This window comes from Corvus kubaryi, unplaced genomic scaffold, assembly GCF_017639235.1.
Source record: "Corvus kubaryi isolate FWS band 111438036 unplaced genomic scaffold, C.kubaryi_AGA036_p1.0 66, whole genome shotgun sequence".
In the NCBI taxonomy this organism is placed as follows: Eukaryota; Metazoa; Chordata; class Aves; order Passeriformes; family Corvidae; genus Corvus; species Corvus kubaryi.
Genome location: NW_024582054.1, coordinates 13,000,313 through 13,072,256, shown reverse-complemented (window position 1 = coordinate 13,072,256; position 71,944 = coordinate 13,000,313). Strand labels below are relative to the sequence as shown.

The following is a 71,944-nucleotide window of genomic DNA, read 5'->3' as shown; positions in this document are numbered from 1 at the left end:
CTTAGCAAGGACGTCCCTTCCGGGACTATGCTTGCTAACCTATGACAGTGCACTATTTATATTTCTGAACTTGCCAATGCCAACCAAAAACAGAAATCAGGGAATGCCATGGGAGTAGTTGTTGCTCTGCTCTTTGCAGTCCAAATTCTGAAACAAAGGCTAGGCTCATGAAAATATTTTCAAGAATGCTTTTACATCTTTGCTCTAAAAAGGCTGAAAAGCCAAAAGAGCCATCCACATTACTAATTATCAACTAAACTGCAAGCACTTCTGTACAAACTGCTAGTTGTTGCTTTTGTGGGAAACACAGTTTAAATAAAGTTCTAGGGCACAATGGGACTTTCATTCTTGTGTTGAGAAACACAAAATGGGATGGAAGCAATAACTCCCATGCTAGGCACAACCACATACACAGGCTTCCTGTGGTTCTGACATACAGAAGTCACAGAGGGATGTCAGACCACTCATAAATGTGTAATAAATACACCTTACCCAGAAGTTACATCTAGCAGTAATCCTAGCTAAAGTTCCCAAAATAAATATTGAAAGATGCAGTTTGAGTTATTAATGGATATATGGTTTCTTCCAGATAGAGTATATTAAACATCATTCACATTTCAGAAGTTTCCCTTTTGTCCCAGTTTGAGACAATTTTGGAGGAATGTCCGAAATGAACAGCCTCTGATAGAAGGCAGGTTTCAGCAGCATCCCCCCCCCCCCCAACAGGTTCAGAAAGAATTTTTCTCGGAGGAAAGTGAAAAAAACCTGTTTATTTAACAAGCAGGGTGCACGCAGGCACGAGAGAGGGAAGAAAAAAACCAAATGAATAATATTAAATAATAAAACCTCTCGCTGTGGAGAAAAGCTGGTAAATTCAGAGTCCTGTCTGTAGATGTGATTCTGCTCTCTCTGGAGCTGGGGTGTGGTGTGGGCCCCTCCGGGCCATGGTATAAGATCTCCCGGTGATGTTCTGGTGCTGCTGAACAGCTCCAGAAGGAAAAAGAAGAAGCCACCGTCCCAGGAAAACTCCTTGCTTCAGCTCACAACAAGAAGCTAGCTAAAAAGCAAGAGAATACAACTCTTCCCTGCTGCAGAGAGCAGAGAGCTGGGGAGAAAAGCAAGCAAGCTATCTGTGTTTTTGAACACAGCTGCCAAGGAATTCCAGAGGCTTCTCACCCTGCCTCTCTTAAAGGTACAGAACTCATGTCTGGCATAGAGCAGGCAATAGGGGATACAGCATCATAAAGTCACCCCAAGACACCTTTCCCCTTTCAGGGAACTCAGCTTCAACTGCTCAGCGAGTTGGTTGGGATGTTGGCTCTCCCGCTGCTGTACAGCAAGCAGGGTTAGGCAGCAGTAGAAATATTTTTGTACTCTAGCAAGTCTCAGCTAATTCACAGTTCCTTGAGTCCTGCAATTCTTTCTTCTTAAAGAGCACAATGGCTTTTGGATCAAAAGTTAAATCATCTTTGGCTTTATTATTTCTTAACATTACATGTGTTAGCTATTCATACTTTACTGCAGTGTCTTTTGAGGCATTCCTTGTGACTCTGAGCACCATTTGTGTCTTCACATATTTTCATATGCAGTGAAAACTCATTAACGAACAAATTTAGACACAATCTCTCATTTTCATATGCTTTTTGGGTTAATTGGAATTGCATTCTCTATTATCATAGAATCATAGAATGGTTTGGACCTTAAAGATCATCTACTTCCAACTCCACCTGCCATGGACAGGGACACAGAATTCACAGAATTCACAGAATGTTTGGGTTAGAAGAGACTTTCAAGATCATCGAGTCCAACCCATGCCCTAGCACCTCAACTAGATCATGGCATCGAGTGCCATATCCAGTCTTTTTTTAAACACATCCAGGAATGGTGATTCCACCACCTCCCCAGGCAGTCCATTTCAGCACTTTATCACCCTTTCTGTAAAAAACTTTTTCCTAGTATCCAACCTATATTTCCTGCGACTGTGCCCTCTCGTTCTGTCAGTTGCTGCCTGCTGAAAGAGGTCAACCCCCACCTGACTACAACCACCCTTCAGGAAGTTGTAGAGAGCGATAAGGTCACCTCTGAGTCTCCTTTTCTCCAGGCTGAACAACCCCAGCTCCCTCAGTCATTCCTCATAGGGCTTGTGTTCCAAGCCTTTCACCAGCCTCTTTGCTCTTCTCTGAACGCACTCAAGCGCCTCAATGTCCTTCCTGAACTGAGGGGCCCAGAACTGGACACAGTACTCAAGGTGCAGCCTCACCAGTGCTGAGTCCAGGGGAAGAATGACCTCCCTGCTTCTGCTGGCCACCCTATTCCTGATACAGGCCAGGAACACCTTCTGCTTGACCAGGTTGCTCAGGCCCTTTCCAGCCTGGCCTTGAACATTTCCAGGGAAGGGACATCCACAACTCCTCTGGGCAACCTGTTCCAGTGCCTTACCACCCTCACAGCAACTACTTTCTTCCTAGTGGCTAATCTAATCCTAACTTTCAGTTTGAAGACATTAATTCCTGTTATACCTTCACAAGCCTTTGTAAACTCTTCCCCTTTTCTTGCAGTCCTCCTTTAGGTACTGAAGGGCTGCGATATGGTCAGCTGGAAGCCTTCTCTTCTCCAGGCTGAACAATTCCCTCAGCTCTTCCTCATAGGAGAGTTGCTCCATTCCTCCAGCCATCTTGGTGGCCCTCCTCTGGACTTAATTCACTTAATAAATGTCCTTCCTGTGCTGAGGATGTTGTTATTATTTTGCCTACTCCTTATAAAAATACATTAGTATTATTAAAATTTAGTGTACCAGAACTACTATGGAGTAATTATCATGCTATTATCATGCTTCCTCATTCAAAAGCTTCTGTATGCTTTCTCACAAACTCCTGCCTTTGATAATCCTTTTCCAACTTCCAGTCAGAGGCCTGTCTAGCCAGTGGTGCTTTTTTAATTTCCATTTTCAATGCCAATATTTTAAAGGCTCATATGAAACTCTGACATCACAGCTTCCCTCCAAAACAATGGATATGTGGATGTAAGAGCTGGAATAGAGGCTACTACCTTTCATCAGTTGTTTGCATTATTACTCTTATTTAGTTAGAAGATGACTATTTCTACTGCTGCTGCTACTAGTACTACTACTACTACTACTACTACTACTTATTATTATTATTATTATTGTTATTGTTATGATCATCATTATCATTATTATTATTGCATCAATATTTCTGGATACAAAGAATTTTCAACTAAAAACAGTTGATCCAACACAGTTAAAAATTTTTAATTCATGCTTATCCGGAAGAGCAGTGTGGAAAACTGTAAGTGGGAGTTAAGTGACAAGTGTATAACTAGGTGCAAATTGCTTGCATATTTATACAAAGTAAAAACAATCAAATATCAATGTAATAAAAGAACTTTAAAGGAAGACTATCAATATTTAAATGCCATAACTGCCAAACAATCATTAGTCATTTTCTGTCAGGTAAAGAATAGGAGTGAATTTTTTACAGTGCCTCTTAATTAATCTAGATTTAGCCAGGATGTGAAAGTAATATTTCATGAAGACTAGAAGCTTTTTCACAGAGTTGTATCCATGAGTACAATAGAATGGGGTCTAGGGAGAACAAAAACTGTCTTCCAGAAGTTCTGGTTTTTGGGATGAAGCCAGGAGGAGCTAAGAGCCTTATGAAATACTATGCTTAGATACAAAATTCAGCAGTGTAAATGCCACTATGAGGGCTAGACACATATGTTAGGTTCAGCAGTGCTGAACTTTTCTGTGCCTAAATCCCCAGTCTTGATCTATCAGCTTAATAAAGCTGACTTTGAATGCCTCAATATAGCTTTGAAAATGGAGGGAATTGTTGGAACATCACCTCCATAAAAAGGAATATATCTCTGGGATAGTTTATTGAACAGATGCCAATTTCTGCTCGTGAACTAGAAATATATTCTAATCCACCATGAAATTGAAAATACAAACGTAAAACACTACGGTGTAATAACACAGAAAAAGCAATCAGTCATTGCAGCTGTCTATAGATATGTCCTTTCATAACAAAATAAACAAATTAGAAGACATTAAAATACAGTGAAGTCTGTTTCTAAAATGTGTAGGGCATATAATAGAAAAGGGAAAGATAATGACCCTGCAGCAAATCCTTTGTGGAAAGATGACAGAAACTTTTGCCACTTAGTCATCTCTGAAATTCAGGGGTCTGTTTCATTCCAAGTCTTTCTACGGCACACATCTGTCAGATGCAAATATATTTGTATTATGCCTGTCCTGCTGAGACTCAGCAAGATGAATACTAAGAGGTCCAAAAGTGACTAATGAACGCTGAGAACACCAAGCTTAAGGGTTTAAATCAGGGCTTCCTGAAAGAGATTTGTTTTTAAACTTCGAATTCTCAGCTCTTGTAGCTACTCCATTCATTACAAATGCTAATAACCATGGCATCGAAATAAAAAAAAAAAAAAAAAGAAAGGATGGGAAGGAAAATGTAGCTTTTAAAAATTATTTGGTGCCTTCTGCATATCCTTAGCTCCTTTTCTTGGAAAACCAGTTTAAGATTTTTCAAGTTAAGACATATCAATGGAAGCCATGTTTTTAACTCTTGGCCTAAGCCACTTGCCCAACACAACAGATTAAACTCCTGACAGGAGCAAGAGAAGAATCTGATTTCCTAAGCCTGCTCCAGTATCAGAGCCAAGGGATGACTGTGTAACCATTTGCAGGATTTTAGGTCTTTATGGTAAATATAGTGCCTGGTGAAAGATCTACTTTTCTCAGTGACTGATATCACTCTGCTCAGTGAGACTTTAGAAAAACAACTTAATGGCTTCACATAGCAAAGAGAAGGGTTTTTTTGATGTACTAAAGGAACAGTGACCATAGAAAGGACATGGAAACCATCTGGCAGATCATCATAGTAGAAACAGCACAGGATTTTGCTTCCAAAATTGAAGTTATTAGTCTCTCACAGTACCCTATTTTAATGGGTTTGTCAGACCAACAGTAAGTTAATCCACCAGCTCATCCACACAATCATAGTGTCAATGAATAAATATGGAAATTGTATGCTGTATTAGTTCAATATATCAAGTAAGAGAAATTAGGGACGTGCTTTTTTCTAATCACAATTTGTACCCATAAATATTTGTTACTACTTTTCAGCAGATCTAAATATATCTTCCTGAATGAATATGATCTATTAGCAGGAATTTTATTCTCCACTTCTATTCCCAGAGTATATTACCTTTATTTCCCTTTTCTGACTTGGAAAATAAGTTTCTCCTGTTCCATAAGTTTCTGTGCTCTCCCTGGCTTTTTCTGCCAAAACAGCAGACCCTGCTCTATCTCATCACTCTCCACTGCTGACGCTATCCCTTGAGCTCTCAGGGGCACAAACTTATGGGTTTTGGAGGTTTTATGTTTAGTTAAGTAAACTTTCTTGTTTTTAATTTTATTCAACCAAGAGTCAAAAAACTCACAGAGAAGAAAACAAAAATGGATAGACTAGTTTGTTCCCACCAAGGCCCATTCTCACTGCCAGGGTCTGGCACAAAGGATGCTCAGGTCATGTCATCTCGGATGCATGAAGCAATGCTGTGCTGCCTTATGAGCTCAAGGATGCAGCCAGTGTATCGGGTAAGGAGAAAAATCCAAGCTCAGGGGTGCAGCAGGTGAGTGTGCTCATGAGCAGGGCCTTGCTGAGCATGAGGTATAACCAGATGGCAAACCCATGATGGACAAGGTCTGTAAAATTCCGTCACTGGAGAGTAGAGGCTGAGACAGGGATGCAAATGCGAGAGAGGAAGCTCCAGCTGTGCGGCAGCAGAAGTCAGGACTTAGTTATGTGCGACTGCTTGCTAGACTTGGTACAACAGGGAGCATAAAGACATACTCACATAGAGTGACATATCAGACTGAAAAGAACATTACGTTTTATCCTCCCTTCCCCAGCCATTACCTTCTCTTCATCCTCTTCTTCCATGATGCCAACTCAGCACCTTTATAATTAATGTTTATTAATCAATCTGCCAGAATTGAAGTAGATTAAAGAAGATTTAAACTACACACTGTAATAACTGAGGGAAACAAGAGGGTGAGTAAATGTCATCAAAATCTAAATATGGCTTTTTAGATATCTGTGTGATCAAGAAGCCATGAAAAAATTAACCTTGTGAAAGTGGAGAACGTGAAATTATTTTCTAAAAGTTCACATCTAAATTACCAAAAATTGGTTCATTTTAAAGGTACAGTGAATTCTTTGTTGTCTTGAGTGCCTAGAATGTTGTTTATCTCTTCCTGTACAGAACATCTTTGTGTTTGCATGAGTGCTTCTGTCTGTCTTAATTTGTGTGGCTATCCATACTTATGTGTGTGTATCAGGTGTGCTCACAAGGAATACATGCTACTGGCTTGACCAACGAAGCTTGGCCATGGAGCTGCTCCAGCTCAGTTTCTCTCAGGCTACTGGACTCAGTGTCTCTGAACAAAGGTGACCAAAACCACATGTGCATGTGAACCAGGTAGTTTATCCATATATTAATGCATGTCTACATCTATAAATTTAAAATATATCTGCATGATTAGAAATGGCACTCAGACTCAGCAAAACTTTTCCAAGATCAAGTCAATTTGAAGAAAGTCTGTAACAGAGAAGCTTGTGTCACCAACATAAATTCCCATTTTAAGACTAAATGCTGCTAAAACACACCCTTGTGACCACTAAAAATTATTTTGCTTCACCTGACCTGGACAGTCACTTCCAAATAAGAGAAATTACACAAATGCCCCTCTCTTGCTGATGAGAAGAGAATCCACCAATGTGGGAAAGTTTGGGAGCCATCTTATTCTGCACAAAACAAACAAGAGTTCTTGGAAAATGTTAGGTTTCATGCCCAGTAAGATGCTTTTACGTATCAGTAATACATGCCAATAGCCATGGCATCAGCAGATTGAAACATGGACTTCTGGGGTTTTGTTTCATTTTGGTTGTATACTGGAACCCCGGTGGATCTATCTGGGCATTTATTTTTAATGTCACAAGACAGTTGTCTCCAGAAATTTTCAACAACTAGGCAGGACATGATAAGAGGTCAGTGGGAAAAAGTCAGACACACCCCAAGACAATGATCTTCAAAAACACAGGTCTAAACAAATGGCTTTTAAAACCCTTCCCACAGGAACTTAGCCTAAGAAACAACATGATACAAGTTCTATTCCTGTCCTTAGGGCAGTGTAGACATCAGTACATATGTTTTATTTTTCAGCACTCATCTGAAAAATTTACTTTCCTTATCAAGAGTGCATATGGCCCAGAATTATACATATTCATTGAAAGCTGTCTGGTTTCTGGTCATCTGCCATTTTGACAGTGCAGGGTTGTTTTCAGTACTGTATTGAAGGCATTAAGAAAATAACATTAAACAATTTAATAGAAATAGGGAGAACCTGAAAGGAAAACAAGTCTGATAAGCTACTAGGACTTTGAAACAATTAAGTGTTTTACAGGTGAAGCTTGTTCTTATATTTTAATTCTTTTACAGAAAGTAAAACCTCATGTTTAGACAAAACTTGTTATTTCTTATTTAAATTAAAATCCCTTTGATTTGGGCTACAAAAATCATACTTCAGAAGAACAATGTCATGGCTATGAAATAAATTCTACAGATTTCTGCAGTAATGCAGCACTTGTGACAACAGTGTAGAAAATGCCTTTTTCTTAGGTTGATATTAGTAAAGAGTAAAAATATTGTAGTCCTTTTTCTAGTGATCAGCCTCTGTTACAACATTAATGAGGCCTGCTGTAACTCAGATCTTGTCAAACTCAGAAGCAAACAGTTTGCCTGCTATCCTCCCTATAATAATAAGTATAAGGTCCTCAATAGCACTAGACATTTGAAGTCAAATTTCAAAGTACAACTTGAAAGTGATCTTCTCTAAAGATGTTTAACAGATGCAGAAACTGAGAGACCCAACGTTTTTGCTATAGTCACTATGCAGACCTGCAACAGAACTGGAAACAGACTCCAGTTCTAAGCCCAGTCCAAAGCCCTGCCTTGTAGGTCACACTGCAAAATTTATAGCAAATTATTTTATATAAAACTCATACTTAGCAATGTAATTGAAATCTCCAAGAGTGCCATTTTCCATGCAGTCCCATCAGCGGCCTAAGCGAACATCTCTGCCAGCAACTTCTGAACACACCACCTAATTCCCCTCACATTTGGCAGAAGTCTTGAGATATTTAAGCTTCTATTATCATTATGCTAATGATGAGAGGTACTTGTAATTGCTCTGAATGAAGGAAAAGTTCAAACCTGGTTTTACACCTTGAGACTCCTTCAACATATTCCTACTGGCAGAGACAAGTTTTTTAGGTTCTGTCCTTCCATAAAAGCTCAACACAAGGAAATGAGGCAGGGTATATTGTCTCTCCTTTGCACTGCTCAGCAGACTTCTGCATCACAGAAATAAGACACTGGAGAAGAGCCAGTGTACAGCCAGAAGATTGCAAGGACCTACTGGAGCAACCAGCTGTGAGTTTAATTGTAAAGTGACTCCTCCAGACAGAAAAAAATTGTCATCTAGACCCCAATTATTCAGATTAATATTCTATTGACAGATCCTTGGTGAGGATCTAAACATGTGAGAAACACTATAGAATACTCCACTTTTGAATTATTTCACCAGTTTCTTTTGGACAACAGTTTTCTTGTGACATCTTCACAAGTCATAGTGAAGGTGGAAAATGAAGAGATAAAGGCAGATATGTAATTGAGAAAATGTATAAGTTGTTGCTTAACATTTTAGAGGTAAAAGGGAAGATTAACAGAGTAACAAATTATTTCATTAACTGAATACTTGCTCAAGTTTTCATTACACAAAGTTCCAAACCAGTTATAATTTAAGGGAAGTGTTTTCAGTTTGACATATATTTCTGAAAAGGTTCTTTCCAGGGTGACCTGAAAGGTTGGAAAGGAGTTCAGTTATTCAGGGACCTGAAATGAATTGTGGTCTTTTAGTGTTGTATGTTGGGTGGTTTGGGTGCATTTGGGTTTTTCACTGGCACTTCAAGCAAAGCACATACTGTCACAATAATCCTGAGTAGCTGGGCTCAACCACGCCCTTATCTCTGAGTTTTACACAGCATTGGGACTCCTTAAGGGGGATGCTGATGAAGTGGGTTCCACGGCAAGGTTATACTGGGAGGGGAGTGCGGGTTAGGAGGGACTGCAGGGGTGGTCTCTGTGAGAAGGGACCAGGAGCTGGCTGCCCCATCCCAGGCAGAACCAGCTCCTGCTCACTTCAAAACAGACTTTTGGCTCCACAAAGCTCAGTCAGGCTGGTGGCACCTCTGTAAAAGCATTTTTTTAAGGGTAAAAACCACTTCACAGCAGCTGTGAGAACAGAATGATAAAAATGTGAGAGAAACAGCCTTCTAGGCACTAAGGTTATTCCTGCTTCCACAAAGGAGCAGTTTATGAAGGACTGTATCCCCCATGCTGGAGCTGGGGGAAATTAAGAGGAGGAAGGGCAGCAGAGACAAAGTGTTGTAAGCTGCCTGCAGCCCCCATTCCTCAAAAGCTGTTCCACTTGCAGGAGGGAGAATGAAGAAGAGTCACAAACAAAGGAGTTAAGTTGAGCCTGAGAAAAAGGGGAGGTGGGGAAAGGCAGGTTTAGTTTTGTCTTTTAGTTTTGTCTTTGTGTCTCACTATCTTACTCTATTTCTAATTGTCAGTAAATTAAATTAATCTTCCCCAAGTTGAGCCTGTTTTGCCCATGATGGTAATTGCTGAGTGATCTCCCTGTTTTTATCCCCAGCCACTTTAACTCACAAGTTTTTCATCACATTTTTTTCCTTCCTCCTGCTGGGGAGGAAAAGTGAGATAGTGGCGGTAAGGGGGTCTGGCAGCCAGTCATTCTCAACCCACCACAGCTGGAATCGTGGGACATCAAAGCATCCAGCACAGGGAAATCAAACTACAGTAACAAAACCTTCCCTTGCCATTGGTTGTATGTTCTCTCATACACATATTTAAGTTTCTTGGGGCAATAAAAGTAACATTTAGGAATAAATACTGGAAAAAATAGGAAGGTCCAGGAGTTGATAGTTGCTGCATACCTGTGTCATTTTTTTATCCCAAATGATGTGCTTTTGGCTGAGGCCAGCTCTACCACAGCCCATTGCTTTCTGGCTGCAGTCTTATAGTGAAATGTAAACATTTCAGACAGATGTCTGGCAGTAAGTTGTCTCTTCAAATATTTCCTGGGTCCTGTGTAATATCTGCATGTAGATGTCTCAGACACCCCTGGGATGTCTTGAATGGCACTTACATTTAGGCAACAGCACTAAACCCCACACAGCCCAAGCAAGTAAGACTCTTGGGAGCAGGCTCATTCCCTCTTTTCTATGTGATTAAGGTCTAGGCCATTCATAATTCACCTATGAATTCAAAGGGAGAATCCATCAAGAAAAAATTTACATTTTTATATGTTTCATTAAGACTCACATCTTCTTACTGTTAAGCCATCAGCTGTGTCAGAGGCTTCCCATCCACCAGGATACTATGACTGAATTAATTTCATAATTGTTCACCAGTTTAGCAGAATTATTGCCACTTACTTTTCCCTTAACCATAAATAAACACCATTCCCATATTTGCCTTCTGTTCATCACTGAGTTCTTGCCAAGCTTCCCCCCAGCTTCCCCCCTTTCTTCTCTTTACTGGCAAGTTTTCAAGGGCATTTGAAGACAATGTTGAGAAAAATCACGACTGATCTACTCATGACTTCTACAGCAAGAACTGCTGCTTTACAATTGCATGGGGAGACAAAGGCTGACAGCTTTTTTACGTTTCAGCAGCAATTTACAGCTCTTAACCTTGAAAGCAACGGCAGCTGCTGACCCTCGAAGGCTGAATCCAGTTAGTGCTGAGCCAGGGAGTGAAGGGTTGAGCAGCTCTAGAGCCAGCCAGGTCAGCAACAGCAGGAGGGCTCAGTGCCCCAAGAGCTTGTCCCCTGACTGATGATTTCTTAAAGCTGCCTGGGCTGAAATACCGATTCAAGCCAAGTAACTTGTTCTTGCAGCTTGTTTCAGGTAGAAAAGTAAGGTAGCCCATGACTGTATAGCTAATAATTCAATTTAGGAGCTAGTCTTGAAGGGCACAAAGTGACTCAATTCACCAGGACTTCCCTGGGAGCTGATGTTATTGGCAGTCTGCAGGGTGAAGCTCTAAAACCAAATATAAATAAAAGACTCCTCAGTTGACTTTTCACAAAGTGATGCAGTGAGGATTGGTCTGACAGATTAAAGTGATAAAGCTAGCTAAAAGATATGTCGTAATACTGAGTATTTATTGCCCTGCAGTGTCTTGTAGCTGACAGACAACTGGCAAAATTCTGTAGTCGGTGGGGACTCATCTATAAGGGTGGTTAATTTCACTGGTAATTTGGCTGAAGCAAGACCAGTAAAGCCAAATTAATTCCATGGTAAAGCTCTGAAGATATTCAGTTTATGGGACTAAAAGACTTAAGCTACAGTCTTCTGTCTTTAACAACTGATTAGTCCCTTGAACTAAACCTACTGGAAAAATCTTCAGTGCTACACTTACTGAAGCCTTTATTATTTGTTCTGGGTCTTTGTTATAGGTTGCCCTTGGAGCTTTCTCTACCTGATTTTAATTAAGAACGTATCTGAGCTTGGGAAAGTAATACCTGAGACAAAAAAGAGATTTGTAATGACAACAGTAGAGGAAATACTCATTCGTATTCAGAGCATGGAAGTGAGGAGTGTTATTGCTAGCTGGTACCCTTGATACCACAGCCATATCGTTCATCTTTATAAAATCCTGGTAGCTGAGTTCAAGTCCCATTGTCGTTGTTTTTGTTATTTCTAGGAAAATGCACTTCTGGGTTTTAAATCAGATTTGTTTGAAGACTTTACTATTTTCTTCTTTGCCTTTCCCCTCTTCCCCTTGCAAGTGTTGTGATTTCAGTCACTTCAAGGGGGAAAGAGTTTACTGAAGGGTTATACACTGGCTCCAGGACTCTCTGAGCTGGAATTGTCATCCTGCCAGTCCTGTGCAAAGAGGATTTTCATCAGCTGCTAACCAGCACATGACAATTAAGAAACCTCTTTTCAGTTCTTAATCCTATAGAAGTACCCTTTACATAACACCACACCCCAAAACTGTTTTGCACATCTCTGGGCTGGGATCTGGGTGGTCTGCCCAAGAGTTCAAAGATGTGTGATGTCTTGTGTGAAGGAGGAAAAAAAGGAGGATGATTTAATTCCTCTTTTTTTTTTTTCAACATAGCTTCTCCCTAAAACCAGCAGAGAAAAGGATGTGATGAGGCTTGAATTGTGTCAAGTTCTGAACATTTCAATTCTCCCTTCTTAATTCTGATAAGACTTATATGTAGTCTAATCACAGAGTAAAAGAGCAGCTGTTTAAAACCTCTAGTTTTCCTTAAATTAAATGTGTTATAATGATGATTGCTTTTCTAAATATTCCTGCAGTTATTAGTACAGCAAAGGAATTTGAAATACTTACGGCAAAACAATATTAGTAGATTGTGTTTACTGAGTAAAAAGGACATGATGTTATAAATTGTTTGTGCTATAGCATGAATGTTAAACATAATGTAAATTCTGACATTTTTAGCACAAGTGGCAGTGTTCTCATACCCTCTTGCTCAGAAAATCTGTCAAATGAGCAAGTGTAAACGGCAGTTTGAAAACAGTTCATGCCTATGCTCACATTTTATTAATCACCACAAACAGATTTGAAATCAGATAATCTGCATGAAGTATTTCAGTGCTATTTGAAGATACAAACTTGAAAACTTACATGTCCATTTCTGATTTCACTCCATTTTTAATACAAATTATGATCATAAAGAGATTTGTTGCAGTGTGTTAAAATACCATAGAGCCTATCACTTGTATATCACTTTGCTTAAATCGCTTAAGTATTTGATCAGGAGAAAAGAATCAAAAACATGTGCTTCTGCTTGTACCACAAATGGTGCCACAAATGGTGCCTCAGGAGGCCCTGTGGGAACAACTCACTGTGTCATCCAGAGAAAAGGAATCAGCTCAGCTCCCCCTCAGGAGGGCACTCATTATTGTGTCTCTCCCAGCAGAGAATTCATAACCATCTGGCTTCCAATTAAGCAAAACATACAAAAGTGCTTTTGCTGCTTTCAGTTGAAGCTGATATACCCTCCCTGCAGAACTCAAAGAACTAAAGAGGAAGACAACATTTAAGAGCTGAACACAAGACATCATGCTGGAAGTTCAGATGTTTATTAGAGAAGGAATAGCATTGGGAACTTATTTCTAAACGTGTTTGAGTTTTACATTAAACAGCCATTTGGCAAAACAAAATATTCATTTTAGGCAAGGACTGGAAAAGTAATCACCTCTTTCCCAGGAGCCTGATTTCAGGATAAGGTCAAGGCCAGTGACCTCCACCATGGAAATGAAAGCCTCCTGCCAGGGCTATGGAAGCTGCTGATGCAGCTCCAGAAAGCATTTGGATTTAGAACAGCAGCCTGTCTAATACTGCCTAGTGACTAAGATGGAGCTACGTGCTTATCTCTGGTCCTACAGCGTATCGGCAATCTCAGCATTTGTTGGAGTGATGATTTATTAAGAATTGAGGGCATTTCTCACCTGGAATCAGGATCAGGGCTTTAGACAGCAACACATTTTCTTGTTCACCAAGCTCATCCATAGATAAGAAACTAGAGAAACAGGGAGAATTATTCAGCTGCACCAGAAACAACAGAAGACCTGTGTGTAAACCTTGGCAAGGCATCTCTAAGCAGCACACTGAGCTTGTAACAGAGCCCAGCCATATTTCAGAAGCAAAGACAAGATAGTTGTTCTCAGATGAAACATTGCAATAATCTGAGACTGGGACTCAGAAACTGCTGAAAATGCTCACTTCTGCCTAAACCCATTGGGATCCTGCTGTACCTGGATGGAAATGGAGACTGAAATGTAAGCAAGAATTGATATCCAGCCTTCCAGAGGGAAAGGATTAATGAAACCTACAATGTGTCCTTCCTCCTGGTTTTTTAACCTTATCACATGGCATTAGGAAGGGAAAAGCAATAACAAAAGCAGCAAGAAAATTACAGGCTGTGAGGTGTAGCCAGACCCCTTTCCTTCACATGCTCACTCAGGATTCCAGAGGGAGATTGCTAAAGATGTACTATGAACTCATAGCAACTTACTTGGTAGGCTGTGCTGGGGCAGTGGGAGGTGTGGGAGGAAGGGAAAGCTGCCTGTGAAGCCAAGCACAGGTGGCAGAGTCCACTGGGGCAAAAGCCGTGTCAGGGAGCAGAGCCTGGTGCCTACCTGGCTCCACCACCCAACCTCCAGAGCAGCTCTTGTTCTAGTGTGTTTGGACTGTTATAAAGCAATTTTGATAATGTACCTGTGGTAACATAATAATTAGCTCTTAATAACATATACTTCCTAAAGCACTGCATGCTTATCTGCTCCTAAGCACCCCTGTTGTGTAGAGGGAACTGTCAATGACTCAGAAGTGAAAATGCATGTATGCAAACTGTAACAGTTTTCCTGAGACTATAAGCTGAAAGTACAGGGTGACTGTGGGTTAGACATTCAAACTGACAATTTCTTATACAAAATAATATAACACTGAAGAGAAGCTGCTGTGTTTCCCTGATCTGACCAGACCATCGCAAACCTTTCTGTGAGTTTAAGCTCTCCTCAGAGCAGCTACTCTGAAACTTCAGCTGATCTTTCTTTAAGCTTCTCCAATTGTACTTTTCATGTTTGTTACCTCAAAGTAACTGAACTGACACTTCTGAAATTTTGCATTAGTGCTTGTTTCTAAGCTTGTCAAGCATGAGAAGAAAGACAGACTTATCACCAGTGTGAAGAAGAGCCTTATCCGCCAGCTGTACCACTAGAGCATGATGAATTGGTATTTAACAAAATTCCTTAATGCCTCAGGCAATGGCACAATTAAATCTTAGTTTTGCTTTTCATTTTCCTTTGTACTGTACAAATACGAAACTTAGAAAGAGCTGTAACTGTTAATGATATCCCAAATCCCTAGTGGATAGAGCCTTAGTGAGGTATGAATAAATGTAAAATATTATGTATTGGATTGTTCTGGAACAGTCCAAAAATCTAAGAAGAAGTAAACTCTCCAGATTTGAAGGAAATAGTGTCGGAAGATATTATCTTTCCTTATATTCATAGAATCATAGAAACGTTTGGACTGGAAGACACCTCTGAGGGATAATTGAGTCGAACCTCACATCATGTAGTCCAACAAGGTAGGCTTTGCAGAAATCTCTGCAGTAGATTCACTAGCCTTTAATTGAAGGGTCTTTTTTGCCCCTTGGAAGCATTTGGTGTTGGCTGCTGTTGGAAATAGGATATTGAACAAGATAATATGTGTTTCTGTGTTCCCTTTTTTGAAAGCAAAACCAAAAGGAGTTTAAGGGAGTGGGTGTGACTTATATTCAAATAAGTGTGATGTACCTGTCCCAGTAATAAATTGCTTTTACTATGTACCACGTAATTAAAGTAACATAGAAAAATTGCTTGGGTTCTCCTGAATGTGTAGGTCTGTGTAGTTAAATGCAATGATTGTATCTAATGAAAGAAAACAATTCCAAGTAATTTGATTTTGAAGGATATGAGAACACTAATGAATTAATAACCATAAAGTTAATTTTCACTATCTGCCTGCTTAAGTAATACATCTGACAAGATTGTCCTGTTGCTTATCTTTTCTAAAATTAAAACCACAGCATTAAACCACTTCATTAACTGACACAGAGCAAAATAAAATGGCTCGCTATCAAATAATAAACTTAACTATTATGTTAGCTAAAAATATGGAATAACAAACAATTTCTGCAAAATCCAAAGGCAGAACTCTTTATGGGCATCAACTACAAAACAACATCAAATCTAATATTAAACTTTGTATTTTCATATTCAATCTACTAATGTGAGAAGGATTGCTGCACCTGTAAAGAGCAAACCGAGTTAAGCTTTGTAACAACTGTATGCACTGCTGTAATTAAATAAACATTAATAACCAACAGTTGAGAAAGTCACAGAGAATTACAACAGTCTGATGTTTGGCTCTGTTAATTTTGTTTTTATAATGATTCCTGTTAATTAGGGACAATATTGACATAAAAATTTTAAGTGAAAATGGCACTATTTCAGGACTAAAACCTTTTACTCAGTCACCCATATTTATGCATTCACAGCTCTATCTAACAAAATCTTTGCCTTGAGTGTTGGACATACCTTCGTCTACAGATTATTTTCTCTTCTGGTGTTTCAGCTACAGGTGTAACTCCCTGTGCCTTTCCCGCTCTAGCATCTATATAGAGATTTTGTCTGGCCATGGAGGATTAAAACTAGGTTAAAATTCACTGGAGCAGGTATACTGTTTCTAATTTGAAAGAAAGTTTTCACTTCTGCAAGACTGTTGTCAGTTCTGTTCCGATTTTACATATTTAATGGGAAAACCACCAGGAGTACGTTAAGAAACATAACAATCATTTGTCACTTGTCATACCTTGAGGAAAAAATTGAATGTTTGGTTCAGTGTTTTGTTCATTTTAAAAAGATGTGTGCCTACTGCTCCTGTTCTTTGATTTTATTGTTATACAGCACCACATTATTACATCTAACATGAGGGTTATGGAAGTCAGCACTAAACTTTCAAGGTTTTGCCCTGAAGGTAAATCTCAGTATGTAGCTTCTAAGGGTTTGAACACAGCTGTCTTCTTGCCCTTGGGGACCACTAGTAAGAAGCTGTAGAACTCAGAATTGGAAATACTCCCCGTCTGCAGTCACCTGGCAAATACACGAAATCAGAGCACAACCATTTCATGTCAGCCGAAGTTTCCCCTGTTTATTTTAAAAGTTTTGTCAGGAAGTCCCTCAGTGTAAGAAAGTTTAAAAGTGTCTGACTAAGGTTGCCATGGCATCTGCACTACAGCTATTCTATAACAGCTGGCCACCCCAGCTCCCCTCGGTCTTCAGTTCCCTCAAGACTCTGTTTCAGCCTATAAAGCTGGTTTCAGATTTTTCTCTTTCCTTTCCATCCATTTAAATGTCTAAACTTCTAGACTGTACAAACCCATGAATGTTAGTCAATTCCTTCCAGATATGCAGCAAAGAAACTTTTGAAGATGCATAACTGTTTGATTCGAAGAAAAACCCCAAAGTTTCATATTTTAAAAATAGTATTAATCATTTAAGGACACACAGTTTTATCCTGCTTTTAACAATGTTGATGAAACCTGTTTCTCTCACCATCCACCGTCTGTCTGTTATTCCTCACAGTCTTTGCCCAAGGTAAAGTGACAATAAAATTTTGCTTTAAAAGACAAGGAAAATAAACCTAGAAATAAATTCTAGATTCTTGAACGTTTATGAATTTGGTTTACTTTTTCATAGAGTCTAATATGGAAAAATCCAAGCTAATAATACTTTGACAGAATTTTAAATTGCCTGCTTTACATGTAGCAAGAGCTGTTGACCAGATACTGAATTTATAATATATTTATACTGTCAACTTGAATCTGTAGATTTTTGTCAGGATACAAGGGAAGAGGAAATTCCTAAAGAAATCCTTTCTTATACTGGGTGCTTTAATCTCACTATCATCTTTCACTCCCATCACATTGCTGTTCCATCACCTGCTCTGATGTTAATCAGAATGACTGGGTCATCCTCTTTTATAAGCTTGCTGGATTAATTTTTTTCAAGGTCATCTGTGAATTGACTTTAGTAAGCAATTATAAATTGGATGATATTTTAATATTCTACCCTCTCCCTAGGCTTTAATCTAGAAATGATGAGAGACAAAAAGAAACCCAAAGGGCATTTTAGGAAGCAAGATGGTGAACACCATTATCCCATACCTTTATAATTTCTCCTGCCCTGGACACCCTTATCTTTCCCTCTGAGTTCAAAGGGAGTTGAGGGAAATTCAGCATCTTCCAGAAAGAGTCTTTTAGCTAATATATCTGCCTATGATCTCTGGGGAAATCTGTTGATATTAGTATTTGAGACACTTAAACTTGGCAATCAGAATTCTGTTCTATTACAATACATCTCTACTAAGGCGACAGAAGACTCTGTCTCGTCTCTCTCTGATATTGCCTTTTGAATTTTAACATTAAAAAGCAGTATTTTCCTTCACTGTATTTTTAAAAGAATTTGAAACAGTTTAGGAAACTGGTTTTGGACCATCACCCAGCAACAAACTATTAGATACCTGCAGAACCTTGGATTCAAAGGGCACAGATTGTGAAGACCAGCTGAATAAGGATTGCAGATCTACTCGTTAAAGCTTTTACCAGCATTCTCTAGAGGAACATTTACCAAGGTTGTTTAGACCCAACCAGAACATGAGCTCTTAAGCAACTTTCAACATGACCATGCTAAAGCAATGATTTCCTCCTGACTGACTCTTTGGTTTGCTTTCTGAGCATAGAAAGCAAAGCATGGCCTTCTCTCTGACCCCTCATAGACCATCAGTACAGCTGCCTTAGGTCTCAACGGGTTTGTGAATTATTCACAGTGCTTTTCAAGACTATGAAGAAAGCTAGACAGCAATTCTGCTGTTTCAACTTAAAAGACAGATAGAATGACAAATGGACAACATGGTTGCAATAGAATGTATTCCTCAAGGGTAATACTATTAAATAATAGCCCATGAGGATTCTGCTAAGGGTTTCAGACTGTGCTAGGGAAAGAGGAGATAACCAAAAATGTTTGTGGTGCTATCAGTACACCCAACCTATAAAGACAACAGAAAATCCAGAAGTAAAAATTGTCCCATTTGCATCAGTATTTTGAGGAAGGAGTGAGTTTTGTTTGAATCAAAACGGGCTTGAATCATGATTTTGATGTGGAACTATGTAAAATTCTGGGGTTTGCTGGGCTTTTGCTCTAAGCCACAAACAGGAGGTAACAGCTGCTTAGTGTTTTAATTTTGTATTCACAAGAATTGCAAACAAAGAACAAAAGAAACAGCTTATACAATGAACCTTTGTTCTTGATCTGTTTATGACTGTTAATTTCACTGTCATTTAGTCCTGCCAAGGGCTGATACACATAAAGTCAAGACAATAAATGCAACTCTTGTCTGTCTCTTCTCTTTATAGCTTCTTTTTGAAGGTATGTGCCAAGCAGATAGTGCTGCGAAAATGAGTGCGTGCTTTTTTCAGCAGAACTTACACATCACAAGTAACTGCAGTGCATTGTGCTCCATGCTCATCCAGCCATTATCATGCAGAAAACTGCAGGAATGACAATTAGGCTCAATTTCCTGCCTGGACATAGGCGGGACATCCTGAGACTATCCAATTTTAGACTTATGACATTAGGGCAATGAAGCAGAAGAGTCTTAGGCTATCATCAATACTGTGTAAGAGTCTCCCACCAGACTGTATAGATAGGGGTTTTTTAATGTTTATAATCTGCATATGCTCATAATCTAAAGATAATAAGAAAGTTGCCTGTCACTCTATAGAGCCATATCAAATCTTTTCATCTAAAGAACAGACATCACACATAGTGTTAGGCAAGCTGGAACACTAAAGCCCCAGTAATTTCAGTAACCTACATCTATGTCACTGGATAATAGCCACTTTTCATTTCTGATGCGAGTAGTAACAAGAAAATGTCAGTTTAAGAGATTTTTTTTTTCAAATGCATTCTTCTAAAATAAAAATGCTGTTTTCTCTTTTTGAAGGAAATTTTGTCTTTTCCATTTCAATGTCTTTTCCAGAAACCATTAATTTATACTTTTCAATATGCCCTAGATGGCATTCAAGCCTTTCTGAATCTAGTGGTAAAATTCCCACTGCTTTCAATGGGAGTAAGGATTTTCTTTTCTATGTATGCATATTTACACAGATGTTCTTAAGGCCACACACTTAAGTAGACCAGTTCAGTGCTCAAGTATCATTTTTCCAGAATCCCTGCTCACTCAGCCCCTTACCCTGCTTTTCAGACACAGAGGGTTGTTGTTTTAAGTGGCACAATCTACACGCAGGGAGACCCTGTGACATCAGACAGACGATCTATTGCTTAGGCACAGTAAGGATAACTGTAGAGGCCCAGAGAATTTCCTTCCCCTTAAGGGTGGGTCATCACAATATTCTAGAAACCACACCCTGGAGTACAAACTGGGGTCAAATAAGTCACCTTAGAAAAAATGGCACTATGCAAAAGAATGGTACATGGCTCTGAAATATTTGATTTTCTCCATTCAGGCTTCAGAATGAAGCCATTCCACCCAAGCCTGCTCACTCTTTGAATTCACCTAATGTCATTGCTGGAGCAATAAAATTTTACTCCTGGAAAGTTTAATTTTGTGCTTGCACGCCTGACTATTTGAGATGTATTACACTCTGCGGGTAGCCGCTTCACACAGCCATGGGCTTCCACCCTCTGAGCAGGCAGCTGTGCCTAACAGAGGAGCCATGAAAGCAAGCAGTCTGAGCCAGGCACAGCTGTAGCCACAAACAGGCTTACTAGTGACCACTGCAATGGCCAGGAAATCTGGATGTGACAGGGGTATGACCAGCACCCCTTGATTTGTGGCAGCCCCTGAGCTTATCACCCCTGGGCAGTGAGCAAAAGGGAGGCTGTGCATGGAGGGTGGTAACGCCTCAGGTCAACACAAGTTCAGGATTCCTGTAAGTCCATCTGCAAAACCTTAACTTGCAAACCTAGGGACCAGGACAGGGTATGCTGAGATATGTCACGTCTTCCAGATGCTCTGGTGCCCTCACAGCCCCAAAACCCACTTCCATCAGCCTCCTTTGTATCTTTTGCCCAGAACTCTGGAGCACAGAGATAGATCCAGATTGGCAAACTGCTTCTCTTGGGGATTTTGCTCCTGAGCAGGTGGTGCACTACTGGTCCCAGCCATGTAAAGGACAATTCTGAATACTCTGAATGCCTCTCTTCTCTCTCTCTCTTTACCTATTACTGGAATGACAGAACCTGAAGTGAAGACTTGGCTGGGAGGGCGTGTTTTCAGTCTGCTCTAGGTTTTTTCACATGAGATGTCTACCAGTGACACAGCTGTGTTTCCTTGGACACTGTGTAATTTGAGGGTCTGCACAAAATGCACTGCAAAAAATAACTTATTTTTACTTTCTAACATGATGAAGAAGCCATAAATCTGTAGAAACTTACACCATGAACTGAGTACCAGAATATCAAATGAAGAAAGAGGATTGCAAACTCATTTATTTTGCTGTTCCATTTCCAGCATCATGTGAATTAGGGCTACAAGTTTCACATTGGTATTCAGGAGGTCATTTGTCACACACAGAGAAATAAATTAGAGGGAACATTAATGGTGACAAGCATACAAGACTACTGAACAGCAGAAGCATTTCAATCCTGTTGGGAATGACAAGCAAATTTTCACAGACCTCTGGTCCAGTTGCCATAAATCCTGCATATCAGCAATGAACGCATTCAAGCACACCTCTGAACTGTCATTGCATAGATTCTTGTATTAATATGTGTGACTATACAGGTCTAAATTTAAAGTCTAAAGTTAAAGGTCTACATAAAGCCTACTTTTCAAGGAAGCATGTTTCATATAACATTTTCTTGAGTTAGAAAGAAGCCTTTTAAATTATTTTAAGATTCCCTAATCCTGTTTAATGTATTTTTCTGAGAGAAAAGGAAAATCTCGTGGCTGTTACAGACTTTTCTTGTGCTTATGGCATAGTCCCTTCACATTAAAAAACAAAAAGGAAAAAAAAAAGAGAAAGAAACTTGTGTATGTTGCACGAACAATTACAATAAAACTAGTAAAATCTTTACACTGTCAGAAGGACAGGATAAATTCTCTCTGTAGTGACTCATATGACCAGTGTGGCAAGAGGATTCAGAGTCTAAAGGTTTATTTCATCTTCTCTCTCCCTTGCTTCTCTCCCATCAAAGGAGTCTGGCTAAATCAAAAACACCGATGCAGCACCATTCCTGTTTCTCTGGAAATGTTATCCATCGTGAGCAGTGACTTGAAGTCACAATTACTTGGGAATCTTTATTAAAACATAGTGTTGAGATTTTAGCTAAGATTAACTACATTCAGTCCCCTAAGTTTTCTCACACTGACATGGAAACTCTTTGGGAATTACTGAAGTAAGTAATTTTTTACTTTTTTTTATTAATATTGAAATACTGAAGAATACAAATCCCCTTTTTTGTACACTGGTATAAAGCATGGGTAAGACTGAAACTAGTACATTTAAATAAGTGGATGATTCTCACTGGTTTTATAGCAGCAAACATTGCCACCTTGGTCCTGATGCAGCAAGAGACGAACAGAGAACATTTCAGCAAAAGACCTGTTTCTCTAGATAGTTCTGTAAGAGCTCTTTCCTTTGGAATACAGATTGAACATTGCAGACAGGCCTCAATTTAGTATTGACTTCAAAGGAAAAATCTGTGACAAATGTCCCATGTTTCCAGCTTGTTTGAAGATGGAGACATACTGACACCCTTCCTGTCAAGGAAGAAGGAAAGAAAAGAGGTTTGTTTAGTCCAAATCTCCATTGGTTGCTTTCCAATACATCAGAAAACTGGTATGTAGTCAGTCTCTCTAAATAAGGAAAAGGAAAAAAGTAAGACAGCTCAGTGATTAATATGCTTACTTGAATGTCAGAGATGTATGTTCAAATCCTTCTTCTGTCAGACGGTGGAGCAGGGATGTGAAGCAAAACCCTGTGCTTGAGGAGAAGATCAGTCAATCTTAGCTGGGTTTCTGCATCCGTCTCTCCTGACAATTTTTTTTTTCAGTGGATATAAAATACAGAAATAATCACTGCAGCAGAAGTAACTCTGCTTTGTCATGAAAAATGCCTTAACCTTCAGGCTACAGGATTTCCTTTCTCTGTCCTTTTGTGATCTGACTGCATTTTGTGCAAGGCTTTATGTATTAGGCGAATTAAGCTGATTTTATTCATCTGAGATCAAAGAATAAGCATTATACAGAAGGGACAATTCTTGTCAAGTGTAAAGTCAAGCTGCACATGTGTCTAATGGGAAAAATGTAAAGTAATTTACAGGAAGGAAAACTAGTGTGTTGGGGAGATGCCTCTAGAGGGTTAAATCATGGCATAGCAGAGGCTTTGAAGACCCAGTCTTTAATTGGAAGTTGGAGCATGATGCCTAAAATCCTTTATAAATGCAGTTGGGTGCTCTCAGGGTAAAATATGAAGGCCAGTCATAAAATAAATGGGGTGGAAATTCAGTGTAGAGCAAGTCCATTGACTTCAATCCTTTCCTCCACCTCTGCATGTGAGGGCACAGGTGCAGTCCCACGAACCTGCCACCTCACCCTTATGCAGTCTCCTTGTACCTGACCTCTCCTCCCATGTCTTTGGCACGCCCAGACTGCCCTGAAGGATCAGGCATAAGCAGAACGTGCTCTGCCAAATAAGAACACTTTATTTGTAGCTGACACACAGGAACTATTGTTCTTGGGTTGTTTATGCTTTATTCCCTCTGGCATCTGCTAATATATTCTTGGTCTGATTCTTATCTCTTACTGACACACATCAGAAGCATTTCTAAACCTCTGGGCGGAGAAGGGTTTGACATTTCTAGTTCAGATCAATATCACATCAGCAGAGATGAGTCAAACACTTGCAGCTCTCATTCCTGTATTATTTATCCACATTCAATTGTCTCTCACCTCTTATTGACCTTTTCTATTCAACTAATATGAAACCAAGGACCTTTGAACTGAAGTGCCAAGTGGTGCAGCTGGATTGCAGACTATCTATTGTCCCGAGTAATGGGCAGCTAAAGCAACAACTTTTCACTGCTCATTCGTGCCTTACCTGGGAAAATGCTGCTGAACGTGAACCAACCTCCCCGGTAACTTGGCCTGTTGGTAGAGCTCATCGGTACCTAAACTAGATTCCTGCAGACCCTAACCTATCCCCCTACATTACAGTGTGTCTGGTGAGCACCAAGCACAAATTACTGTCACTGTGTTTTCATACCACATAGAAGTAGACAAAGTGTATGATGGCTGAAATCTGAAACCAGCAGAGCAGTGATAACAGTCCCTCCCTTCACAGACAATCCCTGAACCCTGGTGATCTTCAAGGGCAGCCTGTGGCTGGTATCACTCTAAATGACGCCAGGAAATGAGGCCACTTTTTGTTTTCACATCCTATTATTCATGGCTTGTTTTAGATATGATTATATGGATTCTAGGGTTGTTTTTTGTCTTCAGCTAAACAGTAGTTAGGGCTTTACTTTATCATATGAATAGATGCATGTCTTTCTCAAGGGTTCCCAGAATATTAGGGGAAGAATAACCACAAGTGTCCAGAATTGGGCAGAATGGGCATACACATACCCACTGGGTACACAGTTTGCAGATGAGCACTTTTCCTTTCACAAACACACACCCACCACCGAACAGATTAATGACAGGCTCAGGTGGGACTCAATCTACACAGATCTACAGGAGACACAGGATGTTCACGTGTTTTCTGCAGCCCTGAGATATTCATTTGTGCAGTACAAGAATGGTATCATTGCTGCTACTGTATGATATAATTTAATAGAAATAATAAGTCAATTAAACCAGGGCCTGGCACACAACCATAATACATAATTTGTATTATGGCACACAACCATAATACAAAAATTAAAAAACTATATTAATATAACAGAACCTACTCGTGGATGAAAATGTAGATCAAGTCTACCTTGTGAATGTGTAATTGCTAATGTATGGAATATGTGACTGTGTTCTGAAATGAGCGTTCTTTGATGCTTTTAGTGTTGGTAAACCTCAATCCTTGAAAAATAACATTCTCATATGTCATAACAGAGATATTTGTTTCATTTAAATTGGGAAAAACTGTCAGAGATGCAAGGATTTTAACCTTCACATGAAAGAAATGCAGGTAAGACACATCCACTACTTAGACCATGAATAATTTCTAAAAAATAAAGTTGAGATATGAATTTAATTTTCCTATTTTAATTAGACACAAAGTAACACCCCAGTCCTAAATATTCCACATCCTGGTGTGTGGGAAGTCCAAAGTAAGACACTAATTTTTTTTCTTGAGCCTATCTGCATTCAAAATGCACTTCCTCCAGAGCACATAAAGAACTCCCTTGTCTTTATTTCCTGTAAAATTTCAGGCTCCTAGGTACCATCTGATGAGTATACAACCATTTAGGATAGCAAGAGTAAGTACCGCTGAACACACATTTAACACACAAGTGCAAAGGACGGCACTGTTGGCCTTTTTACTATGATAAACAGGAAAGGAAAAAAGCCATGTGCCATACAGCAAGATCCTCTTCTCCCTCTTCAACAGTATACAGATACTCTGTTTCTATGTCTTGCAAGCAAAAAATGAGGAACATTTAAAACAGACTTTCTTGAGAAGGAAATGCTTTAAGAATTGCCGTTATTTAAAAAGGGAAAGGAGGAAAATGCATCAATTAAGTGAACTAAAGCCTTTTTAGTCTGTCTAGTCTCACAAAAAGAATGACAATAAATATTTCCATAAAAGGTATGTTTACCTCCCATAATCTCCATGACAACAATTATTTCACTGGGCTCAGAATTTTCTTCCTTCCTTTTATTTTTTTCATCTTGAATTAGCTGCTTGTGTAGACAAGCATCTGCTGCCTCTCCATCTCACAGCTGCTCCTTCTTGCTTTTATTCTTACTAGTCTGTATCCCTTACCCATTTTCAAGCAAATACTACAAGACTCTCTCTGAAATGGTCAATCTGGGCAAAAGGCCAGGAAGTGAAATCAACTCTTTACCAATGGATTTCCTTCTATTTTACTTTATTTCCCTAGGAAATTTTGTCTCATACCAAAAAGCCTTCCAGTAGTAGAAGTTTGTTGTAGAATTACAATATTATAGGAAGTTACTATAAATGTGGGTGTTTCTCACTTCAAATGGAAATTCACTGATTTCCAAAAATGCTTTTACTTAGGTCAAAATCTGATAAAATACCAGAAACCTGCAATAGGATTGGGGGTAGATATGAATTAGTCTCTCATTCTTCTCTTCTGTTTGCTTTTTTTCTAGGATGAGAGGACATCAGAACTCAACACTTTTACAGGCCTCCAAAACATATGGTTTACATTGGCTACTGATAGTACTTTTGTGGACCAGGAAGTAAATTGCATAAAGGTGGTGTTGAACTTACGACAGAAATGCTTTTTAAGGACAACCTTCAAGCCACAAAGCAGCTTCAAGGCTGCGAACATCCCTCAGGACACAGTGCATCTCCTGCAGCTGCCTGAAAGAACATGCTTGAAGACCCATGTGCTGACTTTATGTGGTAATTGCCTCTCACTTTGGCTGTGGCTGTCCTTTGCTCTGTGCTCACAGCCCTGCACCACCTGGCATCAGGCTGCTGTGGGGGCTCTCCTCTCCTCTCTCCTCTTCATATATAATCAGATATTGAAATACAGGCATAAACAAAAAACACAACTGAAAGCTCTGATTTTGCAGTATGCAGACACTTCACATGGACCTATAGGATATGCCAAACCAGTCAAAGCTCTGACCGCTTCTGGGTGTCTATTATTCAATGTATGGAGAAAAGAGAAGATGATGAAGGGTGGTTTGATACCACGATGCATTTCAGGGCTTTTGCTATTTTTGACGTTGTTTGCTGCAAAATAGAGCATATGGCCATACCTGCCTCTAGTTCTTGTGGACCCCCTCATGCCGATGTATATTCAACACAAAGGGGCTCATATGGGGCAACCAGACAGTGCTACATAATACAGGAGATGTGAAGAATTTTGAGGCTGGGATGGAACTAGTATGAATTATCCAGTCAACAAAAGGAAGGGAGTGAGCTAGAGTGAGAATAAAAATTATTTATACTCTATGGTATTTTTGGAAAAGATTTAGTGTGTTTAATTTGAGAGTTCTGGAGATCATTTCCCCTAGCTAATTACAGAATTGGAATCTTCCTTAATAACTCATTGAAGATTAGTGGAAGTGTTAACAGAATACATTATTTTCTTGCATACTTAGCAATGAAAACATGAACATATAAACTGATCAGGCTTTAAGGGGAACATATGCATATGGGGTAATGCTACAGCCACATCAATGCAGTTCATCTACTAAATGTCCCCTTAGCAGGTCAGGATTAGTTATATTTTATGTCCATGTCATAAATGTAACAGATATACCACTGTGTTCATACCAGCAGTTAAATATCATTCCTTGTTACTAAGTCCCATAGCTACGTGATAATGTCATTGGAAATTATTATTATTATAGTAGACAGGGACTTGCATGACCCCTGCTGGGTTGTCTTTTCCAAACTCTGTAACTGAACCTTGTAATCTACAAAGACCTTTTGAGAGATGAATAATTAAATTCTTACGATCACGCAATTTGCTACAATAGGGCAGAAATTCCTATTTTCGTTTCCTATCCTGTTCCCTGGAAAAGTAACAAAAGCATGCTGGATTCGCCCTGGCATTTTTACTCCTTGTTGCAAGTTGTGTGACTGAATACAGAGAAATTAATAAGAGATCTTGTCACACTGTTGAAATGAGACAGTTCTCATTGACTTCAAGAGAGTCTTTTAAAACTTCGGTATTTTCTTAAAGAATAATATAACTGTTTAGTGAGAAAATACTTTGTCTAAACACAAGTTAGATGCGAAATGTAGGGCTGCCTTATTTGATAAACCATATATATATTTATATATTATACCACAATATACCATACATATATTTATATAATATAGATATTGTTTCATGAAGCACTTAGTGACAAAAGGAGGATTTAGCGCATAATTTTTGAGGCACACTGCCAAGCGACAGCAATTCTCAATTCAGCAATTGTTTAAAATACCTGTTTACATTGGGTTATTTAAATTATTACCTATAATTTAGCAAAATACTGAAAGATGGGGAGTAAGTTTTGACTTTACCCACAAAAAATTCAGCAGAAAGATGTCTGGATCCAGTAGAGATCCTAGTTGGGACCAGAGGGAAGGGGAGAGCTCATAGGGACTGTACAGCCTGACCACAGCCAACTGGTGTAAACTCCGTGAGGCTGCACCAAGCTAAAAGGCTGCAGCTGTGCAAACAGGCAGTGCTGCCAGAATATAGATCTTCCTTCCTTGCTGCCTCTCCATAGTTTCCAACTCCAAACAAATCTGTATCATGCAACAAACCGCAATATGATATTTTACCTGTACAGGCCAGGTGATAAATGGCCTTGCACATCAGCAGCCCTCCTTTACATTAGCAGAAAAGATAGCTGCTTCTATATGTTAGATACTGTCTCCAGGTTTTGTGGCATAATGGGGTAGACAGATCTATTTCCAGACATTTTCCTGTATTCCCTTTGGGAAAGAGAAATTTACGCTCCTTATGCTCTACACATTTTAGCTTGACATGATCATTTTACTTGTCCCCTCTGAAGCAAGGCAGATCTTTTTCACTGCATCATCCATCTACCTCCGAGAAGTAAAATATGGCTCTTAGCAAGATCAGGATACTGTATCCTGTAGGTTAAGGATGAGTTCGGTCGGGACGGAGACGGCCGGACGGATGGAGAGATCTCTATAGGCAGGTCTTGGGACACAGTCGGTTTATTGTAAAGGCGTGGGTATTGGGGCACTGCTCAGAGCTGCTAGACTCAGCTCTGAGCAGGCCCAAGAGAGTAAGCAGGTGAGAGAGTGAACGGGTGAGAGAGAGAGTGTAAGAGCAAGAGTAAGAGCAAGAGTAGAAGTGGAAGAGAGGAATGAAGTGAATAGAAGAGAGAATGAATGAAGTCCTGGTTACAATACAATAAATCATCTTCTGTACTGAATATTCTAATTGTCACTAACCAATCTAATACAAGATACAAATCCTATAGCATTTACATACAGCCTATAAGAGTTCTTATATTACCATAAAGTGTTACATCTTAACTTCTAAAAACTACTCTTTGGACCCCTTCTGCTGAGCTAGTAGGGTCTGCTCTGACCCTTGGACCTGCTTGCAAGCAGAGGGTATTGTTCAATCAAGAGGGGATTACTTCAGTGGCCATACCATTGTTTTCTAGTTGTTCAGTAACTAAGACCTGGTATTTCAAAAGTGGCTTTCATTTCGATGTTGCCTGTAGTTTTCATATTCCCAAAATCTTTTGTCAGGCAATCATATTTCCAAGGCTTTCCTGTTTCATCTTCCCCAACAGTATCCCTCAACAAGACTACTACTAATGAAAATACACCCCCTTAGGCCCTAGCAGTAGCAAAGTATGTGCTGATATAAGGATGACATATTTCCTGGTTAGTTGCAAAAAGAATAGTTGTAATTTACCTTATAAAAATACAAAAGGAATCCACCCTAAAAGAGAAAAGTAGTTTTATTAATTCAGCACTCCTCTCACAACTCCTTAGTAAAAATGTACATATTATTATAAGATAGATACAGTTACATGATGAAATAAAAAAATCCCAATGGCTCTTAATAAAAATACCATTGAAACAAGCCACTGTTTTTTCAAGTGCTAAGATCTTACAGGAAAAAGACTAAGGAATGACTACACCTAAATAAGGCTTTTACTATTGACAGCAAAAGCTACATTACAGCTTATACATTCATCAGTTATAACATCCACATTTGTGTAATAAAGACTTCTTTATATGTAGAAGTTTAGTTGCCTCACCTGTGGACTGGTACCAGCATTTGTGTGGGAGTAGCTAATCCTCTCTTTCAAAAAGGACTTATTCAGGAAAAACCCCATGAAGACGCTTCATGAGTGATTTCTTATTTATATAAATGAAAGAACTAGAAACAACAATAAAAAAAAGAGGAAGAGCTGTTTTCTGGAGATCAAGCAGACCTGTTATTTTTAAATATTTTGCAGGACTCCTAGAGGCAGCAGTAGGACAGAAGAGCAGATATACAGGTAGGTCGAGTAGACGTACAGCAACTGCCTCTATTTACAGCTGACAAAAGCCTTCAGTTTTGGCACACAGTGTTTTCATCTTTCTGTGCGGTACAAGTTCCTCCGATGAGATTGGACTGCCCAGGGCACTGGTGGCTAACCTGTTTTTCTGAACTGGTTTGCCAGTTTGCTGGTTCAAATACAGCCTAGGAAATTAAAGTGTGGCCTGTGTGAAATGAGCTGGTAATAACCATCAATTACCTGGTAGAGAGGCAAGCCCAGATAGCTCAAATCATGCCCTTGGCTAATAGCTGAGAAGAGAAGCAAGGGAGCAAATGTTTTCATGGACTGAGCTGCATTCTCCTCCTCAGGGACAGAGTCTTAGCTTTGAAGAATAACATGAAAATTTTGGGGCTTCTAGATTATCCCTTCTATTTATAAAGTTTATCTTCTATTCAGCTATAATAAACAAACTCAATTTTGAAAGAGAAAACAAAGTGAAGCTGTAGGATTCCAGTGGAATATTAGGCAAAGCCTTGTAAGCATTCCTCAGTAAGATAGCAATAGCAAAGCTGTAGCAACCTCTCTTCTCTCTCAAACCTATCAATCAGATTTGGGGAAAATGGCTCAAGATACTAACTTGACAAGTATGTGCAGAAGCATAGCTTTTGTACACCATAAAAAAAAAACCCCAGGGGGCTAAAGGAACAATTCATTTAGTTTGGGTACATTTAAAGCTAGATCCAGTGAAAAACTAGGGGTCTGAACAGCAGGTGATAAAGCTTCCTGATGCAAAATGAATTTCATCTTTCTGGCTTAAAATGCAGGCAGGCAGTGAGAATCTCCATGTACTGACCCATACAGGCAGGTGGCTCGATGCCTCTGCCCTGATGCACCATGGAGAAGAAGGAATGCAGGAGTGACAATTCCAGTAGGCAGCAGAGCTCTGAATACACAGCTGCTACAACACTGTAGACTTTGACTTCGGTGGTGTTAGCACCTCGACACCTTGATTAACTAAAAATCTGACTTCATCTAGAATTAAAGCAACAAGTTCTTGTTTTGTTATGAAAATCTATTTTCCATAAAACCAAGCCTATTGGTACACAAATGGATTGCAATTACTGAGAAACCTTATGTTTTAAAAACCTCAGATCAATTATTTATTTTCTGCTCTTTTCTCATATTTTTTTTTCCCTCCATGGTATTCAAATACTAGAAATTTGTATTATTTTTTATTCACAAAACCAAAAATACTGACATGGGTTTTTCCAAAGTAAAATCTGGAAAACAAAATGCACATATGTGTGCTGTATCTGAATGTACATGTCAGGTAACAGCACACAGAAATAACAGGAGTATGAAAATGAGCAACATGGGGACTGCATTCGGAGGAACAGTTGCAGTGGATCAGTTAAACTCATTCAAGAACAGCGACTGAAGTCAACGCAGGCACCTGATGTATGATGCATTTAGGCCAGCCTGCTGGAAAACCGCGAACTGAATCAGTTTTTGTGAGTGTTAAATCGCCCCTTGTATCGGGAGCTAGGGGGTTGATTGCACAGCCTCACCTAACCAAGAAACCCCCATCCTTCAAGGAAGACATAACTGAAGCTGGACCAGTTTTTTCCGGAAAGCGCTAAGCAACAAGCTAACAAGACGGGCCCGGGCATCTCGGGCACACGGGTCTGACACAGGGCCCGTGACCCCGGTCCCAGAGCTGCGGCTCTGGGCTTCGCCACCCTCTGGCCCCTTCGACAGCGCAGCTGGCACCGTCCTCCCCGCGGCTGGACACCCGCCCGCCGGGCTGGGCAAGCGCTTCCTGGCGGCGCCAGGACCTGCTTGCCCCGGGCCCTCCAACAAACGGAGGATGCCGAGGTCAGCCCCGTCTCCCGACACGTTTCCTCCGGCAGGTCTGGGGGAGGGCCGTAGGAACGGGGTCGGCGCTGGAGAGGGAGGGCGCGGGCGGCAGACGCCAGCCCAAGCCGGGTCCGAACGCCACCACAGCCGCCGCGCCCCTCAGCCCGCCGCCGGCATGAGGCGGGCCGGGCCCTGGTGCCTGCTCCTGGCCGCTGCCTCCGCCCTGGCCCGCACCCCGCCACCCCCGCGGGCCGCCGTGCGCTGCCCGCCCGCCGGCGCCTGCTTCAGCGCCCACCTCGCCAACGTCTCGTACGCCGAGGCCCGCGGTGCCTGCGACCAGCGGCAGGGCGGCCTCGCTTGGGTCAGCGGCGAGGCCGAGCTGCGACTGCTGCTGGGGCTGCTGGCGGAGGCAGCGGTCCCCACGCCCGCGCTGTTCTGGGTCGGGCTGAAGAGGAACGCCTCCGCCTGCACCCACGAGGAGCAGCCGCTCCGCGGCTTCTCCTGGGAGGACGTTGGGGGTGGGACGGCCCCGCAGGAGGTGCCGGCGGCGCTCGGCCGGTGGGTGCGGGAACCCCTGCGGTCCTGCCTCACCGCCCGCTGCGCCGGGCTGCACCTGGCCCGGAATGGCCCCAGATGGGGCTGGAAGGAGCGGGTCTGCCAGCTGGAAAGCCCGGGCTACCTCTGCAGGTATCAGTACGAGGGTGCCTGCCCCGACCTCAGTCCCGCGGGCGCCCTCGACCTCGACTACCGCCTCCCCTTCGAGGAGCACAGCAGCGGCCCCGGCTTCAGCCCGCCGGGCACCGTACTGACGGTGGCTTGTCCCGGCGGGGAGGTGCGGTTCACCTGCCAGCCCGAGCCGGGCGGCTTCGCCTGGAAGGCGGCAGAGAAGCCCCTCTGCCCCTGCCCCTTCGGCCGCAGGAGCCCCGACAGCGGGCGGTGCGCCGAGGCCGCCGGGTGCCGCGATGCCGCCGGCGGCGTCGCCTGTGCCTGCACACCGGACGGCCCGGGTGGCCCGGACGGGACTCCCTGCCCGGGCACGGGGCCGACCCCCACCGCTACAGGCGGCCCCGCGGAGCCGTCGGGTGCCAGGACGGAGGGGCGGCGTCCTTCCATCCCTGCACCCGGCGGTTCCGTGGAGCCTCCCGCCATCACCACGGCCGCCGCCGGCGGAGAGAAGACGGCTGCTCCGCCGCCCTCCTCCTCTTCCAACTACGTTTTCATCCTGGTGACAGTCGCGGTGGTGGTGCTGGTCATCCTGGTCATGACCGTCCTTGGGGTGTTCAAAATCTGCTTCAACAAGCAATCCGAGGGCCACGGGGACAAGGAGCCGCCGGAGGCCGGCAGCAAGGCGGAGGCAGGCTCAGCGGAGCCCAGCGGAGCAGCGGGCGGTGAATAGCCCCGGACGGCCGAGGCCGCGTCCCTCGGGGCTGCCCTGAGCGGCAGCTCCCACCCGGGCCAGAGCTTGGCTCCCCACGTCCCTGCTGCCCCCCGCCCTGCTGCCGGGGGGAGCCGAGGGAGAGGCGCCGCGGGACTTGGCTGGGCAGGGCTTGCACATTATCAGGTGCAGGAGCGCGTAGCGACGTTCTTTTGAGGTGATTGAAGCCTTTGGACAGTCAGGAATTTTTGTCGGTCTGAAAAAGTTATTTAGGTGCTGACTTCAGTAAAATATAAATAGATCAGCCTGGCTGACAGAGCGATTGCAGCTGCAACAATTGTGCATTTTTATCCTCTCAGAAACTCTTCGTTGGGTGCCTTACTTGGAGCAAGCATAAAGTGGACCACTTTGAGCACTTGCATCTTGTAATCTGGAATCTAGATTTGTAGATCTAGAATTGTAATCTTGTAATCTGGAAGTCACTCTTTGCCTGAGTGGTACTTGGAGGCTCTCATTTTCAATCTAATTGCTGGAACTTTTGGAGAGGTGAACTGCCATAATTTTGAATGAAACTGTGACCCATATGCTTTCGTACTGACCTTAAAAAGTGAAAGTGTATTTCTATACATAGGAAGTCACTAAACTGCTGAGGAAGTGAGAGGTTAATGGGGAGTCAGTTTTATACTTCAGCTGATGAAAATAATAAAGGATGATGTAAATCACTGCCCTGTTCATTACTTCATGCTCATTTTTATTGTAGCAGAGAATAAATTTTTCAGTTACAGTTTTTCTCCTAAGGTGTGTTGTTACAAAACTTGCTTCCTGTGTGCAGTATGCGGCTCCCTTACAGTCAGACATGGTGCTGACACACCACACTGCGAGAGGAATTAACATGAGTCCAAATACATAATGCAAATCTCATTCTCTTTAGTCAGATATGTTGTTTTCCATGGAGTCCCTTTAGAGTAAGGAAAAATTCACCATTTGTGCCCTTTTCTAAATGAGGTAAACACTTCCTCTGTGATTTCCCTTGGGGTTTCCTGTAGAGGAGCTTTCATCCTGGCTGCAGAACTTGCTTTCTGTGCAGTTCGGAGTGCTGATGCTCACTTATTATTATTATGGTGTTGGTTTTCAATTAAAGTTGTAATATTAAATATTGATTCAAGGTTTTCTGAGTGCAGTTATACACAACTAACTGGTCTCATCCAAGCCTTTTGGGGTGCAGGGAGAATAGGGAAATATTTTCTTCCCTTAAGAGAACTTTAAGCTTTGAAATGTCTCTTTAAATATGCTTGTTTGTTTGTTTTCCTCTCTTGAGGGCTGACATTCTGACTACTGCTTTAATTTTGACACTTTCCTGTTGAGTTTGAAGAACTCTGTTTCAAAAAATAATGTGTGTTATTATTACCTATTTTTCTTTCAAGCAAAGACTTGATGATAAATATGGTGTAAATATCTGCTAAGGATAAAGAATTACTTAGTAGGAGTTTATTCTTTTTCCGTCTCTCTCCCTTTAATGATGGTAGGCACTGATATTTGTGAGCCATCAGACTGTCTATAAGCATAAATTCTCTTGTATCATACAGGAATTAAATCCAGCTAGGTGAGAATGCTACTCATTACAAGGTGACTCATAATCTGCATACTTTTCTAATCTGTTTATCTGACCTTTGTATTTCAGAAGGCAGGCATTTTTCAGCTTGGGCAGGAGGCTTGATTCTACGTTCAGATGTGCACAGATTTGGAAAATGACTTAGCCATTAATGCCTTATTTCTTAATAACACTCCTGTTGCTGTCACTGTAAGTAATTTCTTTTATGGGGTGGTGTACATGGAGCTCTCTTCTTCTATCAGGGGCTGTATAAGCAAATAGCAACTAAGATGAATGAGAGCCTCCCTAAATTATTTTTCCAATATTTTAGCCTTTCCCATGTATCAAATAGCTGAACTCTTAATGGAACTGTCCAGGTGTGTTATTATAAGCTCTAGAAACTCTCTCATTCTCTGTTTCAGGAGTCTTACCAAGCACACAGTTAAGCGCTGAGTTAAGCACCTCACTACTTATTTTGGCATCTCTCAGTAGGTGACTCAGACTATTAAGTTAAAATACACAAGTTCATGCCCTTGCAAGCCATTCACCTGTCTCATTATTTCCATTTCATTTATTCCCATTTTCCTGTGAAATCATATTTTGATTTGAGAGTTCTTTTTCTCATACAATTCAGGATCAAGCATTAGACATTTGTCTAAAGGCCTACACAAGGGTTCTACTATATTCCCCCAGCTTTTAATTTGACTCATCTGAAACCAGACTACTTTGCATCTAAGGATGGGATCCATCTTAACATGTGTAGACATCTCTAACAGTTCACCTAGACTTTTTTACTCACCTAGACTCCCTTACTGTCTCTAGAGAGAAATATGTGCTTGCAATTAATCTCATTTTAGACTAGATGCTGAAAACAGGACCGATGAATTACAGTCTGAAAGTGCCATTTCTCTATATGCGCAGTAAAGAAGGCATATGGAGGCTACTCATATTTAAATGCCTGTAAAATACACCTTTAAGTCAGAAAAATCAGCTCACTTAAGTCATCAGCTGTGCAAGTCACTTTTCTAAAAGCAAGTTCATGGTGCCTTCTGTCTCTTCAAGGCATGGCTAAATGGTCATAATTTTATTATAGCTTTTATTGCTTTTACATGTTAGAGATTCTTATTTAGTATACTTGGGATTCTTTACCTTATTTTTGCAGTCAGTAGAATACAAAACAAATAGCATTTGGATTTGTTTGGAACCTGAGCAGGTTTGAAATGCATGAATTTCTCATTCTCTAATGGTTCAGACCAAAAAGAAGATGGTTTGGGAGAAAGGATAGAACATCTTTGCTTTCCACTCTTGATTAAATTGGGTCTTTAGTGAATAAGAAACAAACACATATCTGTCGTGCCCCCATTGGCTCATATCTCAACCATGATTCACTGGTCTGCAAGGCAGATTCAGAGCAGGGTTTGCCGTTTACATCTACAGAAGGAGAATAAGTAAGATCATAATGAGTACAGATAGCCATAGAAAGTACTGAGATAATAAAAGTGTCTTGTTATGAAAGTAGATGGATTTAAAAAAAATTATTCTGTAACACCATATATAAAACACACAATCAAATGCAAGTATTTTTCCAAAACATAGCAGAGATGGAGACAAATCTTGACTTTTCCCTCACGTTGCATACATGTCCTTTGACTAAAAATTATATAAGCATATTATATTCCAACTGTTTTTCCAGCACAGAAAAAAAATACTATTTCATCCCATATTAAAGCCATATAAATCATATATAAAGTTTGTATCTGTTTTACAGTGCTTACATTTATAATTAAATGGTGATAGCAAGAACCTGTGAGTCTACATTTGAAAATGGTGATTCCTGCAAAGAATAGGAATGTCCAGATCTTTTCTATCAAAGTTATCCAGTAAGTGTCCCATGTTGCCAGTTTTAGGTTTCCTTAATTTCTACAGAGATAGTTTGACTGGTAGGCATATGATTTCTCAGTTGCACATTTTATTTATGAACAAGTGATGAATTTTTAATGGTTTGTTTCATCAAATAATCAGAAATAAAATTTTAATTTCCACATTTTTAAAAAATAATTATTTATGCTGCTAAGGACTTAATTAGGTGTGCTATAAGTGGACATGGGAAAAATTTGAATACTTCTAACAATATTTCTCCTTGTTTAAGTGTACTGTATAGCTTAAAGAATATTAAAAAATTGAATGGATTCTCTGCTTCCCCTAGGAATTTCTTGTCACTTAATTTTTTTCATGTTCTAAATCCCAGTTACCTTTTCTCATTTACTACATGGAGGTTAATCACTGGTAGATGCAATGTCGTTCCTTCTAGAAATAATATTTCCTATTTCTTCAGTATGTGGACACTTACCAAGGCTGTAGTGTGGCGATTCATGTATTTCACTAAAGATACATAGCTGACTCAAAAGGCAGACACAGCAGGGCAGCAGCAGAAGTAACCACATTCCCAGGGCTTCAAAACATTAAACTTAGTGGTTTTCCTTCTTCCCCCAATATGCAGCCCTGTCTTTCTCTTCTGGGCTTGTAGTCTGGGACTGGAAGACTTGAAAGTGGAGGTGTAAAGAGAGTCATCTGTTGGCAAGCAAGTATTTTCCCTTTGCTGTATTGCTGACTAGAATCACAGAATCATAGAATGTGATGGAAGAGACCTTAAAGATCATCTAGTTCCAACCCTCCTGCTGTGTGCAGGGACACCTTCCACCAGACCAGATTGCTCAGCCTGGCCTTGAACACTTCAAGGGATGAGGCATTCACAACTTTGCTAGGCAAACTGATCTGGTGTCTCACCACTCTCACAGCAAAGAATTTCTTCCTCGTACCTAATCCACACCCACCCTCTTTGTTTGAGGCCATTCCCCTTTGGCCTGTCACCACATGCCCTAGGAAAATGTTCCTCTTCAACTTTCTTGTAGGTACTGGAAGGCTGTTTGTAGGTACTGGAAGCCTTCTCTTTTCCAAGCTGAGAAACCCCAACTCTCTCATTCTGTCTTTGTAGGAGAGGTGTTCTAACCATCTGATCATCTTGGTGATGTCCTCTGACCTCCAGCATGTCCACATCCTTCTTATGTTGGGAGCCCCAGAGGAGAAAACAGTACTCCAGGTGGAGTGGAGGCAGCAGTGGAGCTGGGGAAGGAAAAGATGTGGTGGTGGTCCTACATTTGTTATGTCCTTCCCCTCCTTCTACTTGCCAGTCCTTTTGCATTCCGAGTCATAAAAATGGGAAAATAACTACTATTATGTATTTTATGGGTAATACAAGAGAAAGAAGACTGCAGGTCCAGGGAGAGGATGAGCTGAGGAGGGAAAGATGAGAAAGACAGGCAAGCATTCATCTTTACCAGGATGTATCTGTCCTACCGTCCTCTTGCTACATATTTTTTCAGGTGTTATTCAAAATGTGGTGGTTTGCAAACAAATAAACATTTTCAGTCATTAAGCCAGGAATAGCACATGGGCTATAACCTGTCAGAAAAGCATGGTTTTGTTTTTGGAATGTAACCAGCAGGCCTTGTGTTTTGGACTGATAAGAATGGTTTGCGCTGTTCCCTGAAACATAACATAAAAGCTTAAGTACAGATAGTTTGAGTGAGATTATAAGTGATCTAAGCCTGTAATGTCTGTGGAGAGAAATTCATGAACATTACTTTTCATTCTTAAGAGTATATCTTCCTCTTATGGAAAGGAATTTTCCCAGACATTTTACTGAAGATTCTTTTAAAGTAAGAAATTCTGTAAATTTTACTTTATGACAGTGAAGGAGCAGTGAAAATTCTTCTGTATTCCATTTCTGTCTTGTCAATATGGAGTTCTTGGTTTGTGTTGAGCAAAAATTTGTTAGGTGTTTTCTCTATTTTAATGATAAAAGGAAAAAAAATCTGAGAAATTCAAAGCATCTGAAAAATCCAAAATAAATTAACATTCAGAAAAATCTGTTATCTATCTGTTTCTGCCTTGTTTTCCCAAGTTTCTAGTAATTCCATAAAGTACATAAATTATCATTTGGTTCTTAGAAAAAATGCCTAGATACTTTCTAACCTTCAAAAATATCAGCCAGCCTTGAAAATAGCAGCTGACATAAAAAGCAGAACTTCATCTTTTTTGCTGAGTTGGGAGTTTATGTATTTGCTGTACTCTAAATGATGAAAGTTAATTACGTGAAAGAGCCAAGTCCTGCTTTACAATGCCTGTACTGGGCTCTACTTCTTTTCCTCTGTTCTTAACAAAATGGCTTCTCCTGGCCATCACATACTTGATTTTTCTCCATTTCTGATTCCTTCTCTCTCAGGCTGCTCAGTATCAAATATCCACCAGTTTTGCCTTCTTTCCTATCCATTCTCCCCCAAATATCTGCCTTTGCCACGTTTTGGACCACTCCAGTTAACCAGCAATCACTTGGGCTTTCCATTGTGGATCTGACATGGGCAAGTGCTGTGTGAATCAGTTGAGCTTGTGCTGTACTCAGGCTGTGTCAGCAGCACTGGCGTTGCCCGGCGTTGCTCAGCTTTAAGGAGTTAGTGCAGTCCAGCACCCTTCAGAAGCTTCCCCTGGGTTGGTAGGGCCCACACCTGCACTGACAACAGTACCGTCACCAACAAGGTAAGTGGAGAAAATACAATGCAGTTCCAAGTCATAAATACAATACAATTCAGATCCCAAGTCAGAAATCTGGTAATTGTTATCTGTCCTACAACCTCCCTATGCTGTGAATTTGGGCACTTTAATCTGAGCCTTTCTAGTTAGGAAGCTCAAGGACCCACAGAGCAACCCTTAGGCATATTAAACAGTGTAAGAACCTGTATAGAAAAGACTTTTTTTAGGGGGGTGGGGGGGAGAGGGGAATGGAGAGTAGAAGGAATTTTCTGTACTTTTATATTGTTTTCAAGGTGACTCTACCCATAATAGACATGATAATCATATAATGACAAATGTATTCCATCCAGACTGGACACAAAACCCTATGTATCTCAGGCAGGATACAGCACCTTGCTATCTCTGCTTCATAGCTGCTTACTGCTCTGCCAAAACCAGATTTTAGGCTTTTGGAGAAACAAAGTTGGAAGGGAGTGGGCATAGTTAGCTTTTATTGAAAAGCATTTTTCTTGTCAAAACTGTGCTTGGTTTGTACCTGTCAAATGATATACTTTGAAATACTCTCAGGTTCACCTATTTTTCTTGGCCATTTCTCTCCACAAAATGTAATATCTAAAAGCATTTTACTTAAAGAGAAATCTAATTAGTAAACCATCCTTTCTTCCTGTGGCTTAGCCTGAAGTAATCAGCCAAATAAGGCTATGTTGAAGAGGATGGAAATGCTGAATACACAATTCAGTAGAAATATTTTATTCTCCTCTAGAGAGTCATAGTTCACATCCTTGTCTGTAGAGCCCTGGTGTCAAGTAAGGTTCCTAGGGGCTGAAATCACAGAGTTTAGAACACTAGATTGATGTTTCTTTCTTGGCTAATTTCTTCTGATTTTTTAAAATTATTTTTCTTGGATCTTTTTTTAATCAGGATTATAGGAATTAAATTGTCACTGTTCTAGAAATATGGCAGAGTAAAGTCAAACCTTATATAACATGAATGTATGTCATCACTAGGTTATTTTATTTCAGTAAGACTTAGTTTAATATTTAGAATTAGGATGCTGATTTTGGAAACAGGTTAAAATACAGTGAATAATCACAATGTTAATAGATCATGCCACATACATTAGAAATGCAGCTTTTTAGATTTCCAGAAACAACCAGAAAGCCTTTTTCAAAATTCTGATTCACTGGAAACCTGGCATTTCAGAAATTCTTACATCACATTCAGAAACCTTATTCTCTGTGAAGAAATCAAATGTGTTCTTTATGTGTTGAATGCAAAGAAACCATACTCTGTGTAATGTTCTCTGCTGTAAGGACCATCTGAAGAGGCAGAATATCTGTATGCAGCCATCACCCTTTTCATCCACAGCCCAGATATAATGTGCCTCTGTGACCAGTCTTGTTCAAGTCCACTAACAGCAGGTAGCAGTCAGCCTCAGGATTATGAGATGTGTTGTCTTTGCTACTGCACTGGGAAGCCTGGTGAGGAAGGAAAGTGATTTCCTGTGCACTCTTCTTTGAGTGGGAAATGCTGCAGCTGATGTGTGCTGCACACCTGATGTGTGTTCCAGGTGAAGACCGTTCTCTGGTATACCTGCCACAGGAAACAGCCTAATGCATTGACTGGATGCTGTTTGGCACTATCCCACTGCTGGGTATAGGTCTCAGGCTCAACAAAGAGCAACAGTTGCCTGGGTTTCAGTGGCCGCAAGGCCAATTTCCATGACAAGTTGAATGCAGTATTTTTAAAATATAACCCAAAACTCATGGGGAAGAAGGAAAAAAAACCACCAAAAACAAAAACAAAAAACCAAAAAAACCCCCTACTGGTTGCAAATTACAATTCACAGCTGGATAAAAAGTCAAAATGTCACCAAGAAATACATCGCTGTACTCTTTTTTTAATCAGTGAATTAAGCATTAGTTAAAATAATTTCCATATGAAATCTGAATACTCTTATTTGCCATTTGGAAAGCATTATTAAGAAGAGTTCTGTTTCTTTTCTGGTACACATTATTTCATGAGGAAAACTTTTTTCTTCCTGGTGGTTGAGTTCTACTATTTAGAATAATAACACAGAATGAACTAACTTTCCTTCTAGCTAAATTGAATGATTTACTGCTGTTGATCACCTCTCCCAGGGTGAAAAATAGCAGGAAGAACTGTTAGTTTGGGATAAACAGATTTTGTTTCCAGCTGAAACTACACAGAGTGTTTTAGCCAGTAATGATAGGGGCAGTGCTGCCTGGGAGTGAATCAGCCCAGCCATCCGAAGGCAAGCCTGCCATCTACTGAGGCCCCAACCCAGCCTCTGCGATGTGCCTGGGAGAACTGAAACTAAAGTGCATATGTAGGCTTCCATCACAACATTCACAAGGCAAAGAGAAAAAAAAGATTACGGAACAAAACCCAGTTCAACTTTTCATCAAAGCTGACTATGCAGAATGAATCTTTATGTTTTTCACTTTTGCGTCATCGTGTCTGACATTAAACAAATTCAACAGTGAAAAGTATTCTGTTTAATCTGACCATACATAAGAATATGCCTTGGTGAAAAAGACCACATAAGATTATGAGATTTATGCCATTTTGAAGATATTTTGAGTGAGAATTCAAGTGAAGCCCTGGAAATAGCATCATGGATATCATGGGGCATTTTACTGCTTTGACAGATGTTTGATTTTTGTGAAAAGTTAATTAAGCTTATAGAGAGATTTCATCCTTATTTCCCCATACGTACATGTAAAATATTACCAAATTTAATATTTGGAAGTTTTCTTTAAATCATGTCCACTAGGAAGTAAAAGAAAAGAAACTGTACAATTGTTAAAGCTTTTCATGAGATATTTTAATAAGGATGTAACAGTTTCCACATTAGCAATTTTTAAACTAAAAGGAGCTGACTCACAGTCCATTGAAGTGAATTAAGATTTTTTCTCCCATTTTGATGGACTTTGAACCAGACAACTTTGAAATACTAAATTTATACATTCATTTAACAGTACCTAAGTTTTGGTGAAAGAAACGTACAAAGTAGCATCCTGCTTTTTACTGCTGAGAAAAGTTAAAGGGTATAATTTAACAAAAAACCTGTCATAAGTCCACCACCACAAATACTAGATGTTTTAACTGTCAACCTTACACTTAGCACTGCAGCTACGAGTACAATGCTACGGGTATGCTGCTACTAGAGATTTTTTCCAGTCTCTTACTTCAAATTGCCAGTAGTTATAATTAATACAACCACAGGATTGTGCTAGAGAAGTGATTTGTCACAGCTACAGGGACACTTGCCACTGTGTGACACTGTTAGCATAGGTGGTAGAAAGCAAAAAACATAGCTGCTTATTTCAACACAGTTCGTACCGACTCTTCTGTCTGGGATAAGAGGGAGTAGGGATAAAAGGTTTCATTTAATCAGCTCTCATTTATCGAAGAAAGCTTCATCTGTCTATATGAAAATTATTTTGTCATAAGAGGAGAAGAGAGAAAATTCAAGAGAGAATTTTTGTGGAGGAGACAATGTAAATAAAAGAGAGAAAATGACAATGTTTTTATCTGGAAAGGAGCCTTCTTCAGCATCACCCATTTTAAATGCAACCTTGCAAGTAGCCATCACAGACATAAGTACACAGTATAAATTGCTTCAGAAAAACACGTTCACGACACAGTGACTAGAATCAAATAAAAAAATCAAAACAAGAAGACATCTGGCACACATTAAAAACAAGAATTCTCAGAAATGAAACATTAAGAAGCTCTGGGTCAGTATATTACATTGACAACATATGAAACCCATTTTCTTTTTTTTTTTTAGTGCAACAGAAGAAACTGGAACTAGGGTAATAGCTATTACCAAACAGCTACTTTTTCTGTCAAATAGTTATTTCAGAGACGGATGGAGATTTTCAAATGAATACCCCTTTTTCCATGTAGGCTAAAGTGACTTTGCCATCACCCAGATCATTCAAAAGCTGTCTCAGCTCCCTTCATCACTGTTTCACAGCTGATGGAGCAGGCTCAAGACAGCAGATTCACAGTCTAGCGCTCCCTTTAAACTTTATTATCAGCACACTTTATTGTATGTGTGGACAAATTCAAACATTTCCCAGCTCAGTGGTCTCCCCGGCTCCCATCTCAGTGAGTCCCAGCTCTCTGCTCCCTGTGTGTCACGGGACTGGTTATATCCCATTATCAGCAACCTGCCGTGCAGCTCCAAAGCACAGCAATAATCAGATTTTTTCCTAAGATATTTTCTGCTCTGCTTCTGTCAAGTAGCACAGGCAGCCAAAGCCCCAATGAGTTGGAAGCTGTCTGCAAAGCAAAAAACATCTCCGTGACTATGCTGCTTCTTTTCTCAAGGACCTTTTGCTCTCCACTTTCTTTTTGATTCCAGTGAGAGGGAAGGGTAGGTGCAGAGAGAGGCTACTGGCTCCTTCCTGGGGGAGGGCAAGGTGAGTGTTGGGAGGAATTTTTCCAGCATTTCTAATCTCTGAAGGGGAGGTGCATACTGACAGATGTTGAGCAGGGTCATTTTCAGTTGGGGGGAGTCTGAGCCTGAATGTTGGGGCTTGACTGAGGCAGGCTCGACTCAGTGGCCTGGGGTGTCCCATGAGCCAAGGGGAAGGGCAAACTGTACAAAAGGTGGAGGGAGAGTCATTGCAGGACCTTTACAGCCACTTGTCAGACACAGAGAGGAGTGGCAGAGCCAGGCTACCAGACCCTAAGCTAACCCATGAGAGCTGCAATTCACTAAGTGGATGTCAAAGCATCAGAGAATGCATCCACTCTCAAGGGGGGCAGCCAGGGTGCAGGGGGGCAGCAAATCAAGGATGTGGGGTTATTTTTGCTCTTTCTTGTGCCAAACACTGCTGGCAGTAGGCAGGACCAAAACCTCTCCCTCCCAGCCACCCCATGCCACAGCCCTGGCTTTGCTCACCCTCCAGCTGGGGGGCAGTGAGGGAGCTGGGGGACAGGAATGCTTCCTCAGAGGGTGGTAATCCTGGAGGTGCAAGTGCCATTCCTGTACATGCTCCCTGACTCCAAGTTGTCTGGGGGAAAGTCCTCCACGCTGTATGCCCTGCTCTTGAGGGCAGTGGCATAGTAGTCGATGGGTTCCTCGGCAGCATTGTCCATCCAGCTGAGGCAGAGCAGCCGCTGGAAGGACCGCTTGAAATTGTCCGAGAGAAAACCATAGAGGATAGGGTTGGCACAGCTGTTGGCGTAGCCCAAGATGACAGAGAGCTGGCTGATGGTGGCATCATCCTGCTCTACAAAGACATTGACCAGCTGCACAATGTAGAAGGGCATCCAGCAGATGACAAAGACCATCACCACCATCATGACCATGAGGGTGATCTTGCGCTCTGAGCGTTTGCGCTGCTGCCAGCCAGCCTTCAAGGCCACCATGCGCATCTTAGCAATGATGAGGATGTAGCAGAGGCAGATGGCCACCACAGGCAGCAAGAAGCCCATCAGAAAGGTGTAGACCACAAATACCACCAGCCATCTCTGGGTGGGCTCTGGCATGAGCATGTTGCAAGCCACTGTTCCATCACTGTTGGCTGCTGTGTTGGAGAAGATGATGATGGGCAGGATGATGAGGATGGAAAGCACCCAGACACCCAGATTGACCATCTTAGCCACAGTGGGCCGGCGGTACCTGGCCGCCTTGATGGGGTGCACCACAGCGATGTAACGGTCCACACTGAGCACAGTCAGGCAGTAGATGCTGGTGAACATGTTGATGGCATCCACGCTGAGCACCAGGCGGCAGAGCAGGGAGCCAAAGGGCCAGTGGTGCAGCAGGGTGGAGGTAACCAGAAAGGGGACGCTAAGCATCAGCAACTCGTCTGCGATGGCCAAGTTGAGGATGTAGATGTTTGTGGCTGTCTTCATCTTGGCATAACGTAGGATCACGTAGATGACCATGGAGTTGCCGCACAGCCCCACCAGGCACACCACGGAGTAGATGAATGAAATGAGGATGGCGCTGCCCTGAGACTCACTCAGGGTGGTGTTCGGAGCGCCAGAGGAGTTCCTGCCGCCTGAGTCCATGCCCTCCGCCGCCGCCTCCTCCGAGGCGCCACGGGCTCCGCAGCCACCACTGTCGCTGCCGCCGCTGTCGCCGCTGTCGCTGCCTGCGCCGCCCGGAAGCCTGGGGCAGGTGCCATTGGGGAGCATCCTCTGCCCGGACCCCCCGCCCCGGCTCAGAGCAGCAGGCGTCCGCCGCCGGCCGCACTGGGCATCATCCCGTCAGGGATCCCGGTGCGGCGGCTGCGGGACGCGGGCATCGGGAGAGAGGCGGCTGCCGGCGCCGCTCGCTCCGAGCGGCGGCAATTGCTGCTCCCCGGCTGGTGAATGATTAATAGCAGCGGCGCGTCACCAGCTAAGGAAAGAAGGAGGGAAAGAAAAAAAATGCAGGAGGAGACGTAAGTGGGTGTCCCTTCCTACCCCTCACTCCCCTTGCCCGCCTCCCATCCCGCCCTCCGGCTGTTCGCAAATCCGGCAACTCCAGGGCTGCCTGTCCCCTGTTCCCGCTGCCCCACACTACCCAGTGCCCCCCGATCCCGCACTTCTCTCCCCACCCAGTATTGTTTCCCCCACATCGCATTGGTCCCCTCCCCGTCCACCATCCTCTCCTCCCCCTCTATTCTTCACTGCTCTCCCTCCACGGCACCTGGGTCCAGATCAGGGGCACCCCTGGCAAAGGGACTATCCTTTCTCCTTTAAGAAAAAAGCCTGAGTCTTGCGTGGGTGGGCAGTGTTACCTGGGCAAGCATGCCTCATGTCTACGCAGCTTCTGTAACCCTCTCCTATCACTGCGCCATGTGCATTGCCCACCCCACAGAGCTGGCACCAGGCATGGCACTGACTGACAAAGCACGCAACATTCAACCCTATGCACACAGCGCTGTCCATGCCTCATACCACCACGCAGCTCCATGCCCCCTACCTTGTCCTGTCCCACCATCACCACTAGAGATCACTCATGAGCAGCCCTGCTCCTCTCCACACACTCTGTCCTGAAAGATTCCGGCCCCGCCCCCCGCCATCGTATTCTAACACCCTTGCGCATGTTTTGTTTCTGTCCGTCCCATCCAAAAGTGCAGTGACCAGTTTGCACACTACAGCTTGCCATGACTATTTACACCACAGTGGTGCCAAGACCATGTCATGCTGTGCATACCTCTGTTCCCACACATCTGCTTCCACTCACAGGATCACTTCAAGCTCAACCACCAAGTGCTGCCTCACCAGTGTTACAACCCCCTCCCTTAATTTGTAATTAAACCAGATGCATATCTATATGCTATAAGCCCTCCTGAGCCTATACACAAACCATTGGCACCATCTCTATTCATACACTACATATATGTAGCTGTCACTACATAACTTATTCCATGCAATACCCACCAGCCACTTCTATACATTGACCTATACTGTGCTATTTTTCACACACATCCTGATCCTAGATGAACCCACATATACCAGTAGTTCCTCATATTGTCATTTCTAGGCAGACACTGACACCTTAGACACCTCATCCATACTACCAGTTCACAACACACATGAACAACTGCAGATAGTCCTAATACTGCATCTCTGGCAAGCAAACTTTTCTTGAAAAAAACCTTCCCATACATCTCTCCTTCTGGTCAATATGTATCATCTCCCTATATGTTATTCTTCTGAGTATACAGTCTGTCCTTACATACTTAAACATAACCACTTAATCAATTTTCGTATTCCAGCACCACCGTTCTGTATATACCACCTGACCATTCTGTATTAATCAGATATGGTTACTCACTAGTACACACAGACCCTCACACTTGCTCACTGTGTCAGCACTCCCTCAGGCATACACACAAAATACTCAGTAATTGCTTATTTATTCTGTTGGCTGTAGCCCCCCATCTGTGTGAGCAAACCGCACCTGTATGGATAACAACCTGTCTCTTCACATAAACTGCCTCCTAAGAGCACCACCTACTTTTGTCAAGAACAGCAGGTCCACATCACACAAATATCAGCACGGTGCTTATGCTGCTATATGCTCCCCACAGCACCACTATACTCAGCATCACACATGCATCCTTACAACCTACGCATTTTACCATGCATACCCATCACCTCCTGCTGTTCACACATCTTGTTATCACTGTCTGCCCACTATCACAATTATGCGTATTATCACTACCCACCACTTTAATATGCAGATACATGCAGCATTACCATTAATTGATTACAACCCATCATCACGAATTTATTCTCTCTAGAACCATATATATCCTCATACCCCTCATCAACACCAGCATCTATTGAAATACATGCATGTAACCTCTCTGACTGTATGACTTTCCTCATACCAGTCATCACCTCCAGTCATACACACCTAGGCACTCCCATATGATGAGCATGTGCTGTTTGACACCTTGTCAAGGGTACTACATTTAGCACATGCATACTTTTGCGTGACCCTTATCAAGCTGTTTCCTTTTCTTCTGTGTTTAAGAGCAGATTGTGAATACATGTAGATGTATATATACACCCCTACACACTATAAAAATAACCTTATTCAATTTTTGGTAATTGCACACAAGTTCTATTTGGATGATACTCTTTGTAACTTTTGAGGGCTTTTTGTATTTATATTCTAGTATAGAAATGCATTTATTGAGCAGCCTTTGCAAATGATCTTACCATTCCTAGGACTGTTTTTGTGTACGAGGGCTTTAGCTGGATGTTTGAGCACTTGGGGATGTTATACAAATTAAAATTTATCCTTACGTTTGGGATTTTAGAGGTTATATATTCTGATGTGTTTGCATCTGCATCAGAGCTTCCAGCATACAGAGAAAAAAAATATTTATATTTAACTACACCATGGAAAATCTTTTCTTGCATTGTGCTATCTGACACTGCTCAAATCTCTGCTATTACATAAATTCAGCTGAAGAATTACCTTCTTTAAAGTTTGTATATGTATACTGGGAGAACATGAATCAGCTTTCAGTCATTGATATGAGAAGGAGCATAAGTCAATAGCTGCAAACCCATCAACAAGAACATCAGCACTTTAGTCCATTTGAAAACCTATAGTTCAGATATAATCCAATTTTTGTTTGCATGAGCATTTGTTTTAAGGGTCATTTACTTATGGAGCATGAATCAAAGGGTTTCCTTCTTTCATATTGTTATAAATTGGCATTTAGACATTTTATTCATGCTATTGCCCATTTCACGTTACTTTGCCATGTTTGGATTTGGCCATGCCTTGCACCCAAAAGGGTCAGTAAAAACGCTTCTGTTGAAGTAGATGTGGGCATAGTGTTCTCTCTTACTGCATTTAGTCAAAATAAATTCCTTATAAATTGTAATTCCTGCAACAGTACTAGCCCTGTTAGGCATCACACACATACCTGCTTGACCAGTGCCCAGGAAAAAAAGTGCCCAGGAAAAAGAAATACCATTGTAGGCATAATTATGATAATGTACCCTGTGCTGTAGCATACACTCAGAAGGTTTGATATCTCCATTCACTGAAGTTTCCTTTGGATATGGAAAATTTCACAATAGAGAATAATATCAATTTCCCAAAAGGAATTGTTTGAGTGCCTGCTTAGTCACTTAGATCGATTCCTCTAAAAAGGTTATAGGTATTAATTTACCAAGAATTCATAGCTGCTGATCTTTACACATGTTCAGTGTTGCTCAAGATTTCTAACCTCAACTATTTGATAAAGTATAAATGTTTGATTGGAAATAATGCAGTCCATTATGCCAATAATGCTATACTGCCTTTATAAACACCAACACTGGCATAGTTTCAACAATCAAAGATTCCTTTAAAGCAGAAATTCTAACAGAAACCAATTAAAATTAGGGAACATGCTTAGAACTACTATTTTTTTTTAGAGTTCCTTCTTTTGCCTAAGGACTTTATCTGTAAGGACTAGACCAGAGGTCTAAACCTGTGTTTATAATCTACCTGTCACTAAGTGGGGAAGGGCAGCTTGACCTGCTCAACACAGTCTGCAGGTTGGCCTGAGACATACATAGATAATTTCCAATTGCCCATTTTTGTAGCAACACTTGCCTCTCATGGGAGGGAGGAAAAAGAGGTTGTTTTTTTTCCAAAAGAAATTCTGGGCCATGCTGGGAAGTCTAGGACTAAGGCTTAGGCCATGCCTGAGGTTAGAATTAGGGTTGAGACAAGAAGCCCGTAGCTCCAGGTGCAGTGGGGATGCAAGGGAGAGGATCAATGGAGTAGTCTGTGCAAAGACCTCATATCAGAACACTTGTTTGTCCCACTGAGATAACACTACACATCTCAGGCTACAGTTCATCCCATGCCTAGGCTTATGTTAAGGTCAGGAGAGAGACAAAAAGCCAACAGCTCCTGCTGAAAGAGGTTGAAAAAGGATTTAAAAGCTGAATAAAGTAGGGGAAGACTCCAGATGCTATCCCCTAACAATTTTCTCCTTTGTGCTATAGGCTGGGGACTCTGGATAGGGTAAATTTTTTGACTACTTTTATCTAACCCTTGAACTGGGGCAAGAAAAGAGACAAAGCCAAGAGCTCCAAGGGAGTTGAACTTTAAGAGGGACTGCCAAAGGGTGAGGAGAAGACTGCAATCTTTTTTCTCTTGTCCACATTATCCTACAGGACATGGTTAGGCTGTCAGGTTAAGGTCCGTTCCAAGCACATTGTAGGATTAGACTGAGGTGAGGCAAAGCCTAGAGCTCCACATGATGAAGCCCTTCCCATTGATAATCAGAGCTCAAGCCCTTATTTTCTTCCTACAGTTGAGTGCTAGCCCAGCAGCTCCATCTGAAGTATTTGAGGCAAGAGTGCCAGTGGCAATTAGAGTAGCTTCCTGACAAACATTTCTCCTGATGGTGGGGTAAGGCTGACACTCAAAATCTCTCACTTAAAAAAGCCTACAAACAGGTCACAAGGCACATGGTACCTTTTCTCTCTGTCAAGATACATTTCACCTAGTGTCACTATGTCTCGAGTATCATGGCAAGAAAAAGGAAACAGTCATTAAAATGAAGCCTATTGTAATTCATTAAATATTTAAACCTGAGACAATATATAAATAGTTTTCTTCAGTGTCTTTCAACTTTTGAGCACAGCAGTGATGTGGTAATGCATGAGACTGCTTTAATTTGCATACACCATGAACCCTAAGTAAATTCAAAAGAGGTTTTGTGGGCTAAGTCATTTCAGTGAGGTCCCACTGACTAATTCAGTAAAGCGTCTCCTATTCAAATTGTGGATGCCCTGTGCACCACTCAAACCAAATGTTTCATAAATCTTGCTGAGAAATTAATGAGTGAACACTCTTTTACAACCATATATTTCTACAGAATAGCAAAATATGATATAATCTGGGTAATCAATTGAATTATAGCCTGTAATAGTTTTGTTAAAAAACATTCAGTACCCATTTCAATTGCATATCTTTGGAAGTCATACATTTTTCATGACCTTTTGATTAAGATGGAAAATTTTGTGCTCACTCAGATGTAAATTTTGTTCTTACTTTTTGACTGATATCACTGGGTCTGCTATGAGTCAGCAGAGATTTTAACTTTTCATTAGAACGTCAACATGTTTCTAAAAGCTTCCCTTTTAATAGAGATATTGTATCTCAGATATCATGATTCTGGTTATCATTTTACTTTTAGCAGGGTGCCTAAACTTTACATCAATTTTAGTTATGATTGAAAATGAAGTGCAAATAGACAGATGGAAGTGATTCATTATAGTAGTATGTTAGAAAGCATTTTCTCCTAAGAGAAAAATTTTGTCATTTATACCTTACAATTAACTGACAAATTAACAACTCTTCTGTAAAAACAGATGTGTTAAACAAGATTCATCAGAGAAAGAATCAAGCTGTTGCTTAGAGAATGTAAAAATGAATCTTTGTGTCTTTATCCAGTTGCATCTATTTCAGACCTAGCTGCTGAAAAAGTTCAAATCAGATGGCTGACAAAACCTGTATTACATTGCAATTCTTCCCACTTCATCAGTTTTGTACTGTAGTAGTCAATAACTGGCACAAAGTACCATTATTTAGCTCAATTATGTAGAAGTCATACAACAAACTGCTTTGTGTCATTATTTTTTTCAGGAAGGCTGACAGCCGAACACATGTGCTGACAGCACACTCCCAAGTTCTCAAAAGCAAGGTAGCTGCCCCAGCAAACAAGATATTACATAGCACCCGAATCTGATCTCAGACACACTTTTTCAAATCTGCATAATTCTGTCTACTGGTGGTTAACTAGGTTTGTATAAATGTGTAAGTGGTGGATCTCAGTTTTTATCCCTTGTCTCCCTTCAAAAAGTTACTCAGTGACAAGTGTCAGTAGCAGCAGGTGCAACTGAAATGCTACTGAGCAAGTTTTGGCTGTAAACATAGCCAAGGACAAATTGTATTTAGCAGATTTTCATCATGCCTAGCTAAAATGTGCCTGGATCAGGGCAAAAGCTTGTTGAAGAAAAAGGTGTTAGGTTTTCTGCTCCTTGCCTTTTGGTGAGATGTTTCCCTACAGCGGATATTGTTCTCTGCTGCTTCATCCAGCCTGATTTTGGAATGGCTCAGTTATTAGTCTTCACCAGACTCTTTACAGTAATTGTTACATTTAAATGTATGCTGACTGGATACTGTTTTCCAGTGCTAAGTATTTCTTTTGGCAGTATAAACATTGCACTTAATGTAAGAGGAAAATGAGGAGAGATAAATTATAAATGGGGTGGGCAGGAGAGAAGGGGGGTTGCTCTTTGCAAGAAAATAACATCAAACAAATCAATAGATATTTCTATGACTGAAGAGAGCAAAGTAAATTTGTAGGATAACCATAGATGTTGTATGGCACCCAATTCAATTTTATCACCTATTTCATATCGGTTGTAGAAAGAGTCCTCAGTGTGTGAGTTTTCATTTAAAGGTCATATGAATAAATGATACAGATCTTCCTGATGAATAGCTTCTCAGCCTTCTGAAACATATTTATACAGCAAACAATCATTAAAATCACTAGTCTTGTTAAAATTTGATTTTCATCATATTCTGATGTGTAATTGTTTCTTTTAACTTGAGAGTAATGGGAAGCTATTTTTATAATAGAAATGATGACACACAATTAAAGGGAAATATTGCTACTAACAACTGAAGTAGCAGTACATGTCACACAGTGACAGCACCGGTCTAGTTTGTGCTGCCCGATGTTCAAGTCCAATTGCACAAGACTGACTAAAGAAAAGCCTAATCCTGTAGTTAACTTTGGTTATCTCTATTATTTGTACATTTCTGTAAATGGTTCAGCATTTGGGGAAAATTATTTTATATGTTTAGCAATCACTGAAAATATTTCAATTTTTTTTTTTTAATCTGTTACTGATATTCTCATGTCCTGTGCTTTAGGTAGCCACCAATGCTACTGCAAAAGGGTACACAGCTGTGTTTTGGATTCAGTAGGAGAATAATGTTAACACACTGATACTTTAGCTGTTGCTAAGTGTTGCTCACCCTGAGTCAAGGATTTTCAGTGTCTCATGCCCTGCCAGTGAGGAGCTGCATGAAAAGCTGGGAGGGAGCCTGGCCAGGACAGTGACCAAACTGGCCAAAGGGATATTCTGTACCATAGAATGCCATGCTCAGAATAGAAAAAGGGAAGTTATCCAGGAGCTGCTGAACCATGCTTGGGGACAGGCATTGGACGTTAGTCAGTGGGTGGTGAGCAGTTGCATTGTGAATCATTTGTTCTTGGGTTTTATTCCTTTCTCTCCCTCTCCTTTTCATTGCAATTATTGTCACAATCATTATCATTATTTCTATTATTATTATATTATATTTTGTTTCAATTATTGGTTTTATCTCAACCCACAAGGTTAACTTTTTTTTACTTAATTCTTCACCCCACTGGAGGGATGGGCAGTCAGTGAGCAGCTCTGTGATGCTTAGTTGCTGAGTGGGGTTAAATCATGACAGACTGTGAAACAATAAAGTGTACCATGGTATGTAACATATATATACGCATTGCTGCCTCATAGTGTGGTCAGGGGTCAAAGGGAATGAAGACATCTCTATGTTTTGAGTAAAGGTACTATTAGTCATTTCCACAAGCATCTTGCCCAATGTAGGTGTCCATGTTTTTCCATAATTTTATTTTCACCTCTATTTATAACTCAACGTATTTGTTTTTCATTTCTTATCTATGCATATCATCTTCTTTCGACATACAAAACACAAGTTGTTTTCACTTTCTTCATGCCAGCTACCATCTTATTTAGCCAGTTGCTGTAATTTTCCAACAGGAAATGCATTTTGCAGCTTCCAAAATTGTCTAAGGAGAAGGTGCCTAGGCCAAGGTCACGAAGAAGGCAGGGGTGGTAAATGGCCATTTAATCTCTGTGTCACAATCAATAATGAGCCTTATATCACCTCAGAATGCAAGCTGAGTGTGATAATATGTGAATGAAATACAGAAAAGAAGGCAGTTTTTAAATACTTGCATTTGTTAGAAGATGTTCAGTCTTGAGCTCTTGGATTAGCAAGAAGGTATGAAAAGTAGAAAAATATTATAGGCAGCATCCATGTTTACCTCCTATAATAACAATGACTCATTTTTTGGCTCCTTTCAGAACTCATCCTTTGGTGGTAGGATGGAGCCTGGACTAGCACAAATACAGTCCACTGATTTAGTGCCTGTTTGTGCTGGCAGGGCACGTATCCAGTTTTTGCACGCAGGCACCACTCCGCCATGTGGATAAAACAGAACTGAACAGTGATATTAAGAGATACACTTGAAAAGTGATTCAAACTGAACCACTGATGTAGCCATGCCCGGAGAGGTTTGGTATGGTGGGTCATGCTCCACTGGATATTAAAGGCAAACCCTGGGTTTTATACATACAGAACACTATTTTGAGCAGGAAGTTTGTTGGCATTTATAGAAGGGACAGAATACATTCTCTGCTCCCCTCAATCTTTCAAACAGTGTGTGCTGAGAAACAAAATTTTTAGACCACCATTCAGATGGAACTTTCATTTTTTCTCTTTTCCTCTTTTGCTATCATGCTGTGCATCTCTTCTCCAGTAGTTTGCATTATTCCCTTTTTCATGTCAGTTTGTGGGGTTTGTACTGTTGCATCTAGTGGGTAAGAGGTCAAAGTGTATATTTAACGTACTTCTTATCCTGTGAAACCTGCTTGTCCACAGGATGCTAGTCCCTCTTTTCTCCCAAATGATGACTTTGCTGCTGGTGCTTCTGAGATCAAACACATGAATAACTGTGGAAATTAAGATCTGTGCAGTGTTCAAGATGCCTTAGGAATAGTCTCTAATCTAATATTTTGCTGTCTGAATGAGTAATGTCAATCACTACTGCAGGGTCTGTGAACTAAGCCATGGGGTCTGTGGGCATGCCTGGTTTGTCAGTGTGCATTTTAGTAGCCAGCAGTTCCTGCTTTTAGCTGCTGGGTAATCCTGCTGCCAGTCTCTAAGTTCTAGGGGAAACCACAGGGCTGGACTGTGGGAACAGAGGTCTTTATGTGTTTTCTAGGCATGGCCAAGGCTCTTAAATTTTACCCTACAGCTCAGACACCAGAAGACCTACACAGGAGATGAGAACTGGGAGACAGCTCTGTTTTTAAGAATGCAAACAGGCATATCCAGATAAGAATCACTGTTTTGTTTTGTGGTTTTTCAGGATTTCCACAAAGACTCCCATGCAAGAGGAGAGGAATAAACCTAGATGTCGTTATTTTTTTCTCTTATAAAACCTAGAATGACTAAAAGATGTTTATAATTTTAAAGTTCTTAAAAATACAATATATGATATGCTGGTCCAGCTGTGGTAAAATTTTCACTTAATTAACTGAAGCCAATATTTTATCTGAGGCAGACTGTGGAGGATGAACAAACAACTCAGTATTCCCTCTACTGATGGAAATAAACACATCACACTATGCTAGTACATGATTGTCAGGTAATAAAACCATGACTACAAAGATGGGGTTTTCTAATTAGACTAGACAGAATATAGATATTGTATACCACATTGCAGATTTTCTAGCTTCCCTAGACCGAACAGCTATCTGTAAATATGGGAGAATGTGTGGAGAAAAGTCTGAACTAGAGTATACCATTAATAGTGGTGAAAAAACCAACTGTGACTGCAGTTCCTTCCCATTTCTCTCTCAGCATTTGTTTCTGGAACAGTTTAAAGGAACAGTGGGCAGTATCCTGGTGGTCTGATGGACAGCAAAGTTCTGAGTTTTTAGTTCTTGGTAATCATGGTCTCATGACCTCTGTCATGCTGTGGGGTAGGCAGAATTATTTTCAGACATGAATTTGAGTTGATCAGAAAGTGAGGATTTTATTTAATACTAACTACAGAAGAGCAGAGAGAGGAGAATTTTCTGAAGGCTTTTCTTCTGAATGGCCTCTGTTTGTTTCCTTCTGTCATTGATGGCCCTTACTCATATCAGCTCTGATGCTGCAATCTTCATGCACTTCAGGTATCATCTAATGCCACAGAAGCTGGTCTGAAGCAGATTTTGACTGTTTAGTTTGAGTACTGGTTGCAGAATTTTCCCTTTCCAAATAGGTATTTGGTATTGGATATTCCCCCTGATTTTGAAATTAGGCCTTCCAGAAAAAAAGAAAGGAAAATGTTCATTATTGACTGTGCATCATAAAAACCCTTTGCATACCAATTGCATTGGCTTTGACTTTTATGCATTAGCAAATCCCATTGCAGGTTTAGGGTGTAATTGAATGGGAGCAATTCTCCTGACTTCAGTCAAAGCATTATCAGACTCCTTTTCTGATATGGAGAGAAAAATAAAAAACTTTGGAGACTCCTAACATTTATATGATGTGATCATTTAAAATCTGTTGTCTTACCACCTTTAAATAAAATCCCTTCTATAAAAGAGATATAAAATAGATGCAGGAGACTGTTACAGAAGCCTACCCCATCTTTTAACTTCTCATAAGCTGCTAAGACTCAATTTGCCAAAAATTTTGCCTGAAACCTGTGTTATTTGGATGGTATTTTTAGAAATAAAATACCAGTCCTAAAGTTTCAGCATCATTATTTTAAGGCATATAGCTCTGTGGAGGAATAACCACCTTCAATGTCATCAAAGTGAGCTATGTATTGATTAATGAATCACATTTCTGCCCAATACTGAGTGACACCAGTACTTGACATCCTAATGGATAAAATCATCATCAAACATCTTTAACTTCACAGACCTATCTATGTTTCCCAGTTTGGTCCTAATTTTTGTCTACTCTGCTAAGATTACAGGCCTGGAGAGTTACTAAAAGGCACATTGCACTTTGTTTCAGATCTGTTTAATTAAAAGTCATTGTGAAGCAATGCTGTTTCTTTCTGCAGCTATGCAGATATCCAGTGAATACACCCAGGCTCTCCTCTGCCAGGGTCCAAATTTCCTGCTCAGCAAGTTTCAGCAGTCGTAATTCACATAAGCTTCCCTGTGGACTGCAGGCTTTCCATCCCTTCCATTTGTGGCCACTCCTTCAAGAAAACAAGGTGGAAGTAGCTGCAACAACATTACTTGCTATCCTGTCTCAAGAATGAAATTATTTCATCATCTGTAAATTTTTAATTAAACTCAATATATTCCTTGCACTTGTGTGGTGTTAGTCCTGTAGTCTTGTTATTTGTGGACCTCTATTCTGAGCTGGAATGGATGGTAAGCTCTCAGTGTCAGAATTTTAAGATGCACAGAAATGGGCTGGTGAGATAGAAAGGTATGTGCTCCTGTAACAACTGATAATGTGAAGAGAAAGTAAAAGGGAGATGGATTTTGCAACAACAACCATTGACCTTCTTTCTCATTTCAGCAGTTTAATGAAGTTGGTTATGAATCAGCTGAACACTGTTGTAGTGAGTTCTTGCTTCACTGTAATTTTTGTTCTATATGTATTTCTTATATATTCAGCCCCTAATTTTCGCATTGATTTTGCTCTTATGATTTTATAGTCTGCATGAATTTATTTTCTTTCTCATAAGAAAGACAGTAAATAATCCTCCTTAGTGCAGTTTGAATTCACGTATATGTACAAACCCATTAATATTTTCCTGTTGTACTTGTCTGAAAGGCTTACTCAAAGGAATTTAACCTTTACTATGGGTTAGCTTATTGAAAATGAATATACAACAAACACTACAAACCAACGTGTCAATACTTTTAAAATATTTAAAGATATATATATATAGGAAATGGTATTTTTAACCTTTTTACTTTTTAAAAACTTTTAGAATTTTTACTTAACATTTTTAACTCTTTGGTGAACTTCTAGACCTTCTGGGCTTGTACATGGATGCAGGAAGACTTACTGGTGTTTAGAGACCAATAAATACACACCAAAAAGTTTCCCTTCTTCTCTTTATAAACTGATAATACATTGAAGTGTACCCTGTATTCTAAGGGGTAGGGTAAAAATAGGTCTGTGAAACATGTAGTGTAAACTTTCATGGATCTGTCACTGGTTCATCACTCATCTCCTGGCATATTTGGAGTTTGGAAATCTTTACACTACAAGAAAAAAATCCAGTGTTGCTTGGGCCATGTGAAACAGAACAGAGTCTGCAAGAGAATCAGTTGTGTATTTTCACAATTTAGTCAGGTTACATGCAAGGAACATGACAAGGATGGTCCAAGAGGAGCCATCCTTTGCTTTCGAATATGTTTTCTTGAAGGCAAGAGTGATGTGCATACTCTCATGACAAAATTGGCCAAAAGTCCTACAGATACTTTAGAGAGCAGAAGCCATGACTGGCACTAATTGCAGATATTGTGATGAAAAGGTTTGTTTGGAAAAAAACAGAAATTTGAAGATACAGTTTGTCTACTGTGCTGATTGATCCTGATGGTAGTTTTAATCAAGTGCTCTGGTTGGAACAGCTGAAAGAGCAATGTTTATTGTTTCATTGTGGTATCGTTCCAGCAGTCTCCCTTGTTCTTCCCTTATTGATGTAAAAACACAGCTCCCACAGCACGGTCAGGGCAGGGAGCTTAATGACACTGAGACTGCTTTAGGCATTCAGGCTGCCAGATTCGGGTGGTAGCATGCATACTGGTTTGTGTTTTCTTGTCAGCCCCAAAATTTGACCAAGCTTTCCTGTTACTCATCTTCATTTGTTCCTTGATTGTTGAAACTTTGAGAGAGTTTAACCTCAATTTTTATCAGCAGTTCTATTAGTTTTAATTTCTATATTAGGAATTTAGTTTCACATTCTAAATTTCTAGTCACTAAGATCTGAGAGGGAGCTGTCTTTAATCACATGCTGCTCTTACAGACTATTAGTTTTACAGTAGCAATAATCCTGGTGAAATTGATTTATTACAGCAATTATGGCCAATTTCAGGTTTGCTACCAAGTTAACTGCTGTCAGCATGCCCTTATAACTCTTTCACCAATTCCTTAATTATAAATAATGATTATAAAACACAGCATGCTTCAATGCTGACAAAGATTGACTATATTCTACTATTGTGTTATCAATATGAGGGCAGTTGGGGTAGGTAAGCACTGTATGATCATTCAAGTGATCTTTATGACTTGCCAATTAAATAAGAATTTAAATATATTTTTAAATTACCTGAAAAGCTTAACTCTTACCAAGTCCCTCTAGTCAAAGATCAGAAATTATAACCTTTTCCCCTGTTAGAGTCTACATTCATTCTACAATTTTTTCCCCATGTTTCTGTAAAGCATTATGCCATCTGTATGAAGACATAGAGCACGGAGCAGAAGAGCACGGCTTTCCCAAGACCTGAGATTATCAGCTTTGTTTTTGTGTTCTGGTCATACCTGATGAATTGATAGAGTATTTTCACAGAAGTGGCAGGAAAAAGGAAAATTCTCCCTTTTCTCCGCATTACATGCTGAAGGTGTTGTTTACCTTCTTTGATCACATCAATATCTCCCTGATACAAAACTATTGTAAACTCAAGGACTGGCAGTGCTTGGTGGTCTCCTGTTCTCTTCCCATAGCATACAACAATTAACCCTTCTGCGCAAAGAAACACCACTTTAATTATGAGTTGTGGGTTGAGTATAGAGAACTTATTTGTTCAACAGGAGGTTTGACTGCATGATCCCTGTGAGGTGTAATCTGTATGAATCTATGAGAACATCTTTGTCATCTCTAACAGCATCAACTCTCTCTTCCTGTGCTGAGCTCCCACCATAATAGAGATGAAAAGATAGGGGAGGAAGTGGGTGAGCCTATTCCCCTTCCACCTTCCATGGTAACACATGATCCAGACAGAAGAAAGTGAGCAACCATTCATTACAGCCTCTGTTTGGGGTCTTATCTTAATTATTTTAGTAATGACTATACTAACATCCTGTGAGCCTGAGAAAAAACATTTTCCTGTTATCCTGCATAGACACACAGGTAAAACAGAATTCTCAACCTCAAAAATTTACAATCCAAAATGACAGAAAGCAGATAGAAAAAGAGCATTACAAATTACTCAAGAAGTGAGTAAATGAGCACTGTATATTTAAAGATATTTTGATGTTTATACATTGAAATATTGGTGAGCTAAATATACATAGGAATATGACTCAGACCCACAATTTCTCTAATTACTGTAAATTAATTGCAATTGTACTCAAAAATATTACTAGCATTTTAAAAAAGCTTTTAGATGCAAATAGTTTAAGCCAAAGGATTGTATTAATAAAATTTAATGGTTCTGTGCACTAGTTGTTAATTGGGTGACCTTCTACAGGAAGGACATTTGCATCTAGTCCATTCATATGCGCTTTAGAAATGTGAGGCAGCAGAACAGTAAAAACTTGATGAGGCATTCCTTTGTCTCAATTTTGCTAAGCAGAAAAAGGATTCTCTATAATAAGTCACAACAATGGCTCTGTGGCCAACATACTTAGGGGGAAGAGGGCTGTTCTGAGTGCTTGTTAAGGGAGATTAATTCAAGCTAAATGAAATAGGAAAGATTACAGCTTTCCAAAGCAGTTACAATTAAACCTGACTAGCACCAAATGTCACCAGTTAAAGGGAGCACAGAGTGAGTGTGCTCAGCTTCATGGGATACAGTGGAGACATTTAATGATAAAAACTCACTTTTCCATAAAATCTAGGCTTCTTCACAGTTAGGCACCAACCAAGCAGGGCTTTTGTTGTCTGAATTTAGTACTTGACAAAGGAAAGGGTTCAAAAGCTGAAACAGAATCTAAAAGTAGAAAATATACCAGCAAGGCCAGACTTAAGGATTGAATTCCTCCAGTTGTTCTGTAACTATGTAGCGGAATGAAAAATCTGTAGGTATTATCCAAATAGTGATTAACATTCTCCAGATACATGGAACATTTTCCATGCAAAAGTACAGAAATGTCCCACCTATTCAGTCCATTGCCCAACCTAGTGTCAAGGCTGGCAGGGTTCCACAACTCAGCAGTTCCCCTACCTTGTCCTCCTGAGATCTCCCAGCAAGGACACAGACATCATGTCAATATGGTGAGAGAAAAATCTAATATGTGCTGTAAGACTGAGTTTCCTCAGAGAGGCCAACTTGCTCTAAAACATGGCCATACTGACAAAATTCTTGCACAAGAAGTGGAAATCCTCTATCTTGAGTCTCGACTCATATGAACCATCATCTTCTAATAAGACACCCTGTGTAGGATACCTGCTGTTGTGGATAGGGCAAGTTCCACTTCAGATTGTTCACTCAGTTTTAGGATGCCTGGAAGCCAATGGTTAATCACTGCTGTAATCTCAGTGCATTTCAGCACAATCTATAGAAAAGGAACTGTGAGGGGCGGCAGTTTGTTTTATTTCTGACACAAAGCCTTCTCTCTTCTGCATATTAATGTGGTTGAACTAGTAAGGTAAATGGTTGATAAATACAAATGTGAGCTGCTACCCCAATCCATTTCCTTATCCATTTTATATAGACTCTTAGCTTCTTTAGTTGCTGCTGTAGCATACTGTTGCATTTGTATGCACAAACAACTGTGCTAAACAAAGATTTATTCATATAAACAGTATCTGAAGACACTTTATGACAAAAACCTGAAGAAATAGATATAATAAACAGCTTCTTGATATTTAAGACTTTGCTGTTGCAACCATTTAAGCATGTAATTTATTTTAATAAGTCCACTGTTTTCATTGTGATTATAACTGTTAACAAATTTAATCACATATATAATAATTTCAGGACTGAGGCTGAAATCTAGAAATGACACAACTGCATTAGTATCTATCATTTCTTGCAGAAAAAAGGTATAGTATTTGTAAGGCATTCGAGGTGTATTTTCTGCCAAAAAAAATCTTGAGGTGCACTTACCCTTTTGCTACATCCAGTTGGTAACTTTTTTTTATGAAATAAAAGAGCTGCTGGATGGCATAAATGTATCAGACACATCAACACTAGGCTTTATTGTGACTTCAGCTAAAACACATGAAAATGCTTCTTTTTAATCTCTGCTTCTTTATTATTAGAGATATTTTAAAAACATTTCTTAGCATCATATCTGGCACAATCCTTCATGAAAAGAGCTAAATACATTTACCAATGCCAACACGGGGTTTTCTTTGATAGGAAAGTAATGAAAAAACTGTCATAACCGCATATGGAGGAGGATTTTGCTGATCATGTCCTGTGATGGGGAAATCTGAATTGGTATATTGCAGTCTGAAAGGGAAAAAATATAAACTTGGGAAATGGAAAGAAATAACTGATACCTTGTGCCCCTGCCCCCTTCATCTTTCAGTATAAAGCTGAAAAGTCTAAAAAATTCATCAGCTGCAGCTTTCATGCAAGCAGGCAAAAAATAGATGTCCTCAGAGTCAACCCAATATTAAGGCTTTAGAGATAAGGACCAGTGTGCTGAATTAAAACTGGGCTCCAATGGGTAGCAAATGGACAATTTAGAGATTACTATAATGTTTTTCTTCTATCTTCTCTGGCAGGCCACTGCATTTTGAATCAGCTACAGTTTCCAGGAATCCTGCAAGCTTGGTCCTCGAAGGCATCACTACCTCCTGTGACAAAGACGTCATCATAAATCCGTGTATGTAACTTTGCATCTTAAGAAGAGAGCTGCAGCCCTTTAGCCTGCCCAGATAGTAAAAGGCTTTTCTGCTACAGTTGCTACTGGAATACAAGAGCAAAAATGAACTAAATCACCCTGGAAAGTAGACAACTAAAGAAACATAAAGTGTTCTGAAGCATGAAATATTACCCAGTGATGTTAAATCCTATAATTATGATGTTATTTTATTATCTTAATAATGAATCTTTTTTCTCACATATCAAGAAGTACTGTGAACAATGGCAGTAGCAGCTTACTGTGAAGGTGGCATTCATTGTATTTGTGAGAAAAGTGCAAATAAGAGTAATAAGACTTCTATAAAAGGACAACCAAATGGAACAGGACAAGAAAGATTTTTTTTTTCCAGGAAAAGTAACTGTACAGATATATATATATATAGAGAGAGATGTACTTCTTACCCAGTTGGCTACCACAACCCGATATTGCCGAAATTAGACTTTGTCAATACAAAGAGAGTAAAGTGGTACAGATTTGCTACACTGAAAGTATGCAAGTTCTAATCAGAATCCTCAAGGGAAAATCCTCTCTTTGATGTTCCAGATGAATCTCATTAATCTACAACTACCTATTGCACATTATCCATTTATGAATTGTACACAAGAGAGGAGGTTGTCTAATGATTGAGTTACTGCTCTCCCAGACTCAACTGAGTAACCTGACTCCCCTGGGGATTTTCTCTGTTCCTTTGCTGGTCTGGTCCGAGACTGTTCTGCCCTGGGCTTAGTTTCTCAGAATAGCACAGGGAGGTGCTTGAGACCAATAGAGCTGCTGTCGTGGTGTTTAGTGGAATTCAGAAAAGGTTCATGTGCCTTGGACAACAGAGAATGAAACACATGCAATCAAAGAAGAGGATTTCCAGAACCCAGGGAGCTGAGGAGGAAACTCTGGCATTGCCAGCCAGGAATGCTCAAGAACAATTTCAGCAAGTTGTGCCTCTGGAATGAAAGTACACATTGCCTCCAAGCCTGTGGGTTATACCTGTTTCTGCTCAAGTACCACCTACAAAATACATTTCTTGGAAGGAGAAAAGCTCCTTTTCAAAAAAGTTTCGATCCTCCCCAGAGTATCCTGTTTCACAGGATTTAAGTGTGTCACAGGAAAGCAGGAGACCCATTTTCAAACCTTCCAAACTTTATGTTGGAATGCAGACTAAGTCCCACCTTGTATTCTGACACCAGAATATATCCTGCTAAAGCCATCCCACTTTGTATAAATAATTAACCACTCCTTAACATCTAAGAAATTAGCAGTTATTATGCCAGCACTGAAGAAAGCACAGTGCAGTGAGAGTTGTTGGTCAGTGTTGTTGGGGTTTATTTTCTTCTTTAAGGATATGCTGCTTTACAAATAATCTTTACCTCCTTAAATCATTGCTGAAATGCAAGCTGATTCCAGGGAGTTTCTGAACTTACTTGCTCCTGAGGTGTCACAGCAAAGCTCAGATTCCTAGTTCCTCTGTAGAGAACCAGATCCAGGGCTGTTCCAGGAGTGAGGAACATCATAAGTAATCTAAAATATTTTCCCAGCCAGCAGCATCCAAAAATAAGTATAGCTATTTCAGTTCTCTTAGGGAGATACCCCAACTAATAAAAAAAATTATTTCTAAAACAGAGCACTCACAGAAATTTGTGTGTGTGTGAAATTTTTTAAAACTGATGCATTTGGTTCCCAAATAAGCTATAGTTTTGCTAATATCAGGGTTTCCTGGAAACGGAAATTGGGCATTCGAAACAACTGTGCAGGCTGGAGTGCTCCCACCTTTACACTACCAGTGAGTGTTTTTCCAGTAGTGATAAAGTGGCAAACACATAAGTGTTACAACCCACACAGGGCAAGGCAGTTTATACCTGAGTTCATGAAGTCGACCAAACTGTTTTCAGCTGCTGTCATTGTCTCTCAAAATAACAATTTTTCAGTATTTCGAGGAAAAAATGTGTTGAATAGAAAATAAGAGAGAAAACCTGGAGCTAAGTTTGTGAGCAGAATTTGTCCTTTTCAATCACAGCCATAGCAGTATCACACTTTGAAACCTTTAAACATTAACCAAGAATAAAGAACATTTCCTGCTGTTTGGAGTACTCATGTTACACGATAAAGTTCTCTTAGCAGTTGAGAGGATTATCCTGATTCTCTCTTTCATCTGCCTGTTTTTTGTCAGACACCGTATTATCACTTGCAGGCTCCAAGTCTCCAAGTAGTGAGTGGATTGCCTTTCCCTCGAGCATTGGGCATCCTTGAAGTACTTACACTCAGCTTTTTATCCTTTTCTGAGTATTATGTATAGCTCACACAGCAATTTAGGAAAGCAAAAAAAATTTTCCTGTCCTGGGTTGTCAGGGAGCAGCAAGGACAGGATCCTAAGGAAGAGTGAGGCAGGAGCTGAGGGAGGTCCAGCCCAGACAGTGTCCTCACTGATCAGGACACAATCCTGAAGCACCTGAGCGCAGCAAGGCAGTGACAGGTGCTGGAAACAGGATCCATCCACAGCCTTATCCAGAGGGTTCCATCAGAAGCAGCAGGAGACGGGGCTGCCGACAAGACTGGACACATGACTGTAACGCAGGTCCGAAGGTCTCGTGTGAAATGGGACAGGGAACAGACAGCTGCAGCACAGCTTCAGCAGGGACTGGGGGCTCAGGCCTGAGTTAAAATGGGGCTTCAAGGCCATGGGCAGAAGACATGGGTGGGAGTCCCAGGAGAGTCTGGTCAGCATCATTAGGGTCACCAGTGCTCTCAGGGCTCTGATGTGAACGTTCTGTCAAATCCAGTAGAGACCCAATTCCACACATTAATTTCTACTCCTGTTTTTCCTTATAACATCCGTCCTATTTCTTTCTTCCTCTGAGTTTCGCATGCCAATTTCACTTTCAAATTGTCACAATGAAAGTTTTACCATTGATACATTTTTTGATCATCAAAAATTCAGAGAGGCTTGCTCCTTTTAAAGTTTCCCCAGCACTGGAATGCTATGGTCCCAGTAGGACCATAGCATCACAGCTCTCAAATGCAGGGTAAAGTGAATAAAAATAATTGTAACTGAAAAACAGATATTTTGTGAAAACTTAATTAATTGTGTTAAAATTAGGAATTGTAGAACTTTATGTGAAGGCCCTACTAGGTACTATTAAAAATTTCGTCACTGGTCAGGTAAAATTCATCCATTCACAAATTGCAATGAATAACCCTTTATTCTTAAATAAAATGTATTTAATGGTGTTTTTCTTATATACAGAGTATATTTCAGTTTCATCTAATAAAAAGCCTGAAATACTTTCAATTATGTTTCTGTGCTTTTTAAATTGAAAGCAAAATCTTGTCTACATGACACCACAAAAGCTTTGATTAAAAAAAAATAAATTAATTATGAGTGCAGAATGACAATGCATAGAAGGAAAAATATACTGGACTGAATAAAAATGCCAGTAAAAGCTATTCAAGGGCTGTGATTTTGTTATTATCTTGGTTTACATTTTTCTAAACATGCTGGATCTTTTTTCTTCCTTGAGCTTGCAAAAATAAAAACTTCACTTTGATTTGTGTCTCATTCAGGGAGTTTCTAAGACAGCTGGTAAACAGTTAAGGGCACTGGCACAGTTTCCAGGAAGCAGGTGCTGCAGTTCCCTCTTCAACAGTGTGAAAGTGATAAGGGCAAGAGGGTTCACACTACCACCGTGGCTGTGCAGTTTGGGAGCTGGCAATGTAGGTGTCACTGATGAAGATACAACTTCTCGTAAGTGGACCTATCTGGAATTTCAGGCAGGGAAAAGACTTTTCTGAAACTCCTAATTGCCAGAATGAGGGTGGCAGTTACTTAGATACAGGGAGAGTTCTGTATGTTTTGCTGGTTATCACGAGAAAATCCTTAAACTGGTGCAAATTAATTGCATTTAATCTCCAGCTGACAGTTATTAATAGTTAATACCAATCAAAAAAGGGATTCTCTGATTTCCTGGGAATATGAAAGAAAGGTCTATCTGCAAAACAAGATTAAATTTGGTGTTTAACTTCAGATTTCCTGCTGACTGGTTTGATAGAGGGTTAAAATTGGTTATCCAAGGCACTTTGACTCCAATCAGTCCAACCACACATAGTCCATTTGCCAGCATTCCTTGGAATTGCATGTACAAATTCGCATGTTGGCAGCTGAAGGCTACAGAAAGGGAAACAGTCCAGCACTTTAAACCTCATCCTGGAAAAGCCTGTACCTTTCTATTTTTGGCAATTAGGACTTCTGTTGTTGTTGCTTTCTTTGTTGTTATCATTTATGAGGAAATATCTGTGCCAAAAGAGTATTTTCTTGAGATTTCATCCAACCCACACCTTTTCTCTTGTTCCACTGAGCTAGTAGGTCACCTCTATTTGCAATATGATACTCTGGAGAGGAGAATGAGGTAAACCAAACAAATATTTTAGCTTGTGAGTCCACTCAGTTTCTCAGCTTGACAAATTCAGAGGCAATACACTACTGCTTTGCTAGCCAAAGCTAGATTTGTCACAATGTTGAAGATTAAAAAACAGGCAGAAAGGTCTTGTCCTGGGGAGGATCCATTCTCTATATTAAACATAAATGTAGAGTAGATACCTCCCCTGCTTCACACAAACATCAATGATTTTGCAGGGAACTTGCTAACACAAATGCAGTTTATAAAATGCTAAATTAACATTGCAAACCCTTTAAGAAATTCAGCTTGCATTAAATTAAAACTTAAAGTTTTGAGTTTTAGAGCCCACTATACAGGAATCAAGAAACTTGTTGGTTCCAGAAAGAGACGAGGGTGGACAACCTGGTGTGCCATGACCTTTCTATAAAGAGTGTCCTGCAAGGAACAACTCTTCCAGGGATGATGGCAGGCTTCCCTGGGCAGCAGATGATTTCAGCAAGTGTAGCAATTTCTCAGCTACAAGTGATTCCAGCTCTTGTGATTCAGCCCTTTGTGAAATCAACCAAGGAGAACTTGGGGACAGAGAGACAGGAGCCTTGTTTGGCTATTCCACAAAGGTAGCTTTTATTGTCCAGCAGCCCCTGTGATGGGAAGGCCAGGGACAAAAGCTCCCTGATCAGGGGCAGAAACAGGGGCTTTTTATGGGAAAGGCAGGGGGTGGGGTAGAAACCAATTAGCCAACTGGGTACAGGTTATTACCATATAGAATCAAGGCATGGTGGGGGTGGTTCACTTTGTCACCATGACCCGAGGTTGCGTATCTCTGGGGAAGGTTGTCTTGCCCTTAGGCCTCCCTCCTCGAAGGGAGTGCAGAGGGCTCTTGTGCCAAGGGTTCCCAGCCCTCCACAGAAACTGAGCAAGAGACACAGCACAGATTGCATACCGGACTCCCATGCTGAATCCTTTTCTCTAATGGAACCTGCAGATCAAATGCCCCCAAACTCATTTATCAGCAGGCACAAATTACTGCAGAAATCATTTGAACCGTTCAGCATTGATTAGATATGATTTATTGCGTGAGATTTTATCTAGATAAATTAAATAAAACTAACAAATATTAAATGCAAGAATGTGCATTTTATAAACATTACTCAAAATTTCAATTCTGTGTTAAGTGAGGAAGCTGAAACTCATTTTGCAAAGTGATTGTGGTTTAGACACTGTACAAACAAGGAGCAGCCACCAAGGTGGCCTCTAACAGGACACACATGTGCACAGAACATAGCAGTCTTCTCTCCTTGTTCCCTTAGTGCTTTGCAAGGAAAGGGATAATGAGGGGCTCCATATGATGGAGGGTCAGTTGCCTCAACTCCTCCATGGAGTTCAGACAACAGCCAGCCCCAGTACAGGCTGTACTCCACCTCTACATGCTGATCACCCCAGTTCCTGTGCCAGCAATGAAGATAAATTCTCTTCCACCTCTCTGATCTGCCCGTGCTGTACATCCTTTGCCCATCATCCACAGAGGTGTGGGACAGACTTAGCACTGCAGAGTTTCTCATGGTTCTACCTATTTATAATGAAGAGGAAAGAGAGGAAATTCTCTGTAACTTGTTCAAAGACTTCCAAAGGGTTCATGCACACACTAGCAGAACTAACAAGAATCTGATGTGGCTCTTTGTCTCTTACTGCTGCGTGTTTCCAGATGTAACCAGGGAACTTTGTCCCTGAGGTCAAGAAAAACAAAGAGCAGTGGTGCCATTCCTATATTATCCATTTTCCTGAGCCAATCTTAATTGCTTGTGGAGTGTGTTTTCTTCCATGGTTCTGTTTCACCACCCGGACCGCAGGCAACTGGTACCCAAGGCTTCCACATATTACAGACAGCCCTGAAAAAGGGCAAAGGTGGAAAATCCACATGAACTGGCCCAGTGGAACAGAGTGGTAAATGTACATCCTTAACCTTTTCTTTTTCTTGTTTTTTCAATTTTGGGGTTTTGGCTGATCAAATGGAGTCTGCTACTCCTACTTACAAGAGCTTTCTTTTTAGGCCACATTTTCAATGGCATTGGTATAGAACTTTTATGCACAAACAATTTCTTGGGATTTGAGTTCAAAGAAACAGTCAATCTCAATCACAGAAAATCATAGTTTTAGTGTTGCTGTCTGAGTTAGTTAAGAACAACACAACCTTATAAAAATCTGTCAAGAAGCCCTTCAAAGCAAGAAAAAGCACAAACTATTCCAGAGCCTCCAAAAGGTAGTTTTCATGCTATTCTGAAGCTCCTGAAAATGGGACTTTTATCTCATCTGTGCCTACATATTGCTATGAATATGAGTTTGAAATACTCTAAACTCTTCAAAATCAAGTCTGTTTCCTCCTAGTAGGTAGAACAGTCTAGAGTCGTTCTTCTTTCCTTTTTTTCTACTCCAGATAACTATGAAATGCTGTGAGAGAACTCACAGTGTCTAAAGTAAGATCTTTCACCAAAGTTTTTTAGATAATTTGAGTAGTTTTCACCTTAATTATAGTACAGGCAAAGTTATTCATCCCAAAAGAAAAGTCAGGGTATTTAAAACAGTATGTCTTGAAAAAGCCACTTGTCCTTGCTGACCCTTTGCTAACAGTTCTAGTGTATCAGACACTGAATTGCAAGCTCCCATGGGTGTTCAGGACACTGTGAGATCTTGGATTCTACTTGGTTTCCAAATGTGTAAGTACAAAAAACCTGGGAAAATTGTCAAGACTTTTCACTGGTATTTTCTAAAATATTTCATCAGCAAATTCAAAAGACTGCTGCTTCTTTCAAGCTCTATACTTAATTAGTGTTTTGTTACCCTCTGACTTATAGCACTGACATGATGCATATTTAGGATAATATATATTGTCCAAAGAAAGAAGTCATTAGCTAATCAAAACTGATAAGCATATTTAAGCAAATTTTTTTTTTTTCACTTACATGACTTCAAAGTGGGTGATTATTCTGTTCATCTGTGAAGAAAGAGAATGTGTCTGGTCTGGTTTTTTCTGCAGTTTGGGTTTTTCTCTTTCTGTTACAGTGAATAGTTCAAAAAAGCAACATTATCAAGTGAAATAAAAATGAGAAAACTTGTTATAGAGCATTTAATTATGCCAGACCTTCTCTCTAATATCATTCTGATAATGTGGGATTTAAAAAACTGCTGACATCAGTAAAGAAAGAGAAAGAACAAAAGAGTGCAAATCCCTTAGAAGTATTTCCTCAGAAGTTTGGAGCAGCACAAAATCCACAGCAAGCCAGAAAAGATAAAAGAGCAACGTGTGTGTGAATGTGCATGTGCACACTTCTGAGGAAATGCCTTGGTTTTCAACTGTTTTCTTTCTCCATCTGTCAGAATTCTTTATCACTGATGAAAAACAGTCACATAAAATTCTGTACCCACAATGACCATAGGCATTCTGGCCATTTTTTCCTCTCATACTGATGTGCCATGCATTAATTGATGATTTTCAAAGGCTGTGAAAAGTTCATCAGCAATCCAGGGGGATCACTGTAAATGAAAAGGGGTTCTGTAACTGCAAAGTTTATAAAATAAGCATTTCCTTAGTTTATTGATTCCATTTATTTATTTACTTCATTTTATAGCATTAGTGAGATCCTCTTGACAGCATGAAGTAGTATTTTTCAAACAGTAATGGTCAACTTTGTCTTTAAATGAAAACCATTTCATAATGTTACAGATAGATTGGAAACATGCTCTGACTAAAACAGCCTCAGTGGTTGGGGCATTAATGGAGAGCAAGATATTCATCTTTCCATGTCCACTGTAACCTGTAAAAGGTGGAGCTCAATGGAAGAGAGGAAGGGTGGAAGAGTTAGTTAAGCGTGTAGTCCAGTCAGTGCTTTATTCACAAATGGCCAGGCAGAAGTTGAAGTAAAAGAAAGAATAGTTAAGCCCTGTAACACCTTCTTCCAGACTTCCTCTGCAGTAACAGGGAAGGAAGGCATTTCAGACAAGTCTCAGACAACAGTGCATTAATTGATGCAGTTATAACCATAAATAGAAGGAGTCTTCCCTACAAGGTGATTACAACCATTCCTACAAACGAGATAATGGAAAGGGGCCTCCTGGCAAAGGGGAAAGCTGAAGTCAAAATGCAGCAAGATAATTCCTATTTGGTGATCTTGCTTTCACCTATTATTTCCATAGTGCTTATAGCAGGACAGGACAATCTGCCTGCTTGGGCTTGGCCATGGATGTTCCTAGCCTTAGTATCCAAGCAGGGTCCTGCTGTACAGCCTCACTGCTGCCTCTTTGTTGCAGCATCTGTCTCTGTTTGAGCCTAACCTTCCCTGCAGCAGAAAGGCATTTAAGGATTTCAAAACTGGAGGTGAGAGCTGGTTACACATTCACCTTCCAATCTTTCCCTAATTTCTTTTGAAATGAATGTATTCATATTATCTTTTTTGCCATCCGCAGTTCATATTAATTTATAAACCAATTTGCATGGTATGTATTGCTGCTCTTAAAATGTGCAGGTTGGCCACTTGTGCTAAATCCAGCACACTATTTTGAGGATAGTGATTTTTCATTCTAAATTTTTACACATGGCTTTCTTGCTTTATTTCTCACAGTCGAAATTTAATCTTTCTGAACCTCATACTAAACACATTTGTTCCAACATATTGGACAGGAGCTACAAATTGCTGTTGGGACACTTTTAGTTTGGTAACTACACTACAGATAATACAAATAGAATAAATAGCTATTAGAATATGCCTGACATTCATGTGCAGTTGTTGACAGTCTCATCTCAACAAAAGAACTGAATACCTAGTTCCTTTTTTCATGTGCCTGCACTAATTTGCTATGACCACAGATCCTATTTGTTTTGGTTAGTGGAAAAGGAAGGTAATGATTCTGTATCAATCTTTAGAATACATTTGACCTCAGTGACTTAGTGCTATTTTGTGTTCTCCTTAGCACTCATGTCTTCTGTGGGGAAATATGTCCTGAGTCAACACACCATTGTAATTTGCACATGCCTGTCT

General features: G+C 40.5%; 2 protein-coding genes and 2 long non-coding RNA genes across 5 annotated transcripts; 2 read left to right on the top strand and 2 right to left on the bottom strand.

Moving 5' to 3' along the window:
* Positions 1–21,256: 21,256 nt before the first annotated feature.
* LOC121673808 lies at positions 21,257–26,401 on the bottom strand. 2 transcript variants are annotated; one of them, XR_006019311.1, is made up of 3 exons: positions 25,614–26,401; positions 22,709–22,783; positions 21,257–22,560 (listed from the first exon to the last, which is right to left on the bottom strand). It is a non-coding gene; the product is annotated as an uncharacterized LOC121673808 (long non-coding RNA). The 2 variants fall into 2 exon arrangements; XR_006019310.1 differs by lacking the exon at positions 25,614–26,401 and having other exon boundaries at positions 22,709–25,591.
* A 5,472-nt stretch (positions 26,402–31,873) lies between these two features.
* Positions 31,874–33,993, top strand: CLEC14A (C-type lectin domain containing 14A). Its single transcript, XM_042047548.1, has one exon. The coding sequence runs from the start codon at positions 31,997–31,999 to the stop codon at positions 33,215–33,217; it is 1,221 nt and encodes a 406-aa protein (XP_041903482.1). The 5' UTR covers positions 31,874–31,996; the 3' UTR covers positions 33,218–33,993.
* Positions 33,994–42,200: 8,207 nt separating this feature from the next.
* On the bottom strand, positions 42,201–45,626 carry SSTR1 (somatostatin receptor 1). Its single transcript, XM_042047550.1, has one exon. The coding sequence runs from the start codon at positions 45,558–45,560 to the stop codon at positions 44,364–44,366; it is 1,197 nt and encodes a 398-aa protein (XP_041903484.1). The 5' UTR covers positions 45,561–45,626; the 3' UTR covers positions 42,201–44,363.
* Positions 45,627–45,725: 99 nt separating this feature from the next.
* On the top strand, positions 45,726–65,961 carry LOC121673809. Its single transcript, XR_006019312.1, has 2 exons — positions 45,726–45,808; positions 62,387–65,961. It is a non-coding gene; the product is annotated as an uncharacterized LOC121673809 (long non-coding RNA).
* The last annotated feature ends 5,983 nt before the right edge of the window (positions 65,962–71,944 follow it).

Excerpts from the sequence above, each read along its gene's own strand:
- CLEC14A (XM_042047548.1), top strand. The coding sequence starts at position 31,997 with ATGAGGCGGGCCGGGCCCTGGTGCCTGCTCCTGGCCGCTGCCTCCGCC.
- SSTR1 (XM_042047550.1), bottom strand. The coding sequence starts at position 45,560 with ATGCTCCCCAATGGCACCTGCCCCAGGCTTCCGGGCGGCGCAGGCAGC.